Source organism: Ovis canadensis, chromosome 8 (genome assembly GCF_042477335.2).
Source record: "Ovis canadensis isolate MfBH-ARS-UI-01 breed Bighorn chromosome 8, ARS-UI_OviCan_v2, whole genome shotgun sequence".
NCBI classification, from domain to species: Eukaryota; Metazoa; Chordata; class Mammalia; order Artiodactyla; family Bovidae; genus Ovis; species Ovis canadensis.
The window spans coordinates 10,351,068-10,412,015 of NC_091252.1; the positions used below are offsets into that span (position 1 = coordinate 10,351,068).

General features: G+C 40.9%; 1 protein-coding gene across 1 annotated transcript; it reads right to left on the minus strand.

The window, feature by feature from the left end:
* Nucleotides 1-34,998: 34,998 nt before the first annotated feature.
* Nucleotides 34,999-60,633, minus strand: CGAS (cyclic GMP-AMP synthase). The gene is made up of 5 exons (XM_069598938.1): nt 59,830-60,633; nt 53,717-53,936; nt 47,588-47,830; nt 39,572-39,674; nt 34,999-37,671 (listed from the first exon to the last, which is right to left on the minus strand). Exons 1-5 carry the CDS (start codon nt 60,445-60,447, stop codon nt 37,320-37,322), a joined length of 1,536 nt encoding a protein of 511 aa, XP_069455039.1. The 5' UTR covers nt 60,448-60,633; the 3' UTR covers nt 34,999-37,319.
* Between the last annotated feature and the right edge of the window lie 315 nt (nt 60,634-60,948).

Here is a 60,948-nt window from a genome sequence, read left to right on the forward strand (position 1 = left end):
AAATATTAAAAACATCGTTCAGAAGCATCAGTGAAGATGGCGGAAGAATAGGATGGGGAGACCACTTTCTCCCCCACAAATTCATCAAAAGAACGTTTAAACGCTGAGTAAATTCCACAAAACAACTGAATGCTGGCAGAGGACATCAGTGACCCAGAAAAGTAGCTCATTGTCTTCGAAAGGAGGTAGGAAAAAATATAAAAGACAAAAAAAAAAAGAGAGACAAAAGAGGTAGGGATGGAGCTCTGTCCCAGGATGGGAGTATTAAAAAGAGAGAAGTTTCCAAACACCAGGAAACACACTCACTGCTGAGTCTGTGGCAAGCCTTGAAACCACAGAGGGCAACATAACTGGGAGGAAAAATAAATAAATAAATAAAACCCACAGATTACATGCCCAACGGTAACTCCCCCAGCGGAGAAGCAGTGGAGATGCCTACACTTGCCACTAGCAAGATGGGGCTGGGCAGGGAGGTGCAGGCTGCATTGCTTAGAGTAAGGACCAGGCCTGAATGCCCCAAGGGCAATCTGAGGGAACTAACTTGGGCTAGCAAACCAGACTGTGGGATAGCTACCACGCGAAAAGCCCTAACTTAAGACACCACCAGGCCTGCTCACAGAACAAAGGACTGGTCGGCTTCAGACCATCCCTCTCTGGTGACAGGCAGCCAAGGTGTGACTTGGGAGCTTAGTTGGCCGGTGGTTATGTGGGACCTTCCCGGGCCAGGGTTGGAACCCATGTCCCCTATATTGGCAGGTGGATTCTTAACCACTGGACCACGAGGGAAGCCCCTGAGTGCTTATTCTAATACCACCATCAAGTCATTAGTTTTACTTTCATTAACAGGAGTCTGAAGTAACATATTGGGATATGAATTAAAAGTTTGGTTTTGGATATGTTAACTTAGAGATTCCTATGATATATTGAAATGAATGTTGAGAACGTAGTTGCATATGGGTTTAGAGATCAGAGGATCGGTTTGGGCTGCATGTAAATATAAATGGCATTGATGATGGGTGAGACCATCTAGGTAAGAGTGTGGATTCATTTCTCATTAATCAGTGGTCATTGATCATCTGATGTGCTAAATGTTCTAGATGTCTGCAGTCTATTCTGTACCTTATAATCATGTAGGACAGACATGCTGGTAGTAACAAATGGAAAACAATTATCTTGTAAAGCAGAAAGCAGTTAGTGCTGTGGTGCAACATGAGAGGGTTCAGGCATGCTGTTTGTATATTATTCTCTGGGAACCGAGTTCCAGAGATGATTCCAAGGAAGCAATACCTATCTGAAGCAGAGAAATATAGCTGGGAAGTCTTGGAGCTTGTCAGGGAGGTGATCAAACTGTGCTTCTCTCTCATCAATTGCTCTCAAAATATAAAGAAATAAGGAAGAACATTAAGCTCATGATCCTCTTATTAATTATATTTTATGCACTAGAAAGTAAGCAGCACTCATTCCAGCTGTAAAACACCTGAAGACAAAACAATAGTAATAGATTTGAAATATGATACATCTTGAATATCCAAACAATTTCTTAGAGAGAACACAATCTATGTTTCTTAAATAAACGAACCCAAGAATTTTTTAATTTATCCTTTTTTAGAACCTCAAGCAATATATGCTGCTTTCAGATTTTGGCACAAACTCTTTCTTGAAAAACTGTGCAAAATTCTTTTGTTTCTAAGTTAGCTGCTGTAACAGATGTATATGAACATATTAGTTGAACTTTTTATAAACTTCTATTTACTTCACATAACACACCTCAACAGAGGCTCTCAAATAACAAATGATTCTGCTTGTTGATTTCATTAAGGAAGAAAATTAGAGATACCAAGGGAACATTTCATGCAAAGATGGGCTCGATAAAGGACAGAAATGGTATGGACCTAACAGAAGCAAAAGATACTAAGAAGAGGTGACAAGAATACACAGAATAATGGTACCTAAAAGATCTTCACGACCCAGATAATCATGATGGTGTGATCACTCACCTAGAGCCAGATATCTTGGAATGTGAAGTCAAGTGGGCCTTAGAAAGCAACCCTACGAACAAAGCTAGTGGAGGTGATGGAATTCCAGTGGAGCTATTTCAAATTCTGAAAGGTGATGCTGTGAAAGTGTTATACTCAGTATGCCAGCAAATTTGGAAAGCTCAGCAGTGGCCACAGGACTGGAAAAGGTCAGTTTTCATTCCAATCCCAAAGAAAGGCAATGCAAAAGAATGCTCAAACTACTGCACAATTTCATTCATCTCACACACTAGTAAAGTAATGTTCAAAATTCTCCAAGCCAGGCTTCAGCAATACGTGAACCATGAACTTCCAGATGTTCAAGCTGGTTTTAGAAAAGGCAGAGGAACCAGAGAACCAGTTGCCAACATCTGCTGGATCATCGAAAAAGCAAGAGAGTTCCAGAAAAAATATCTATTTCTGCTTTATTGACTATGCCAAAACCTTTGACTGTGTGGATCACAGTAAACTGTGGAAAATTCTGAAAGAGATGGGAATACCAGACCACCTGACCCGCCTTTTGAGAAACCTATATGCAGGTCAGGAAGCACCAGTTAGAACTGGACATGGAACAACAGACTGGTTCCAAATAGGAAAAGGAGCACGTCAGTGCTGTATATTGTCTCCCTGCTTATTTAACTGATATGCAGAGTACATCATGAGAAAGGCTCGGCTGGAAGAAGCACAAGCTAGAATCAAGATTGCCGGGAGAAATATCAATAACCTCGGATGTGCAGATGACACCACCTTTATGGCAGAAAGAGAAGAGGAACTAAAAAGCCTCTTGATGAAAGTGAAGGGGGAGAGTGAAAAAGTTGGCTTAAAACTCAACATTCAGAAAACTAATAAGATCATGGCATCTGATCCCATCACTTCTTGGAGAATAGATGGGAAAACACTGGAAACAGTGTCAGACTTTATTTTGGGGGGCTCCAAAATGACTGCAGATGATGACTGCAGCCATGAAATCAAAAGATGCTCACTCCTTGGAAGGAAAGTTATGACCAACCTAGATAGCATATTAAGAAGTAGAGACATTAATTATTTTCCAACAAAGGTCTGTCTAGTCAAGGCTAAGGTTTTTCCAGTTGTCATGTATGGATGTGAGAATTGGACTGTGAAGAAGGCTGAGGGCTGAAGAATTGATGCTTTTGAACTGTGGTGTTGGAGAAGACTCTTGAGAGTCCCTTGGACTGCAAGGAGATCCAACCAGCCCATCCTAAAGGAGATCAGTCCTGGGTGTTCATTGGAAGGACTGATGCTGAAGGTGAAACTCCAATACTTTGGCCACCTCATGTGAAGGGTTGACTCATTGGAAAATACCCTGATGCTTGGAGGGATTGGGGGCAGGAGGAGAAGGGGATGACAGAGAATGAGATGGCTGGATGGCATCACCGACCCGATGGATGTGAGTTTGGGTAAACTCTGGGAGTTGGTGATGGACAGGGAGGCCTGGTGTGCTGCGATTCATGGGGTCGCAAAGAGTCGGACACGACTGAGCAACTGAACTGAACTGAACCAGCAACCTTCAGTGTGTGGATGTGCCATAATCAACATGTGACTTCAACTCTTGTTGAATTGGTTGGGTTTATTCCACTTAGTCCTAAGGGGGAAATGAGCCTGTACATGGGTAAATGTCACTTCCACTCCCATTGCCTCACTGAGAACTACTTGCATGTAAAATTACGTTTGCCCTCTGGAATCCAGAGGATGTGAGGTACTTAAGAGGCTGCATGCAGGAGCACTGCAAACAGATCAGCTCCTGAGCAGAATAGAGCCCTTGGTCTAGGGTGCGTGTTTATGCAAGGAGGTGGGTTTCAGATGCACTCACTGTCGTGGGGCCCAACCGTGGCCACTTGTTTCAGTTGGGACTTTGGCAGGAGTCCTGGCTACTCCTGCTACGGATCCACCTGCATCTGCCCACATTAGGATACCTTTGCACCTGTGTCTCCTGAGCCCACACACACCAGGAACCCATCCAGTGTTGATGGAGCCTGAGAAAATGCCCACCCATGCATGCATTTATGCAATTCTGTGTCCAAACACTCTGTATAATTGGGAAACTGAGACCTTCAAGAGGTGGAGACTGGTTTAGAGCTCGGTATATGGGCATAAGGGGCTTCCCAGCTGGCTCAGCGATAAAGAATTCGCCTGCCAGTGCAGGAGATGCAGGAAATGTGGGTTCAGTCCCTGAGTTGGGAAGATTCCCCTGGAGGAGGAAGTGGCAACCCATGCCAGTATTCTTGCCTGGAGAATCCCATGGACAGAAGATGCTGGCGGGCTGCAGTCCATGAGTCACAACGAGCTGGACACAACCGAGCGAGTGAGCATGCATGCACGTGTGTGGGCAGAATCCAGAAGAAAAGTGATGATTCCAGTTTCGTAGGCCACCACTCAATCCCTCCATCATATTTAGTTTGGAAATGAAACATCTTAAGATCTTGGTGAACACGAGCCATCCCCTTACAATTCAGGCCGTTTATCTCTCTGCATTATCATAACTGCAGAGGTGTGCACAAACAGAAACAGACTCTGAAGTTGGGGACCATGGGAGGGTAGTTAAGGAAGAACAGACACAATGGAAGTGACAAGTGAGAGAGGAGAGAGAAGTTGGAGACAGCTCTCCCATGGATCAGGCACACCTACTGCCCTGGCAATCCGTCTAGAGGTCACAGTATGACGGGGATTCTGAAATACCTACAGTCCTGCCTGCACTTGGGCCATTTCCATAGTGTCCTCCATGGGACAGGGCCTGGGGCTTTACAACCCACCACTTTCAAATCCGAGAGACTGAGCGCACACCCTATCTCCTAGGATAGACAAGCTACACACAAGAGGGACTGTTTCTTTCCTTGGATGCTTATGTTGGCTGACCCCAAGGGTTCTGTGCACTTGAAAGGTCTGTTAACCTTAGTTCTCCAACCACGACCCGCTGTGCTATATAAGCTTGGGAAAAATGCTTTCCGCTCACGGAGGTCCCTCAGAGGAGAGAGAGCTTGGGGCCTGGGGAACCAAGAGCATGCGAAAGCAGAAAGGAAGACACACATGTGGAGTGGTGGGACAGAGGGGGTCATCTGCTTGTCAGCCAGGTCAACTTTGGTGATCACTAGGGTGACAGGTGTGCCAGTCAGCTGGCCCTCACATCCAGAGGTAAGACTTTGAATTCATGGATATTATTGATAGTAAAGGTTAGAAAGTGCTCCTTGGGGGTCATAGCAAGTGTCACATCGGGCAGAACCTAAATCTACATTAAAGATAATTTAAAGGCCAAGGGCAACAGTAGAGTTTAATAATATGGAAGGAGACATACCTGGCTTTCTCTTCAAGGTAAAGGTAATGTTTACTACATTTTATGTGTAGAGAAATTCACTTAAATAATTCATATTATGGCTATACACATCTGGCTTCTAGATTCTACAAGGCTATGTCTTAATAATTTTAAAATGTCTTTTTAATCAAGTGGGCACTTGATTATATGCCCACTGAATCTCAGAACCACAAACTTTTGGAAAATACCTAGCATCCCTATCCACCTCCATTTTACAGCTAATTAGTGCAGTCACCACTTTAACAATGACACAAAGTTTCCTGACACAAGGATTATGGTCCTCTATCACTGAGGAAGGAAAAATGAAGAACTTTCCTTTTTCAAAGTTCAATGGACATATCCAGGATATGTGTCTTATTTTAAAAAGAGTGACATTCAGTAAATATTTGGAAGATACAAACATATTGTCTTAAAGAATAGTTAAGATTTGTGGGTTTTTTACCCCCAAACACAGAAACGCAAGACAATTTCACTCTTCCCATTAGCACTGAAACAAAATGGGTTATTTGAGATGTGGCAACTGTCACTAAATGTTGACATTTTCAGTTCGGCCCTCAGTAGGTGTTTTTATTTATGTATTTATTTAATAACTTTCTAATATTCTTTTGGTGTTTTTATTCATTTATTTATTTTATAACTTTCTAATATTCTATTGATCTTTTTTTAACTTTGAACTTTTTATTTTGTATTGAGGTACAGCCAATTAACAATGTTGTGGTAGTTTTAGGTGAACAGAGAAGGGACTCAGCCATATATGTAGGTGAATCCAGTCTCCCCCTAACACCCCTCCCATCAAGGCTGGCACACAACATTGAGCAGAGCACCACACACTATACAATAGGTCTTTGCTGGTTATCCATTTTAAACACAGCAGTGTGTACATGACCTTCCCAACGTCCCTAACTATCCCTTCTTCCCCACAACCATAAATTCGTTTTCTAAGTCTGTGAGTCTCTTTAATAGGCATTTTAAAATGTCTTCAATTTCAACCCCCGTGCCCTTTGTGTGAATCATGGGCATCATAATTGGATTGTGAGGCACTTCCCTGGCGGACCAGTGGTTAAGACTCCAGGCTTCCTCTGCAGGGGGTGTTGGTTCCATCCCTGGTCAGGGAGCTAATATCCTGTATGCCATATGGCCAAAACAAACAAACAAAAATAACTGGGTTGTAACACATTTTTTCCTCCAATACGAGTCACCCTACTACTACTACAGGTGTACACCTGACACCACCTGTAAGTCTCTTCTCAGTTTCCCATTGCATGTGGCACCGTGGTGGGAGGATAGTTTTACCTTTAGTGACATCAATCAGTTCTTTCACCTACAGGGTGATGGGGGTCAGTGTCCATATCGCATTCATAGAGGAGAAATGGCACTGCAGCTCACCTTTACATATAAGTTCATCTCTCCCATATACAAACTAGAAGAACTCAGTGAAAAGGAACAGGGGCTGATGAGCCAATGTCTCAAGTTCTCACCTGAGTCCAGCTTTGTTGTTGTTTGGTCACTCAGTTGTGCCCAACTCTTTGCAACCCCAAGGACTGCAGCACACCAGGCTTCCTGTCCATCACCGTCTCCCAGAGTTTGTTCAGTCATGTCCATTGAGTCAGTGATGCCATCGAACCATCTGATCTTCTGTCATCCCCTTCTCCTTCTGCCTTCAATATTTCCCAGCATCAGGATCTTTTCCAATCAGTCAGTTCTTCACATCAGGTGGCCAAAGTATTGGAGCTTCAGCTTCAGCATCAGTCCTTCTAATGAATATTCAAGATCGATTTCCTTTAGGATTGACTGGTTGGATCTCCTTGCATTCCAAGGGACTCTCAGGAGTCTTCTCAAACACCACAGCTCAAAAGCATCAATTCTTTGGTTTTAAGCCTTCTTTATGGTCCAACTCTCACATCCATACATGACTACTGGAAAAACCATAGCTTTGACTAGACGGAACTTTGTTGGCAGAGTAATGTCTCTGATTTTTAATATACTGTCTAGGTTCGTCATGACTTTTCTTCCAAGGAGCAAGTGTTTTTTAATTTCATAGCTACAGTCACCATCCGCAGTGATTTTGGAACCCAAGAAAATAAAGTCTCTCTCTGATTCCATTGTTTTGCCATCTATTTGTCATGAAGTAATGGGACCGGATGACATGATCTTGTTTTTTTGCATGTTGAGTTTTAAGCCAGGTTTTTCACTCTCCTTAGCGTGTGAATAACAGACAGTTCATCCTTTGGGCTTGAACTGGGTCTTTTCCAGTCATTCTAAACTCTTTTAAAATTGACTCCATACACTGGATACATCACACTGAGGAGGATCATGAGTTCCTGGATTTAGGAGTCACCTCACACTCTCATTATTATCCTACAGTTAAGGGATAAGCCCCTTCTCATAGGATTAAGAAACTCTACACATCAGTGCAATCAGTGAAATGAGTGGCTAGCTTTGAAGATGAGCTGACTTGGGGACAATTCCAACTGTGTCTCTCACAGTTCCCATCATTATGTAGAGAGTATAAACACTGGAGAAGCTACCATTCTCTGTGCACATCGCACACTTGCCCACCAAGCATATTCCTCTCACCATGCTGTCACATGTCATGGCCCCATCCCTCATGCCACTGGCTCTAAGGCTGCTGTCCTACTGCACCAAGCAAACTTTTTTTTTTAATATCTGGAAATGAAATTCAATAGTAATCATTTTAGCAACTTGACAAAGTAGGTTTTCAGTTAAGTTCAGTCACTTATTCGTGTCTGACTCTTTGGGACCCCATGAATTGCAGCACGCCAGGCCTCCCTGTCCATCACCAACTTCCAGGGTTCACTCAGACTCACCTCCATCGAGTCAGTGATGCCATCCAGCCATCTCATCCTCTGTCGTCCCCTTCTCCTCCTGCCCCCAATCCCTCCCAGCATCAGAGTCTTTTCCAATGAGTCAACTCTTCGCATGAGGTGGTCAAAGTACTAGAGCTTCAGCTTTAGCATCATTCCTTCCAAAGAAATCCCAGGACTGGTCTCCTTCTGAAGGGACTGGTTGGATCTCCTTGCAGTCCAAGGGACCCTCAAGAGTCTTCTCCAGCACCACAGTTCAAAAGCATCAATTCTTCAGCGCTCAGCCTTCTTCACAGTCCAACTCTCACATCCATACATGACCACAGGAAAAACCATAGCCTTGACTAGATGGGCCTTAGTTGGCAAAGTAATGTCTCTGCTTTTGAATATGCTATCTAGGTTGGTCATAACTTTTCTTCCAAGGAATAAGTGTCTTTTTATTTCATGCCTGCTAATGACTTAATGGATAGGACACCCTAGACATAGGCCATAAAAATTTTTTAATGCACACACTGGACTTCCTAAATATTAAAAACTTTTGTGTCAAAGACATTTTCAACCAAGTGAAAATGCAACCGACAGAATGAGAGATCATATTTACAATTCATAAATTTGATAAGGGCTTAACGTCTGGAACAGAGAACTTTTAAATGTAACTGAAAAAAGCAAACAATGTGAAAAGATATTTTCTTAAAGAAGACATATGCAGGGTTAATAAGCATATGAGAAGATGTTCAACAGGACTTCTCTGGTGGTCTAGTGGTTACAACTCTGTGATTCCACTGCAGGGGGTATGGGTTTGATTGCTGGTCAGGCAACTAAGATCCAACATGCCATAAGGTGTGGCCAAAAAGAAAAAGAGTGTGAGAGAAAGTATTGACAAAGGTGTGGAGAAACTGGAACCCTTGTGCATGGTGGTGGAAACAGAAAATGGTACAGTTTTGTGGAGATGAGTGTGAACATTTCTAAAAAGAAATTTTTTAAATTGCCATATGATCTAGCAATTCCACTTATGGATAGTGTAGTGTTAGTCACTCAGTTGTGTCCAACTCTTTGCGACCATATGAACTCTAGCCCACCAGGTAAATTGGCTTAGGTATTCAGTAATATCAGAGAAGGTGATGGCATTCACACACTATCAAAGTAATGCTCAAAATTCTCCAAGCAAGGCCTCAACAGTATGTGAACTGAGAATTTCAGATGTTCAAGCTGGATTTAGAAAAGGCAGAGGAAACAGAGATCAAGTTACCAACATCCATTGGATCATAGAAAGACAAGAGTTCCAAAAAAACATCTACTTCTGCTTTACTGACTACACCAAAGCCTTTGACTGTGTGGATCACAACAAACTGTGCAAAATTCTTCAAGAGATGGGAATACCAGACCACCAGACCTGTCTCCTGAGAAATCTGTACACAGGTCAAGAAGCAATAGTTAGAAGTGGACATAGAATAATGGACTGGTTCTAAATTGGGAAAGGAGGATGTAAAGGCTGTATATTGTCACCTTTCTCATTTAACTTATATGCAGAGTACATCTTGCAAAATGCCAGATGGATGATGCATAAGCTGGAATCAAGATTGTAGGGAGAAATATCAGTAACCTCAGATATGCAGATGATACCACCCTATGACAGAGAGTGAAGAGGAACTAAAGAGCCTCTTGATGAAGGTGAAAGAGAAGAATGAAAAAGCTGGCTTAAAACAACTCAACGTTCAAAAAACCAAGATCATGGCATCCAGTCCCATCAGTTCATGGCAAATGGGGAAACAAGGACAGACTATTTTCTTGGGCTCCAAAATTGCTGCAGATAGCGACTGTAGCCATGAAATTAAAAGATACTTACTCCTTGGAAGAAAAGCTATGACCAACCTAGATAGCATATTAAAAAGCAGAGACATTAGTTTGCCAACAAAGGTCCGTCTAGTCAAAGCTGTGGTTTTTCCAGTAGTCGTGTATGGATGTGAGAGTTGGACTATAAAGAAAGCTGAGCGGTGAAGAATTGATGTTTTCAAACTGTGGCGTTGGAGAAGACTCTTGACAGTCCCTTGGACTGCAAGGAGATCCAACCATTCAATCATAAAGGAAGTCAGTCCTGAATATTCATTGGAAGGACTGATGGTGAAGCTGAAGCTCCAATATTTTGGCCACTTGATGTGAAGAACTCACTCATTGGAAAAGACCCTGATGCTGGAAAAGACTGAAGGCGGGAAGAGAAGGGGACTACAGAGGATGAGATAGTTGGATGGCATCACCGACATGAGTGTGAACAAGCTCTGGGAGTTGGTGATGGACAGGGAAGCCTGTTGTGCTGCAGTCCATGGGGTCTCTAAGAGTCGAACATGACTGAGTGACAGAACTGAACTGATACCAAAAAGTTAATATTAATAATAGATTATTCATTCTAAATGTGGTACAATTTGTCCTCATTGTTAAAGTGTATAATTCTGGCCATAGCAGTTAGCTGATACTTGAGCACATAATATATTGCAGCAAATTTGGATTAATAAGATAGCATCTTTTTGTATTACCTTTCAAATAGGTTGAATAAATCTTTACATTACTATTTTTTGGTTTGGGGCATTTTGATTAACCATATCTTAATGCTTGATTTATTATTAGCTTAAACTTTTCTAAAAACATTCTGTTGAAAGATGTAAATTCTGTTAAACTAAATAAAGATTTTACTAAGACAGGATTAGAGAGAATACCCTGGGGGTTCAGTGGTTAGGACTCGAGGCTTTCACTGCTGGGACCCTAGTTTAATTTCTGGTCTGGGAACTAAGATCCCTTAAGCCACACACAGAGATTAAAAATAAAAGGCACTAGAAATTTATAGAGCAGTCCCTAAATTTTGACTATAGACTTGCTTTTACAGTCAAAGATCTATAAAAATGCTTCCCTCTTTTAACGTAAAGCTATGGTTCAAATATATTATTAAGTCATTTTCAATTACAGACAATGATATAATATACATTTCAATTTTGCACAGTTAGTATACTATTTCTGAAAAAAAACTTTTATAGTTTGTGACCATATCTAAAATCAAAAATAATCTAGGAATCTTTGCAATAATTGATTCATTGTGTGCTCATTTTGTTGTCTTAGAACAGATCTTAATAAGGTCAGTTTTCCTAGAAACAGACCATCTCATACAGTGTTTTAAATAATGGTGAAATGAGCATGAGAATCAGATGATGCTCCTTTTGTTATATCTATTCTTTCCCTTGTCTTTTTTTTTTTTACAGAATATAATATAGTTGATTTACAATACTGTGTTAGTTTCAAGTGTACCAAGAATGATTCAGTTATATATATTTCAGATTATTTTTCATTATAGGTTATTATAAGATATTGAATATAGTTCCTTGAACTATAAAGTAATGCCTTGTTGCTTATTTTATATATGGTAGCTTGTATCTATTTATCCAATACTCCCAATTTATCCTTCCTCATAAGTTTGTTTTCTATGTTGGCCAATCTATTTCTGTATATAGACTCACTGTATATATATTCATTTGCATTATTTCTTTAGATTTCACATATAAATTATATATATATAATTTGCTTTTCTTTGTGTGACTTATTTCATTTAGTATAATAACCTCTAGATCCATTTATATTGATGAAAATAGCAATATTTTATTTTATTGTCCGCATGTAAGGTCACTTCAGCCATGTCTGGCTCTTTGTTACCCTATGGACTGCAGCCTTCAGGCTCCTCTCTGTCCATGGGATTCTCCAGGCAAGAATACTGAAGTAGGTTGCCATTTCCTTCTCCAGGGAATCTTCCCAACCTAGGGATCCAACCGGAATCTCTTATATTCTTTTTATGCTGAGTAACATTCTATTTTGTGTATGTGCATATATGCATGTATATATATGTATGTATGCATGTGTGTATATATACACATTTCATACCTTCTTCAACCAGTCATCTATTGATGAGCACGTAGGCTGTTTCCATATCTTGGCTATGGTAACTACTATGAACATGAAAGTGCAAGTATGTCTTCTCCATGGTAATTTTCATTTTCTTTGGATACGATACCCAGAGGTGGAATTGTGAGATTATATAGTAGTTATGAGAAGAGTGGAGAAATGACTCCAGAAACAATGAAGAGATAGAGCCAAAGCAAAAACAATGCCCAGTTGTGGATGTGACTGGTGATGGAAGTAAAGTCCGATGCTGTGTTATGTTCACGAATCAAGGCAAATTGGAAGTGGTCAAACAGGAGGTGACAAGAGTGAACATCGACATTTTAGGAATCAGTGAACTAAAATGCACTGGAATGGGCAAATTTAATTCAGATGATCATTATATCTGTTACTGCAGGCAAGAATCCCTTTGAAGAAATGGAGTAGCCCTCATAGTCAACAAAAGAGTCCAAAATGCAATACTTGGGTGCAGTCTCAAAAATGACAGAATGATCTGTTTCCAAGGCAAACCATTCATTATGACAGCAATCCAAGTCCATGCCCAACCAGTGATGCTGAAGAGGCTGATGTTGAACAGTTCTATGAGGACCTACAAGACCTTCTAGAATTAACACCAAAAAAAGATGACCTTTTCATCATAGGGGACTGGAATGAAAAAGCAGGAAGTCAGGAGATACCTGGAGTAACAGGCAAGTTTGGCCATGGAGTACAGAATGAAGCAGAGCAAAAGCTGACAGAGTTTTGCCAAGAGAATGCACTGGTCATAGCAAACACCCTCTTCCAACACCACAAGAGAAGACTCTACACATGGTCATCACCAGATGGTCCATACTGAAATCAGACTGATTATATTCTTTGCAGCCAAAGATGGAGAAGCTCTATACAGTCAGCAAAAACAAAACCAGGAGCCGACTGTGGTTCAGATCATGAACTCCTTATTGCCAAATTCAGACTTCAACTGAAGAAAGTGGAGAAAACCACTAGACCATTCTGGTATGACCTAAATCAAATCCCTTATGATTATACAGCGGAAGTGACAGATAGATTCAAGGGATTAGATCTGATAGAGTGTCTGAAGCACTATGGATGGAAGTTTGTGACACTGTACAGGAGGCAGTGATCAAGACCATCTCCAAGAAAAAGAAATGCAAAAAGGTAAAACTGTTGTCTGAGGAGGCCTTAGAAATAGCTGAGTAAAGAAGGGAAGCTAAAGGCAAAGGTGAAAAGCAAAGATATACCCACTTGAATGCAGAGTTCCAAAGAATAGCAAGGAGAGATAAGAAAGCCTTCCTCAGTGATCAGTGCAAAGAAATAGAGGAAAACAATAGAATGGGAAAAACTAGAGATCTCTTCAAGAAAATTCAGTTCAGTTCAGTTCAGTCACTCAGTCGTGTCCAACTCTTTGCAACCCCATGAACCGCAGCACGCCAGGCCTGCCTGCCCATCACCAACTTCCAGAGTCCACCCAAACCCATGTCCATTGTGTTGGTGATGCCATACAACCATCTTATCCTCTGTTGTCCCCTTCTACTCCTGCCCTCAATCTTTCCCAGCATCAGGGTCTTTGCAAATGAGTCAGCTCTCTGCATCAGGTGGCCAAAGTACTGAAGCTTCAGCTTCAACATCAGTCCTCCCAGTGAACACCTAGGACTGATCTCCTTTAGGATGGGCTAGAGATACCAAAGGAATATTTCATACAAATATGGGCACAAGAAAGGACAGAAACTGTATGGACCTAACAGAAGTAGAAGATATTAAGAAGAGGTGGCAAGAATACACAGAATAACTGTACCAAACAGATCTTCACGACCCAGATATCCATGATGGTGTGATCACTCACCTAGAGCTAGACATCATGGAATGCGAATTCAAGTGGGCCTTAGGAAGCACCACTATGAACAAAGCTAGTGGAAGTGATGGAATTCCAGTGGAGCTATTTCAAATCCTAAAAGATGATGCTGTGAAAGTGCTGCACTCAATATACCAGCAAATTTGGAAAACTCAGCAGTGGCCACAGGACTGGAAAAGGTCCGTTTTCATTCCAATCTCAAAGAAAGGCAATGTCAAAGAATGCTCAAACTACCACACAATTGCACTCATCTCACACGCTAGCAAAGTAATGCTCAAAATTCTCCAAGCCACGCTTCACCAGTAGGTGAACTGAGAATTTCCAGATATCCAAGCTAGATTCAGAAAAGGCAGAGGAACCAGAGATCAAATTACCAACATCCACTGAATTATCAAAAAAGCAAGAGAGTTCCAGAAAAACGTACTTCTGCTTTATTGACTATGCCAAAACCTTTGACTGTGAGGATCACAAGAATCTGTGGAAAATTCTTACAGATGGAAATACCAGACCACCTGACATGCCTCCTGAGAAATCTGTTTGCAGTTCAAGAAGCAACACTGAGAACTGGACATGAAACAACAGACGGTTCCAAATTGGGAAAGGAGTATGTCAAGGCTGTATATTGTCATCCCTCTTATTTAACTTATATGCAGAGTAAGTGCAAGTAAGTAAGTGTTAGTTGCTCAGTCGTGCCCGATTTTTTGAGTCCCCATGGACTGCAGCCCACCAGGCAGGCTCCTCTGTCCATGAGATTTTCCAGGCAAGGATGCTGGAGTGGGTTACCATTCAGTTCAGTTCAGTTCAGTCGCTCAGACGTGTCCAACTCTTTGCGACCCCATGAATCGCAGCACGCCAGGCATCCCTGTCCATCACCAACTTCCAGGGTTCACTCAGACTCACCTCCATCGAGTCAGTGATGCCATCCACCCATCTCATCCTCAGTCGTCCCCTTCTCCTCCTGCCCCCAATCTCTCCCAGCATCAGAGTCTTTTCCAATGAGTCAACTCTTCGCATGAGGTGGCCAAAGTACTGGAGTTTCAGCTTTAGCATCATTCCCTCCAAAGAAATCCCAGGGTTGATCTCCTTCAGAATGGACTGGTTGGATCTCCTTGCAGTCCAAGGGACCCTCAAGAGTCTTCTCCAACACCACAGTTCAAAAGCATCAATTCTTTGGCGCTCAGCCTTCTTCACAGTCCAACTCTCACATCCATACATGAGCACAGGAAAAACCATAGCCTTGACTAGATGGACGTTAGTTGGCAAAGTAATGTCTCTGCTTTTGAATATGCTGTCTAGGCTGGTCATAACTTTTCTTGCGAGGAGTAAGCGTCTTTTAATTTCATGGCTGCAGTCACCATCTGCAGTGATTTTGGAGCCCCCCAAAATAAAGTCTGACACTGTTTCTACCTTCTCCATATATGTGGAGTACATCATGTGAAGGGCTAGGCTGGACGAATCACAAGCTGGAATCAAGATTGCAGGGAGAAATATCAATAACCTCACATATACAGATGACACCACCTTATGATAGAAAGTGAAGAGGAACTAAAGAGCCTCTTGATGAAAGTGGAAGAGGAGAGTGGAAAAGCTGGCTTAAAACAACTCAACATTCAGAAAACTAAGATCATGGCATCTGGTCCCATCACTTCACGGCAAATAGATGGGGAAACAATGGAAACAGTGATAGACTTTATTTTCTTGGGCAAGTAGTGACTGCAGCCATGGAATTAAAAGGCGCTTGCTCTTTGGAAGAAAAGCTATGACCAACCTAGATGGCATATTAAAAAGCAGAGACATTGCTTTGCCAACAAAGGTCCATCTAGTCAAAGCTGTGGTTTTCCCAGTAGCCATGTATGGATGCGACAGTTGGACTATAAAGAAAGCTGAGCGCTGAAGAATTGATGCTTTTGAACTTGGTGTTGGAGAAGACTCTTGAGAATCCCTTGGACTGCAAGGAGATCAAACCAGTCAATTGTGAAGGAAATCAGTCCTGAATATTCACTGGAAGGACTGACGCTGAAGCTGAAGCTCCAATATTTTGGTCACTTGATGTGAAGAACTGACTCACTGGAAAAGTCCTTGATGCTGGGAAAGATTGAAGGTGGGAGGAGAAGGGGACTACAGAGGATGAGATGTTGCATAGGATCACTGACTTGATAGACATGAGTTGATCAAGCCCTGGGAGTTGGTGATGGACAGGGAAGATTGGCGTGCTGCAGTCCATGGGGTCAGAAAGAGTCAGACATAACTGAGCGACTGAACTGAACTATGTTTTAATTATTTTATTTTATTTTTAAATTTAAATTTATTTATTTTATTTGGAAGCTAATTACTTTACAATATCATATTGGTTTTGCCATACATCAACATGAATCCACCATGGGTATACACATGTTCCCCATCCTGATCCCCCCTCCCACCTCCCACCCTGTATCATCCCTCTGAGTCATCCAAGTGCACCAGCCCTAAGCAACCTGTGTCCTACATCGAACCTGGACTGGCGATTCATTTTTTATATGATATTATACATGTTTCAATGCCATTGTCCCAAATCATTCCACCTTCTCCCTCTCCCACAGAGTCCAAAAGACTGTTCTATACATCTGTGTCTCTTTTGCTGTCTTGGATACAGGGTTATCGTTACCATCTTTCTAAATTCCATATATATGCGTTAGTATACTGTATTGGTGTTTTTCTTTCTGGCTTACTTCACTCTGGATAATAGGCTCCAGTTTCATCCACCTCATTTGAACTGATTCAAATGTATTTTTTTTTCTTTTTTTTTTAATTTTATTATTTTTTTTTTAGTTTTTTATTTTTTAAATTTTAAAACCTTTAATTCTTACATGCGTTCCCAAACATGAACCCCCCTCCCACCTCCCTCCCCATAACATCTCTCTGGGTCATCCCCATGCACCGGCCCCAAGCATGCTGCATCCTGCGTCAGACATAGACAGACAATTCACTTCTTACATGATAGTATACATGTTAGAATGTCATTCTCCCAAATCATCCCACCCTCTCCCTCTCCCTCTGAGTCCAAAAGTCCGTTATACACATCTGTGTCTCTTTCCCTGTCTTGCATACAGGGTCGTCATTGCCATCTTCCTAAATTCCATATATATGTGTTAGTATACTGTATTGGTGTTTTTCTTTCTGGCTTACTTCACTCTGTATAATTGGCTCCAGTTTCATCCATCTCATCAGAACTGATTCAAGTGAATTCTTTTTAACGGCTGAGTAATACTCCATTGTGTATATGTACCACAGCTTTCTTATCCATTCATCTGCTGATGGACATCTAGGTTGCTTCCACATCCTGGCTATTATAAACTGCTGCGAGTACATGTATCTCTTTCAATTCTGGTTTCCTTGGTGTGTATGCCCAGCAGTGGGATTGCTAGGTCATAAGGCAATTCTATTTCCGGTTTTTTAAGGAATCTCCACACTGTTCTCCATAGTGGCTGTACTAGTTTGCATTCCCAGAAAAGTTATGACCAAGCTAGATAGCATATTCAAAAGCAGAGACATTACTTTGCTGACTAAGGTCCCTCTAGTTGAGGCTATGGTTTTTCCAGTGGTCATGTATGGATGTGAGAGTTGGATGGGAAGAAGGCTGAGCGCCGAAGAATTGATGCTTTTGAACTGTGGTGCCGGAGAAGACTCTTGAGAGTTCCTTGGACTGCAAGGAGATCCAACCAGTCCTTTCAGAAGGAGATCAGCCCTGGGATTTCTTTGGAAGGAATGATGCTAAAGCTGAAACTCCAGTACTTTGGCCACCTCATGCGAAGAGTTGACTCATTGGAAAAAACTCTGATGCTGGGAGGGATTAGGGGCAGGAGGAGAAGGGGACGACTGAGGATGAGATGGCTGGATGGCATCACTGACTCGATGGACGTGGATCTGAGTGAAATCCGAGAGTTGGTGATGGACAAGGAGGCCTGGAGTGCCGCGATTCATGGGGTCACAGAATCGGACACGACTGAGCTACTGAACTGAACTGAACAACAGTGTAAGAGGGTTCCATTTTCTCCACACCCTCTCCAGCATTTATTGCTTGTAAACTTTTGGATCGCAGACATTCTGACTGGCCTGAAATGGTACCTCATTGTGCTCTTGATTTGCATTTCTCTGATAATGAGTGATGTTGAGCATCTTTTCATGTCCTTGTTAGCCATCCGTATGTCTTCTTTGGAGAAATGTCTATTTAGTTCTTTGGCCCATTTTTTCATTGGGTCGTTTATTTTTCTGGAATTGGGCTGATTGAGTGGCTTGTATATTTTTGAGATTAGTTGTTTGTCAGTTGCTTCATTTGCTATTATTTTCTCCCATTCAGAAGGCTGTCTTTTCACCTTGCTTATAGTTTCCTTTGTTGTGCAGAAGCTTTTAATTTTAATTAGATTCCATTTGTTTATTTTTACTTTTATTTCCAATATTCTGGGAAGTGGGTCATAGAGGATTCTGCTGTGATTTATGTCGGAGAGTGTTTTGCCTATGTTCTCCTCTAGGAGTTTTATAGATTCTGGTCTTACATTTAGATCTTTAACCTATTTTGAGTTTATTTTTGTGTATGGTGTTAGAAAGTGTTCTAGTTTCATTCTTTTACAAATGGTTGACCAGTTTTCCCAGCACCACTTGTTAAAGAGATTGTCTTTAATCCATTGTATATTCTTGCCTTCTTTGTCAAAGATAAAGTGTCGTAGAGCCTGAAGTCAGGCAGGTTGATTCCTCCAGTTCCATTCTTCTTTCTCAAGATTGCTTTGGCTATTCGAGGTGTTTTTGTATTTCCATACAAATCTTGAAATTATTTGTTCTAGCTCTGTGAAAAATACCACTGGTAGCTTGACAGGGATTGCATTGAATCTATAGATTGCTTTGAGTAGTATACTCATTTTCACTATTTTAATTCTTCTGATCCACGAACACAGTATATTTCTCCATCTATTAGTGTCCTCTTTGATTTCTTTCACTAGTGTTTTATAATTTTCTATATATAGGTCTTTAGTTTCTTTAGGTAGATATATTCCTAAGTATTTTATTCTCTTCGTTACAATGGTGAATGGAATTGTTTCCTTAATTTCTCTTTCTATTTTCTCATTATTAGTGTATAGGAATGCAAGGGATTTCTGTGTGTTGATTTTATATCCTGCAACTTTACTATATTCATTGATTAGCTCTAGCAATTTTCTGGTGAAGTCTTTAGGGTTTTCTATGTAGAGGATCATGTCATCTGCAAACAGTGAGAGTTTTACTTCTTCTTTTCCAATCTGGATTCCGTTTATTTCTTTTTTTGCTCTGATTGTTGCGGCCAGAACTTCCAAAACTATGTTGAATCATAGTGATGAGAGTCGGCACCCTTGTCTTGTTCCTGACTGCAGGGGAAATGCTTTCAATTTTTCACCATTGAGGATGATGTTTGCTTTGGATTTGTCATATATAGCTTTTATTTTGTTGAGGTAGGTTCCTTTTATTCCTGCTTTCTGGAGAGTTTTTTTTTTTTAATCATAAATGGATGTTGAATTTTGTCAAAGGCTTTCTCTGTGTGTATTGAGATAATCATATGGCTTTTATTTTTCAATTTGTTAATGTGGTGCATTACATTGAGTGATTTGCAGATTTTGAAGAATCCTTGCATCCCTGGGATAAAGCCCACTTGGTCATGGTGTATGATCTTTTTAATGTGTTGTTGGATTCTGATTGCTAGAATTTTGTTGAGGATTTTTGCATCTATGTTCATCAGTGATATTGGCCTGTAGTTTTCTTTTTTTGTGGCATCTTTGTCAGGTTTTGGTATTAGGGTGATGGTGGCCTCATAGAATGAGTTTGGAAGTTTACCTTCCTCTGCAATTTTCTGGAAGAGTTTGAGGAGGATAGGTGTTAGCTCTTCTCGAAATTTTTGGTAGAATTAAGCTGTAAAGCTGTCTGGACCTGGGCTTTTGTTTGCTGGAAGATTTCCGATTACAGTTTCAATTTCCGTGCTTCTGATGGGTCTGTTAAGATTTCCTATTTCTTCCTGGTTCAGTTTTGGAAAGTTGTACTTTTCTAAGAATTTGTCCATTTCTTCCACGTTGTCCATTTTATTGGCATATAATTGCTGATACTAGTCTCTTATGATCCTCTGTATTTCTGTGTTGTCTGTTGTGATCTCTCCATTTTCATTTCTAATTTTATTGATTTGATTTTTCTCCCTTTGTTTCTTGATGAGTCTGGCTAATGGTTTGTCAATTTTATTTATCCTTTCAAAGAACCATCTTTTGGCTCTGTTGATTTTTGCTATGGTCTCTTTTGTTTCTTTTGCATTTATTTCTGCCCTAATTTTTAAGATTTCTTTCCTTCTACTAACCCTGGGGTTTTTCATTTCTTCCTTTTCTAGTTGCTTTAGGTGTAGAGTTAGGTTATTTATTTGACTTTTTTCTTGTTTCTGGAGGTATGCCTGTATTGCTATGAACTTTCCCCTTAGCACTGCTTTTACAGTTTCCCACAGGTTTTGGGTTGTTGTGTTTTCATTTTCATTCATTTCTATGTATACTTTGATTTCTTTTTTGATTTCTTCTGTGATTGTTTGGTTATTCAACAGTGTGTTGTTCAGCCTCCATAAGTTGGTATTTTTTAGTTTTTCTCCTGTAATTGAGATCTAATCTTACTGCATTTTCATCAGAAAAGATGGTTGGAATGATTTCAATTTTTTTGAATTTACCAAGGCTAGATTTACGGCCCAGGATGTGATCTATCCTGGAGAAGGTTTCGTGTGCACTTGAGAAAAAGGTGAAATTCATTGTTTTGGGATGAATGTCCTATAGATATTAATTAGGTCTAACTGGTCTATTGTATCATTTAAAGTTTGTGTTTCCTTGTTAATTTTCTGTTTAGTTGATCTATCCATAGGTGTGAGTGGGGTAATAATGTCTCCCACTTTTATTGTGTTATTGTTAATTTCCCCTTTCATACTTGTTAGCATTTGTCATACATATTGCGGTGCTCCTATGTTGGATGCATATATATTTATAATTGTTATATCTTCTTCTTGGATTGATCCTTTGATCATTATGTAGTGGCTTTCTTCATCTCTTTTCACAACCTTTGTTTTAAAGTCTATTTTATCTGATATGAGTATTGCTACTCCTGCTTTTTTTTGGTCTCTATTTGTGTGGAATATCTTTTTCCAGCCCTTCACTTTCAGTCTGTATGTGTTCTGTTTTGAGGTGGGTCTCTTGTAGACAACATATATAGGGGTCTTGTTGTGGTTTTTTTTAATCCGTTCAGCCAGTCTTTGTCTTTTGGTTGGGGCATTCAACCCATTTATGTTTAAGGTAATTATTGATAAGTATGTCCCATTGCCATTTACTTTATTGTTTTGGTTTCGTGTTTATACACCCTTTTGCGTTTCCTGTCTAGAGAATATCCTTTAGCATTTGTTGGAGAGCTGGTTTGGTGGTGCTGAATTCTCTCAGCTTTTGCTTGTCTGTAAAGCTTTTGATTTCTCCTTCATATTTGAATGAGATCCTTGCTGGGTACAGTAATCTGGGCTGTCGGTCATTTTCTTTCATCACTTTAAGTATGTCTTGCCATTCCCTCCTGGCCTGAAGAGTTTCTATTGAAAAATCAGCTGTTATCCTTATGGGAATCCCCTTGTGTGTTATTTGTTGTTTTTCCCTTGCTGCTTTTAATATTTGTTCTTTGTGTTTGACCTTTGTTAATTTGATTAAAATGTGTCTTGGGGTGTTTCACCTTTGGTTTATCCTGTTTGGGACTCTCTGGGTTTCTTGGATTTGGGTGATTATTTCCTTCCTCAGTTTAGGGAAGTTTTCAACTATTATCTCAAGTATTTTCTCATGATCTTTCTTCTTTTCTTCTTCTGGGACTCCTATGATTCGAATGTGGGAGCGTTTAATATTGTTCTAGAGGGCTCTGAGATTGTCCTCATTTCTTTTAATTTGTTTTTCTTTTTTCCTCTCTGATTCATTTATTTCTACCATTCTATCTTCTACTTCAGTAATCCTATCTTCTGCCTCCATTATTCTACTATTTGTTGCCTCCAGAGTGTTTTTGATCTCATTTATTGCATTACTCATTATATATTGACTCTTTTTTATTTCTTCTAGGTCCTTGTTAAACCTTTCTTGCATCTTCTTAATCCTTGTCTCCAGGCTATTTATCGTGATTCTATTTTGATTTCAAGATTTTCAATCATTTTCACTATCATTATTCGGAATTCTTTCTCAGGTAGATTCCCTATCTCTTCCTCTTTTGTTTGGTTTGGTGGGCATTTATCCTGTTCCTTCACCTGCTGAGTATTCCTCTGTCTCTTCTTCTTGTTTGTATTGCTGAGTTTGTGGTGGCCTTTCTGTATTCTGGCAGTTTGTGGAGCTCTCTTTATTGTGGAGTTTTCTTGCTGTGGGTGGGGTTGTATGGGTGGCTTGTCAAGGATTCCTGGTTAGGGAAGCTTGTGTCGGTGTTCTGGTGGGTGGAGCTGGATTTCTTCTCTCTGGAGTGCAATGAAGTGTCCAGTAATATGTTATGAGATGTCAATGGATTTGAAGTAATTTTGGGCAGCCTGTATATTGAAGCTCAGGGCTGTGTTCCTGTGTTGTTGGAGAACTTGTTGGCCCTTGGGTGGTACTTGGTTTCAGTGTAGGTATGGAGGCGTTTGATGAGCTCCTGTCAATTAATGTTCCCTGGAGTCAGGAGTTTGCTGGTGTTCTCAGGATTTGGACATAAGCCTCCTGCTTCTGGTTTTTAGCCTTATTTTTACAGTAGTCTCAAGACTTCTCCATCTATACAGCACCGTTGATGAAACATCTAGGTTAAAGATGAAAAGTTTCTCCACAGTGATGGATACCCAGAGAGATTTACAGAGTTATGTGGAGAAGAGAAGAGGGAGGAGGGAGTTAGAGGTGACTCGAATGAGATGAGGTGAAATCAAAAGAGGAGAGAGCAAGCCAGCAATCACTTCCTTATGTGCGCTCCACAGTCTGAACCGCTCAGAGATGTTCACGGAGTTATACAGAGAAGAGAAGAGGGAGGAAGAAGACAGATGTGGCCAGGAGGATAAAGAGGGGAATCAAAAGGAGAGAGACCAGTCCAGCCAGTAACCAGTTCCCTAAGTGTTCTCCACCATCTGAAACACACAAAGAGATTCACAGAGTTGGGTAGAGAAGAGAAGGGGGAGGGAGGAGATAGAGGCGACCTGGTGGAGAAAAAAGAGAGTCTAAATGGGGAGAGAGCAGTCAAGCCAGTAATCTCACTCCCAAGTAAAAATGGGTACTGAAGATTTGGTTCTTAAAGGTGCAAAATTGATAACAAATACCAAAAAGCAAAGATTAAAAATCTAGAGTAGAGGTTGGATTTTCAAAAATACAATATTAAAAAAAGAAGAATAAGGAAAAAACCTCCACAAAGCCACAAGAATTATTAAACAACAACAACAACAACCACAAAAAGACTATATATAGCGTTTGCTTTAAAAATAGGGTCTTTTTTTTTTAAAGTAATAGTAGGTTATAAAAATAGAAATTAAAGGAGAAATAGAGGACTTAGAAACTTTAAAAAGTTAAAAAAAAAAGAAAAGAAGAAAAAACAATCACACAACAACATCAACCAAAAAAAAAAGAATGATCTTAAAAATAGTAAAGATATATCTAGCCCTTTCTCTGGTGTTGTCGGCAGTGTGGGGTAACTTCCAAGGCGGTTCTCTCTGTTTATCTTCTTCTGTTTGCTGGTCTCTTCAGTGTCTGATTTCTGCCCTGACACGGGGTGGGGGGGGGGGGCGGTGGTGGACACTTTTATTTTTTAGGCTCACTTGTTCAGTCGCGCTGTGGGGAGGGAGGGATGCTGCAAACAAATAACACTGGCATGTGCTCACAGTGTCTCAGCCACGCTGGGCCTGCCCCTGCTTGTGGCGCACCGCTCAGGCTCTACGTTGCTCCTCCGGGAACCATCTGAGGCCGGCCCTAGGCTGCATGCACCTCCCCGGTCTAAGCTGCTCAGGCTCGGTGCTCAGGTAGCCCTCCGAGGTGCAGATTTGGTTGGGCATGTGTTTTGTGCCCTTCCCAGGTCCGAGTAGCTCAGGTTTTTGGCGAGCGCGGTCGCTGCGATTTATCGCCTTTCCCGTCTCTGCTGCTCAGTTTTCTGGGTGTACCTCTGGCGTCCCTTCTCCAAAACCCCCAGAAGTCTTAGTTAGCAAAGAAGCCTGCTTGCATTTTGTTAGGTAATGTCTCTCTTGGGCTGTGATTGCCCCCTTCCAGCCCTTACGGCTCTGGCTGCCGGTCACTGGAGGGGGATGGTCTGCAGCCAGCTATTTCTGTTCCATCCTTTGTTCTGTGCACGGTCCTGGCGGTGTCTTATGTTCGAGCTTTTCACTTTGTAGCTATCCCACAGTCTGGTTTGCTAGCCCAAGTTAGTTCGCTCTAGTTATGCGCGGGTTGTTTTGTCCCAATTCTTAAAAAGCACTGCAGCCCGCACCTCCTGCGCCTCCCTGCCCAGCCCCCACTTGCTAGTGGTGGATGCAGGTGTCCGCGCTGCTTCTCCACTGGGGGATTTACTGTTGGGCTCATAATCTGTCGGTTTTAATTATTTATTTATTTTTCTTCCCTGTTATGTTGCCCTCTGTGCTTCCAAGGCTTGCCACGGACTCAGCAGCAAGACTGTTTCCTGGTGTTTGGAAACCTCTCTTCTTAAGATTCTCTTCCCGGGAAGGGAGTCCCATCCCTAGAGCTCCCTCTCTACCTCCTTTGTCTCATTTTTCATCTTTTATATTTTTTCCTATGTGTTTTTGAAGACAATGATATGCTTTTCTGGGTGCCTGATGTCCTCTGCCAACATTCAGAAATTGTTTTGTGGAATTTACTCAGCGTTGAAATGTTCTTTTGATGAATTTGTGAGGGAGAAAGTCGTCTCCCCGTCCTATTCCTCTGCCATCTTAGAACTGCCTCTCTAAATATATTTTTAGGATTGAGATGATTCTTTCAATGTAACAGCTTTTCTACAATATGCTGAAATGCCTCCAGATCTTGAGAGAATCTCCACAGTGATCACAGGACATCTTCCAAGCAAAGTGAAACATGTCCCTCTGTGCCCTAAGCACTGAATCCTCAAGCTCTAAAATCCAAATTGATCTTACAAAATACCCATCAGTAAGTGCACTGCTCTCTTGCTCACATGGCCCATCAGTTACTTCCCAGTGCCCCTACCTGGGGCTACTGTCTGACTTCTATGCCTGAGAATGACTCCTGCTTCCTCTAGAAAATTAATTCACTGGTGATCTTCTAATTATTTCTAGTGACAAGGGTAATAGATACCCTCATACTCTTTCAAAGAAGAGGGGAAAAGAACTTCAATGTAACTTGATTTATACTCATTATGTTTCAGCTAGCAAAATAGAATAAAAACAGCAGCAGCAAAACCTCAACTCTGCCATTCAAACAACAATTGGAATCTAAATGATCCGCAGTTATTTAAACAGCATGTTTCAGGGGTTTTATGATCACGCTCACAGGGAAAAAAAGGTCCCTTTACATATGCCAACTTTGACACTGAGTATAGCTAAATTGAGGCACTATGGAAATAAACCCAAGACTGGAATCGGAAACAGCTACATGCCACTAATCACAGAGGGGTCTGATGGTTCTGGAACAGGTCAAAAAGACACGGATAACATAGCAAAGCAGGTTCTGGGCCAGCAAGAGAGTTGGCTTTACTGCTCAGCAGTAAAGAATCCACCTGTAATGAAGGTGATGTGGAGACATGAGTGATCCCTGGGCCAGGAAGATCCCCTGGAGGAGGAAATGGCAACCCACACCAGTATTCTTGCCTGGGAAATACCATGGACTAAGGAGCCTGGCAGGCTATGGTCCATGGGTTTTCAAAGTGTTGGACACCACTGAACAACTTCAAATGAAAAAAAAAAAAAAAAACAAGATAAGAATAGTCAGGAAAATGAAGAGCCAGGGTTAGCTCTTTTTGTGAGTAGACTATGCTTACTTAACCTGCTCTTCCATTATCCCCTATTCTGTGCACATATTCTTCGATGTTTCAGAAAGTTGCAGAATAATGTAAACTTCCAAACTCATTCTAAGAGGCCACCATCACCCTAATACCAAAACCTGACAAAGATACCACAAAAAAAGAAAACTACAGGCCAATATCACTGATGAACATAGATGCAAAAATCCCTAACAAAATTCTAGCTATCAGAATCCAACAACACATTAAAAAGATCATACACCATGACCAAGTGGGCTTTATCCCAGGGATGCAAGGATTCTTCAATATCCACAAATCAATCAATGTAATTCACCACATTAACAAATTGAAAAATAAAAGCCATATGATTATCTCAATAGATGCAGAGAAGGCCTTTGACAAAATTCAACATACATTTATGATAAAAACTCTCCAGAAAGCAGGAACAGAAGGAACATATCTCAACATAATAAAAGCTATCTATGACAAACCCACAGCAAACATTATCCTCAATGGTGAAAAACTGAAAACATTTCCCCTAAAGTCAGGAACAAGACAAGGGTGCCCAGTTTCACTGCTACTAATCAACGTAGTTCTGGAAGTTTTGGCCACAGCAATCAGAGCAGAAAAAGAAATAAAAGGAATCCAAATTGGAAAAGAAGTAAAAATCTCACTGTTTGCAGATGACATGATCTTCTATACAGAAAATCCTAAAGACTCCACCAGAAAATTACTAAAGCTAATCAATGAATATAGTAAAGTTGTAGGATATAAAATCAACACACAGAAATCCCTTGCATTCCTATACACTAATAATGAGAAAGTAGAAAAAGAAATTAAGGAAACGATTCTATTCACCATTGCAATGAAAAGAATAAAATACTTAGGAATACATCTACCTAAAGAAACTAAAGACCTATATATAGAAAATTATAAAACACTGGTGAAAGAAATCAAAGAGGACACTAATAGATGGAGAAATATACCATGTTCATGGATCAGAAGAATCAATATAGTGAAAATAAGTATACTACCCAAAGCAATCTACAGATTCAATGCAATCCCTATCAATCTACCAGCGGTATTTTTCACAGAACTAGAACAAATAATTTCAAGATTTGTATGGAAATACAAAACACCTCGAATAGCCAAAGCAATCTTGAGAAAGAAGAATGGAACAGGAGGAATCAACCTGCCTGACTTCAGGCTCTACTACAAAGCCACAGTCATCAAGACAGTATGGTACTGGCACAAAGACAGACATATAGGTCAATGGAACAAAATAGAAAGCCCAGAGATAAATCCACACACCTATGGACACCTCATCTTTGACGAAGGAGGCAAGAATATACAATGGAGTAAAGACAATCTCTTTAACAAGTGGTGATGGGAAAACTGGTCAACCACTTGTAAAAGAATGAAACTAGATCACTTTCTAACACCGCACACAAAAATAAACTCAAAATGGATTAAAGATCTAAATGTAAGACTAGGAACTATAAAACTCCTAGAGGAGAATATAGGCAAAACACACTCCAACATAAATCACAGCAGCATCCTCTATGATCCACCTCCCAGAATTCTGGAAATAAAAGCAAAAATAAACAAATGGGATCTAATTAAAATTAAAAGCTTCTGCACAACAAAGGAAACTATAAGCAAGGTGAAAAGACAGCCTTCTGAATGGGAGAAAATAATAGCAAATGAAGCAACTGACAAACAACTAATCTCAAAAATATACAAGCAACTTACGCAGCTCAAGTCCAAAAAAATAAATGACCCAATCAAAAAATGGGCCAAAGAACTAAATAGACATTTCTCCAAAGAAGACATACAGATGGCTAACAAACACATGAAAAGATGCTCAACATCACTCATTATTAGAGAAATGCAAATCAAAACCACAATGAGGTACCACTTCACACCAGTCAGAATGTCTGCGATCCAAAAATCTGCAAGCAATAAATGCTGGAGAGGGTGTGGAGAAAAGGGAACCCTCTGACACTGTTGGTGGGAATGCAAACTAGTGCACACTATGGAGAACAGTGTGGAGATTCCTTAAAAAAATTGCAAACAGAACTGCCTATGACCCAGCAATCCTGCTGCTGGGCATACACACCGAGGAAACCAGAATTGAAAGAGACACATGTACCCCAATGTTCATCGCAGCACTGTTTATAATAGCCAGGACATGGAAACAACCTAGATGTCCATCAGCAGATGAATGGATAAGAAAGCTGTGGTACATGTACACAATGGAGTCTTACTCAGCCATTAAAAAGAATACATTTGAATCAGTTCTAATGAGATGGATGAAACTGGAGCCGATTATACAGAGTGAAGTAAGCCAGAAAGAAAGACACCAACACGGTATACTAACACATATATATGGAATTTAGAAAGATGGTAATGATGACCCTGTATGCAAGACAGCAAAAGAGACACAGATGTGTAGAACGGACTTTTGGACTCAGAGGGAGAGGGAGAGGGTGGGATGATTTGGGAGAATGGCATTGAAGCATGTATACTATCATGTAAGAAACGAATCGCCAGTCTATGTTCGATACAGGGTACAGGATCTTGGGGCTCGTGCACGGGGATGATTCAGAGAGATGATATGGAGTGGGACGTGGGTGGGGGGTTCATGACTGGGAACTCATATACACCCTTGGCAGATTCATGTCAATGTATGGCAAAACCAATACAGTATAGTAAAGTAAAATAATGTAAAATTAAAAATTAAAAAAGGAAAAATAAATAAATAAATAAAAATTTAAAAACCCATTACCAAAAAAAAATAAAATAAAATAAACAATATATATATTTAATGGCTTCAGAGGATCGTATGTGAGAGATATAAAGCAATTAAACTGAAAAAAGAAATGGAAAACAAATTAGGAAGACCTCAAGGCAAACCCCACAAGTTTTATTGTCTGTTGAAAAGTGGTACCAGCCTACTTAAAAGAGGTAAAATTTGAATAACACATGGATCTTCAAATACCTATTTTGCTTAACTAGGCTTTGTTAGGTGTGTGTATTGCAATCAGTGTTATCTCTAAGAATCACTAACAGATGTTATTCTTTATCTGTCACCTAAATTCTAGTTAATGTATCTTAGAAGTATCAATTCAGAGGGGAGAAAAAAACATTAAGTTGTACAGAAAGATCATTAAGAGCATAATGGAGCTGGTGGAGGTATAATTTGGTAGAAACTCTTCTGCAATTAGGTAGTAATGCAAGACCTTTTAGAACACCCAAAAAAGATGTCCTTTTCATTATAGGGGACTGGAATGCAAAAGTAGGAAGTCAAGAAACACCTGGAGTAACAGGCAGATTTGGCCTTGGAATGTGGAATGAAGCAGGGCAAAGACTAATAGAGTTTTGCCAAGAAAATGCACTGGTCATAGCAAACACCCTCTTCCAACAACACAAGAGAAGACTCTACACATGGACATCACCAGATGGTCAACACCAAAATCAGATTGATTATATTCTTAGCAGCCAAAGATGGAGAAGCTCTAGACAGTCAACAAAAACAAGACCAGGAGCTGACTGTGGCTCAGATCATGAACTCCTTATTACCAAATTCAAACTCAAGTTGAAGAAAATAGGGAAAACTGCTAGACCATTCAGGTATGACCTAAATCAAATCCCTTATGATTATACAGTGGAAGTGAGAAATAGATTTAAGGGCCTAGATCTGATAGATAGAGTGCCTGATGAACTATGGACTGAGGTTCATGACATTGTTCAGGAGGCAGGGATCAAGACCATCCCCTTGAAAAAAAATGCAAAAAAGCAAAATGGCTGTCTGGGGAGGCCTTACAAATAGCTGTGAAAAGAAGAGAGGGGAAGAGCAAAGGAGAAAATGAAAGATATAAGCATCTGAATGCAGAGTTCCAAAGAATAGTAAGAAGAGATAAGAAAGCCTTCTTTAGCGATCAGTGCAAAGAAATAGAGGAAAACAACAGAATGGGAAAGCCTAGAGATCTCTTCAAGAAAATTAGAGATACCAAGGGAACATTTCATGCAAAGATGGGTTCGATAAAGGACAGACATGGTCTGGACCTAACAGAAGCAGAAGATATTAAGAAGAGGTGGCAAGAATACACAGAAGAACTGTACAAAAAAGATCTTCATGACCCAGATAATCGTGATGATGTGATCACTAATCTAGAGCCAGACATCTTGCAATGTGAAGTCAAGTGGGCCTTAGAAAGCATCACTACGAAAAAAGCTAGTGGAGGTGATAGAATTCCAGTTGAGCTGTTTCAAATCCTGAAAGATGATGCTGTGAAAGTGCTGCACTCAATATGCCAGCAAATTTGGAAAACTCAGCAGTGGCCACAGGACTGGAAAAGGTCAGTTTTCATTCCAATCCCAAAGAAAGGCAATGCCAAAGAATGCTCAAACTACCACACAATTGCGTTCATCTCACATGCTAGTAAAGTAATGCTCAAAATTATCCAAGCCAGGCTTCAGCAATACATGAACCATGAACTCCCTGGTGTTCAAGCTGATTTAGAAAAGGCAGAGGAACCAGAGATCAAATTGCCAACGTCTGCTGGATCATCAAAAAAGCAAGAGAGTTTCAGAAAAACATCTATTTCTGCTTTATTGACTATGCTAAAGCCCTTGACTGTGTGGATTACAATAAACTGTGGAAAATTCTGAAAGAGATGGGAATACCAGGCCACCTAACCTGCCTCTTGAGAAATCTGTATGCAGGTCAGGAAGCAACAGTTAGAACTGGACATGGGACAACAGACTGGTTCCAAATAGGAAAAGGAGTATGTCAAGGCTGTATATTGTCAGCCTGCTTATTTAACTTATATGCAGAGTACATTATGAGAAATGCTGGACTGGAAGAAACACAAGCTGGAATCAAGATTGCTGGGAGAAATATCAATAACCTCAGATATACAGATAACACCACCCTCTGGCAGAAAGTGAAGAAAAGCTAGAAAGCCTCTTGATGAAAGTGAAAGAAGAGAGTGAAAAAGTTGGCTTAAAGCTCAACATTGAGAAAACGAAGATTGTGGCATCCAGTCCCATCACTTTACGGGAAATAGATGGGGAAACAATGGAAACAGTGTCAGACTTTATTTTGGGGAGCTCCAAAATCACTGCAGATGGTGACTGCAGATGAAATTAAGACACTTACTCCTTGGAAGGAAAGTTATGACCAACCTAGATAGCATATTCAAAAGCAGAGACATTACTTTGCCGCCCAAGGTCCGTCTAGTCAAGGCTATGGTTTTTCCTGTGCTCGTGCATGGATGTGAGAGTTGGACTGTGAAGGCTGAGCACCGAAGAATTGCTGCTTTAGAACTGTGGTGTTGGAGAAGACTCTTGAGAGTCCCTTGGACTGCAAGGAGATCCAACCAGTTCCTTCAGAAGGAGATCAGCCCTGGGATTTCTTTGGAAGGAATGATGCTAAAGCTGAAACTCCAATACTTTGGCCACCTCATGCGAAGAGTCAACTCATTGGAAAAGACTCTGATGCTGGGAGGGATTGGGGGCAGGAGGAGAAGGGGACGACCGAGGATGAGATGGCTGGATGGCATCACGGTCTCGATGGACGTGAGTCTGTGTGAACTCTGGGAGATGGTGATGGACAGGGAGGCCTGGCTGCTGCAGTTTATGGGGTCGTAAAGAGTCAGACACGACTGAATGACTGAACTGAACTGAACTGAACTGCATCAATTTTAAGTGCTGCTGCTAAGTCACTTCAGTCGTGTCCGACTGTGCCACCCCATAGACGGCAGCCCACCAGGCTCCCCTGTCCCTGGGATTCTCCAGGCAAGAACACTGGAGTGGGTTGCCATTTCCTTCTCCAATGCATGAAAGTGAAAGGGAAAGTGAAGCTGCTCAGTCATGTTTGACTCTTAGCGACCCTAAGGACTGCAGCCTACCAGGCTCCTCCGTGCACGGGATTTTCCAGGCAAGAGTACTGGAGCGGGGTGCCATATACCTTTTAATCCAGCAATTCCCTTTCTAGGAATGTAATCTATAAATATCTCTGTATATGCAAGTAAAGATTTACACATTACAGCAGTATTTGCAGCAGGAAGACTATAACATAAATGCCCAGTAGGGGGCAATATGAACAAACTGTGGGGAAAATACTTTTGCAAATCACATAGCACAAGAGATTAATGGCAACAACATGGAGAACTAAAACTGAACAAAACAACCTGATTTTAAAATGTGCAAAGATACTGTACAGCAGAGATTGGCACAGCATAGTAAATCAACTACAATTAAAACAATAAAAACTAATAAACTTGCAAAGGACTTGAATGACATTTCCTGAAGACATACAAATGGCTAACAAGTGAAAAGATGGTCACTTATCATGGGTACTGCTGCTGCTAAGTCACTTCAGTTGTGTCCGACTCTGTGCGACCCCATAGACAGCAGCCCATCAGGCTCCTCTGTCCCTGCGATTCTCCAGGCAAGAACACTGGAGTGGGTTGCCATTTCCTTCTCCAATGCATGGAAGTGAAAAGTGAAAGTGGAGTCACTCAGTCGTGTCCGACTCTTCGCGACCCCATGGACTGTAGCCCGCCAGGCTCCTCCATCCATGGGATTTTCCAGGCAAGAGTACTGGAGTGGGATGCCATTGCCTTCTCCGCACTTATCACTAGGGAAACGCAAATTAAAGTTCACCACACCTGGGTGGGATAATTTGGGAGAATGGCATTCTAACATGTATACTATCATGTAAGAATTGAATCGCTAGTCTATGTCTGACGCAGGGTGCAGCATGCTTGGGGCGGGTGCATGGGGATAACCCAGAGAGATGTTGTGGGGAGGGAGGTGGGAGGGGGGTTCATGTTTGGGAACGCATGTAAGAATTAAAGATTTTAAAATTTAAAAAATAAAAAACTAAAAAATAAAAAAGTTCACCACACCTCAATTAGGATAGCTGCTACTTCATACTACTGGACTATATACTTTGAAATGGTTAGAACAGTAAATTTTATCAAAATTAAATTTTTTAAAGGATTTGGGAACATCAATTTTTGGGTGTGTGTGTGTGTGTGTGTTACATTTCTCAAGTTTTCTTGGAGAAATTTAAATAATATATGGAAGTACTGGATTCATGATGGCAGTTTGGAGAGACTTGACTGATTCTTAAAACAAATGTTTAAAAATGTAGAATTCAGTGTTTTTGTAAAACCCCAGGTACTTAAATTTGAGTTGAAATTTCATGTATGGATCTTAAGAACTATAACATTTTTCACTTAAGGAGTATATACATTTTTACATAGGGTTTTACTATATTTAAAGAAAAGTAAATATTATCTCCTATAATATTGCTGTGTTAAGGTCAGCCTTTAAAGAGTTCAAAGCTTCTTCAATGTTGTCAAAGCAGTGAAAAAGAAGCTAACACAGTAAATTTTTTTCCATGACAAAAGAAACAAATTGATCTTTCTCAATAGCAGTCTTTAAAGAGTTAAAAGCTTTTTCAATGTTGTCAAAGCTGTGAAAAAGTTGTCAACACAATAAATTTTTTATGAAAAAAGAAACAAACTGATCTTTTTCCATAGCCTTTTAGACTTACCAAATATTATTTAGTACTTTAAAACTTAACCTACCTTGAGATGAAACAGTGAAAGGATTTCATGGGACCAAAATATGTAACAGCTATTTCTTACATTTTAGACTAGCACCCCATGCTAGAATAAATCCTGGATAAATTCATCTGCATGAAAACATATGACTGATGTTCTCTTACTTTTCGCTATAGTTTTGTGTATTCTATTCCCTATATGATAATCACTAATATTAACATTTAGTATTTATGTTTGTGTATAATGTTAGGCCCTCATTACCTAATCTTACATTATTTATTTATGTAGTAAGTTTCCTGGTATTACTGATAGGCAGATTGTAGAGAAAAGGAAAGGTAAAAGTAGAAAATAACAAATTAGAAAATACAAGTTTGGTGAAAAGCGACGGACTCCTTTTATTTTTGTGTGCACGGAGTCTTCCTTGCTATACCTGTTTTCTCTAACTGGGGCGGGCAGACTTATTGCAGTGGCTTCTCTTGTTGCAGAGACGGGCTCTAGGCTGCACACTCAGTGGCTGTGGCACACGGGCTTAGTTGCCCCCAAGCGTGTGGAATCTTCCCAATTCAGGGATCTAACCCATGTCCCCTGTATTGCAATGCGAACTCCTAACCACTGGATCACTGTATGTCAAATATGAATTCACAAGTGTGACTATATCTTCCTAAATGAGCAAATTTTACCTGGTAGTTAAGTTGCATAGATAAAACAGAAGAAACAGGATAAGTAATCAAGGGCTTTCAAGAGGGATCTGGCATACCAGAAATAAAAGATGAAAATTCTTCAACTCATGTAAAGCTAGGATGTGCTGTGTGCTGTGCTGTGACAGACCAGAACATTTTTCATTATACTCAACTATTACCAACCATAATGTATCAATTACATTTATTAAACTTTAAGGAAATATCTTATCACTTATGGATAGGACTTCTGCCTTTCAAAGTTCTCAGATCTTGAGAGTTGGAGAAAAGGATATCAGGTAGTGTTAGATAATTATTGTTAGTATGAGAATAGTATGAGGTAGGGAATTACTGGTTTGCAGAGAAGGATGATCTACTTAAGGATGAAGTATAGTGATATGTGTAAATTACTTTGAAATATTTTTGCAAGACATAACGTATGTACATATAAGTAAAATTATACATGTATGTGAAAGTGAAAATTGCTCAGTTGTGCCCAGCATATGCATATACATATGTCAAAGTGTTAGTCAGTTGTGTCCAACTCTGAGACCTCAAGGACTAGGGCCCACCAAGCTCCACCAATTTGCCCACCAAATTCCATGGGAATTTTCAGGCAAGAATACTGGAGAGAGTTGGCATTTCCTCCTCCAGGGGATCTTCCCCACCCAGGGATCAAACCTGTGTTTCCTGCCTTGGCAGGTGGATTCTTTATAACTAAGCCACCTGGGAAGCCCAAAAGCTAGGATAACTGATAACAAAACTGAAAACATAGCATTTCATTAAGACAATCACTGAGGTCCAATAAAAACTCTCAACTTAGGTGAGCTTCCCTGCTTAGCAGTATTTGTGTTTATTGATATTCATGAATGACAAGATAAAAAACATACCCATGACTTCCCAGGGAAAAAAGAACAGAACCTCAGTGTTTGGTACCCTCGTGGACATTTTCCCTTGGCTAATTTAAACCTGTATCTTTACCCTGCAATAAACTGTAATCATGAATATACTGGTTTCAGTTGAGTTCTATCTTCCAGTGACTTATCAAACCTAAGAATGATTTGGAGAACCTCCTCAAGCTGCAACTGGTGTCAGGACTGGTCTAGGGGAACTGTCTTCCCCCCAACTATACGGTTGTTTAAACTGACATAACACTCTTCAGTGATTCCCCTCCCCTTGAATATGAGTGGAAATAGTGACTTGCTTTCAACCAATTATGTGGTAAAGGTTATGAGATACACATGATTACGTGTTCACTGTTAGGTGAAATAAGACTGTTACACCCTCTTGCTGGAGTTTTTCCCTCCCTTGCCAGCAGTGAACTGCTGACATGCTGAGGGCTGCCAATGCTGGCTGGTTCACATGGCAGGGAACTGAAGGCAGTTTCTAGCAGCTGAGGACAATCTCTGGCCAACAGTCAGCAAGAAACTGAAGTCTTCAGTCTTACAACTGTAAGAAACTGAATTCTCTGGGCAAGCCTCAGATAAGACTGCAACCCCCACTTACATCATGATTGAAGTCTTGTGAGGTGTTCTGCAGAACCATTCCAGAATCCTGTCCCAGAGAAATGGTGAGATCATAAATATGTATTGTTTCAGCCACTAATTTCACGGTAAGTTTAACGCAGCAGTAGAAAACCAATGTAGCCCAACTCCACCATCATTGTTACACATAAGCACTCAGACTGTTAACCTATGTTCTCCATATAACTAATCATAATTCTGATACAATTAACAGCCAATAGTTATAATATTACTTTGACTTCATAAATACAGCTAAGCAATTTTCTCAAACTAGACTATGATTAATTTTCTTTTCTTGCATACAATTTTTCCTGGAGTTAAAAGAAGCTTGGATTTTTTTGTTTGCTCGATTTTCTATTTATTTATCACTGAAACTCTTCTCCAAATGTCCAATGATTAGTATGTTCAAACACACTAGGTTGTTAAACAAGATACATAAAATTGCACATAAGCATAAAGACTGATAAGTTCAAGAAGTAAATTTTAAAACCTCACTCACGAAGAGACACAAAAAATGATATAGACAATCCACACAGAAGTTATTCATTACATGAGAATGACAACAAAATAAAATGACGATGAGAAAACTATAAAATAGCCAATAAGAAAATGTGCAAAATACATAAATAGAAAAAAGTTAACAAGCAGCAGCTCCCTCAAGTTGAATGCTTCCCGAATACAGAGAGAGGGTAACATTTTCATACTCTGAGTTTTGTACCATATGTGTATTATTGCTTTTTTAGAAATACATATAAAAGTATTACTTAAAGTAAAAGAAAATAAGTTATGTTTTATATTTAGCCATGTAGTAAAGTATCCTATATTTTTCTATAAAAGATAATCAATTTCCCAAGACATGCAGAACCAATTTTTTCATTTCCTTCTTACCTATCCTATCACATAGGACAGGACCCTGCTTCCAAATATGTCCATATGTTCAACAAAATCTACCCGTTCATAGAGGCAATGATCATTTCTAACACTGTCTTTTGCCACCTTCCACACATTTGTGCTAGGTGAGGAGTGCTGTTCAGTAAGTGTTTGATGAATTTAATTGAGGTGATCTGTATTTCGTCCTTCTTTTCACCCCACTCTGATGAAGCTTTTATATTTTATATTTTACTTATTATTTATGGCTGGGTCTTCGTTGTTGCATGAGGGCTTTCTCTAGTTGCAGAGAATGAGAGCTATTCTCTAGTAGTTTGAGGACCTTCCACTGTAGTGACTTCTCTTGTTATGGAGCACAGGCTCTAGCGGGTACTGTAGCACATGAGCTCAGCAGTTGCGACTTGCAGGCTCCAGAGCTCAAGCTCAGTAGTTGCGACACGTGGTGAGTTGCCCCGGGACATGTGGGATCTTCTCAGAGCAAAGATCAAACTCATGTCCTCTGCTTTGGCAGGTAGATTCTTAACCACTGGACCACAAGGGAGACCCTTAAATACTCCTTTGCTTCTATTACATAATCTCTTTTCTAGGATAATCCATCCTTTTATATTGATTAGACTTGATGAAGACAACCTGATGGCTGAATAATTATATTCATTTTAGTCAATCACTGGTGTGATACATTTCAATTATTATAAAGTCACTCTAATTCTTGGATTCTTCTTAAAAGCAAAATTTCAAAATTCATCAAAAACTGGAAATCCATTGTTTTGCTCATATTCAATTTGCTTTGACAGAAATTCTTTACTTAGCTTGTCAATTTTGTCTCGAGAGAAGAGATTGACATCAGGAATGAAATAGTGCTCGAGGTGTTCTGTCTTGAGACACTGAAGAAAGTATGTCACACAGTTATCAAAGCAGAGCTCCAGGTCTTTGTAATGCCACTGACTGTCATGTGGGTCCTGGGTACAGACATGAAAGAAGGCAGTCTTCACATGATAAGAACAGAACTTATCCAGTTCCCTTCGGTTTCCAAACTTTTTTTTCAGTTGTTCTAAAAGGTATTTCATCAGCTTTAAACACTCTTTCCTGTTGAACAGAAAAGAGAAGCATTTAGTTTTATTTCTTTACAACCTTTTTCATTCCACAAAGAACTTTAGGCATCTTACAGGAAAAACATACAAAGATGTAATAAACAATACAGATATATAATACATTTTTTATAAAGACACAAAAAACAATAAAGGTATGTATGTGTGCGTATGTGCTCAGTCACTTCAGTCCTGTAGGACTCTTTCTGACCCTATTTACTGTAGCCCACCAGGCTCCTCTGTCCATGAGATTCTCCAGGCAAGAATACTGGAGTGGGTTGCCATGCCCTCCTCCAGGAGATGTTCCCAATCCAGGGATTGAACCCACATCTCCTGCATTGCAAGTGGACTCTTTACTGCTGAGCTACTAGGGCAGCCCACTGATATGTATAAATAATATAATTAGAGTCATTCTAAAACCTAATTATTTTTTCAAATACATACTTTAAAAGTTTCAAAAACATATTTTCTCCTTCCTTCTTCCTCATTCATAGCTTAAGTATTTTATTCTATTAGGATTAATTCAACTACATGAAAACTAGCAGATATTTTACATTATTCATCCAGCTTAGTATTTAGAAAAATCCTGTTTTAATTTTTATAAAATCATTGTCTTATTTTGATTTACATTAATCATTCAGTTATTTTGGTAGCTGACAAAATTTGATGTTTATACAATTATTAAGCCTTATCAACAATATACTTTTCTTAATGCTTGCTTCAAAACCTGCATGTGAAGCCTTAAAGACCCCCTGTGCTCACACTTTGGGTATCCTTGCTTTAACCTTTTAACTTTTGTGATCCTTATTCTATTCAGCTTTGAAAGTAAAAGTGACAGTCACTCAGTCGTGTCTGACTCTTTGCAACTCTATGGACTATATTCAGTCCATGGAATTCTCTAGGCCAGAATACTGGAGTGGGTAGCCTTTCCCCATCCCGGGGGATCTTCCCAACCCAGGGATCGAACCCAGGTCTCCTACATTGCATGCGGATTCTTTACCAGCTGAGCCACAAGGGAAGTCCAAGAATACCGGAGTGGGAAGCCTGTCCCTTCTCCAGCAGATCTTCCCGACCCAGGGATCAAACCGGGGTCTCCTGCATTGCAAGCAGATTCTTTACCAACTGAGCTATCAGGAAAGCCTGACTTTAAAAACTGAAATGAATGATTCTTTTCAAAACTCAGTACTTTATGGTATGTATGCTAATCAAGAAAAATAATTACCAACATCTTAGTGTTGTTTCAAACTTGGCTTGTCATTCCCTAGCCTTCCTCATAGCTAAACCATCTCAAAGCAAGCCCCAGAATCCAGTAAGAGTGATCCTTTGGTCTCTTCCCATTGTGCAACATTATTATTCATTGCCTTGAACCAACCAGAACATTAAGGCAAACCCAACTGTCATGGCTAGTCATGACTAGTATTCACACTCTCCACTCTTTCCTCCTCTCAGACGTCCACAGCATCCAGGTTCAGGTCTATGCTCCCCAGCAATCCCTTTTTATTTAAGATTATTTTTTTTAATGTGGACCATTTTTAGTCTTTATCGAATTTGTTACAATGCTGCTTCTGTTCTCTGTTTTAGTTTTTGTGCCTCAGGGCACATGGGATCTTACCTTCCCGACCAGGGATCGAACCCACACCCTCTGCATTTGGAAGCTGAAGTCTTAACCACTGGACCACCAGGGAGGTCCCAGCATTGCCTTCTAACAACATTCTTTCCTTAGTCCCTTGGACCCGGCATCCTTGGTTTCATGCTTACTCCAATACCCCTGGTCAATCTAGCCATGTGCTGCCCCCAGAACTCAACCCAGCAGTGGTAATCTTCAGGTTTCAACTAGAGTCAGCAAAGAACTAAGCATTCTATTGGTATGTCTGTCATTTACAAAATAAGGAGCTTACCTGCAACATTTTACTCCATCAGTTTCACAGCATGTTTTAGATTGTCCGTGATTTTTCAAAATGGCCTTTTCAATGTGAGAGAAGGACAGCCGCCATGTTTCCTCTTAATATCCAAAAGAAAAACAGAAAAGCACTTTACCAAAAACATCAATTTACAAACAACAAATATTTAAGTGATTTCCTTCATTATAATATAATTCTGAAAAATTTCTAGGGGGAGACAGACCAAAAGAAGTGAACGGATAAATAATGTGATTACATATTAAAACAAGTGATTTGACCAAGCAAACAATGGGCCAAGATAGAGAACAATTAGCGGAAGAAGTCAGAGCTTAATATAGTGAGCTATGGTAAGATCTATTGGTTTTTATGTGTTGCTAAATTCTGTTTGCTGATGTTTTGTCTCTATAATAATTTGCACTGATTGAAATTTTTTGTTTATTCTTTTATACTATCCTTGCAAAGTTTTAGTATTTATGCAAAATGAATCAGGGTACGTTTCCTTTTTTCCTATTTTTTGGAAGTTTACATAAGAATAGAATGATTTCCCCCGTCTCCCCAAGTTTTACCATGGATAGCTCTGACCCATCCTATCACTGTTGAGTTTTAATACCAGGAATTGGTTTTTCGTTTTAAAAATCAATCAACACAACCTGTCTCATTAGCAGAACAGGGGAGAAACATATGACCAACTCAACAGAAGCAGAAAATGCAGCCAATAAAATTTAATATTCATTCATCATTAAAACACCTTTCAGTAATTTAAATGCAGATGGAACCTTGATCTGATGATAGCAATATGATAATCTAACATAAAAAGTTGAAGCTTTTTCTTTGAAAACAGGAAGGCAGGCTGCTATCCTCATTCTGTTTGACATGCAATAGCTATCGTAGCAAGCACAGTAAGAGAAGGAAAAATAGGGTGATAGCACTGGAAAGAGAAAAACAAAGCCATCATTACTGATAGATGATATAATCGTGTATATAGAAAATACAAAAGAAACAGAATGACAGGTATGTGTGAGTTCCATATATTCTTCAGTCTACTTTTCTGTTTTACAACTTTTCATAATGTTACAACTGCCTATGAGTAAATCTGATAAAAGATATATAAAATTTCTGTGAAGAACATTCTAAAACTTCACTGAAAACTATTAGAGGCAATCCAAATAAACAGAGATGTGCAGCTGCACATGAATTAAAGACTCATTATTATAAATACATCACGTCTCCCCAAATTCATCTGTAGAGTCAATGCTCTCACAATCAAAACTCCAGAAAAAAATGACTGTGGAACTTGACAATACCAACATTTTTATAAAAATAACAAAGAGTCAAGAATATCTAAAACACTCTTGAAGAAGGACAGAGTGGGAAAGCAAATATCAAGACTTATAAAGTGACATTATGTATGACATAATGGTATATAGCCCATGGACAGACAAAGATTTTGGGGGGACAGAATAAAGCATATAATATGTACACAATATACAGATAATAAATATATGGAAAAGGTGGCACAGAGAGAGGTGTGCTCACTGCTGCTATATAAATCCATTTAAAACAATCCATTCATGCCATTCTGGAAAAGGCAAACTCTGTAGAGATGGTAAACAGATCAGTGGTTGCCAGAGATTTGGAATGGTGAAGGTTGAGTAAGTAGAGGGACTTTTCAGGGAAGTGAAACTATTATGTAATTATAGATAATGATGCAATGCATTTGTCAAAATCAATAGGACGTCATGGCATGAAGAGTGAAACTTAACGTACACAAACTGTTAAAAAGTCATTTAGATGGTCAAGGGATCTCAGGAAGGAATGCAGACTGTGCAAAGGGGCTCTAACTGTATCACAAACATATGACGCAACCTCCCTGAAGGGGCTAGGGGCAAAAGGTGCTGACTGAAGTTGCTTTGGAAATGGAATCTCTAAGACTGAAGGTGAAAGGAACAGTACACGTGCCCCAGGCACACGGGGGAATGGGTTTGCAATTCTGACGCGCCCATATGTGTGGGCGGGAACTGAACAAGGAACGATGGGCTAGGTGGGTAGCAGATGGTAGGAGCCAGGCTTCTCACTGTTGGAAGGAAAGGTCACAGATAGCAAGGAGGAAAGGCAGGATGACCCACGTGGTAATGGATTACAGTTACAGACATCAGCATGAACTCATGTAGCACTTGATACAGATACAGGTGGTGAGCTGTGCATATCCTGGGGATAGTATACATACAAATATTTCCTTGCTCCTCCAGCTGAAAGGGATGACACTCTAGCAGCAGAACACACACAGCACCTAGATCACACTTCTACAGTTCTAGTACACACTCTACAATAAAAGGATCCAGAGAGTTCCTTGGAGAAATGGCTGATTCTAGGACTGAAGCAGGAACTATACAAGATGAGCTGGAGCATCTTGTAGTGCCAGAAAGTGAGTTAGTGCTGAAAATAGAAACAAAAAACCCCACAATTATGGGACATATGTCCAAAGGATACAGGAGCCAACTGCAAGAGCTCCTGAAGACCAAAGCTAGAACAATTTAGGCAACAAAATGAAAGCAGTATTGAATTATAGGCCAAAATATGAGACAAATACCCATGAGTCCATACTGATATGATTTAAGTAAACAGATTAGAGAGGAGATAAATCTCCCATGCAGAAGAATTCTGAATAATTTGTGTAAATACTCTGCTCTTAAAGAGGTGAGCTTAAGTGTGAGCTGTGCACAGTGACTTCCTTCCAAAACGCACAGTACGAAAAGGGGGAAAGAGAAGATCTTAACAGGGAAGAATCCTGGCAAACACTCCCTGAGCCAGGAGATTAAGGTCCACACCAGCAGTGCTAAGTCAGAACCACGATGTACCGTTGATGCAATGTTTTGAGAACGGCACTTCACTTCTGCAGTCCTCCCCCAAACCCAGAACTGCAATCTAATCACAAGAAAAACATAAGGCACATGCCAAATGAGGGCTGTCCCACAGAATATCTGACTGGTACTCTTCAAAACTGTCAAGGTCATCAAAACAAAGAAAGACTGGGAAACTGTCACAGTCAAGAGGAAACTAAGGAGACACGACGACTAAATGGAATGTAGCGTCCTACATGGGCTCCTGGAACAGAAAGAGGACATCAGGTAAAAACCAAGGAAATCAGAGTAACAGGACTACACTAATATTGGTTCATTAATTGTGACAAGTGTGTCATATTAATGTAAGATGCTAAAATGGAAAATTGGTTATGTGGTATATAGAAACTCTCTATACTATCTTTGTACTTTTTTGGCAAATCTTACACTATTCTAAAATTAAAAGTTTATTTTAAATAACGACATTGAGGCATCATTTCTCCCTTTTTGAATTATTGGCAAACATTCCAAAGTTTAATGAGTTCTGCTGATGAAGTTGAGGGTGAAATGGGCACTCTCCTACACACAGCTGTTGGGAATGCAAATTGGTAAATTCTGTATGGAGGTGACTTTGGCAATACTAGCAAAATTAGATATGGATTTACTATTCCTTGACAAACTGCAAAAATAAGACTGTAAAAAGGAATGGGTGCTCAAAAAAACCCTTAGTGAGGTTTTTGAAAAGGTACACATACCTCAGTGTTCACAGCCGCATCGTTCACAATTGCCAAGATATAAAAGTAACACAAGTGTCCATCAACAGATGAATGGATAAAGCAGCTGTGGTATATATACAGTGGACTACTACTCAGTCATTAAAAAAAAGAATGAAATTTTGCCATCTGCAGCAACGTGGATAGACTTGAAGGGCATTATGCAGAGAAAGACAAAAACACTATATGACATGATTTATACATGGAACCTAAAAAAATAAACTAGTGAAAATAACAATGAGATTCACAGATAAAAGAGAACAAACGAGTGGTTACCAGTGGAGGGGGCAATACAGGGGTGGGGAAGTGGGAAAGACAAACTACTGGGCGTAAGATAAGACTACAAGGATGTATCATCATACAACACAGGAAATATACAGCTAATATTTTGTAATAATTCTAAATAGAAAGTAACCTTTAAAAAGAATATAAAAATTTTGTTAAAAAAAGAAATGACTGCTGGGCTTCCGGGTTGGCTCAGTGATAAAGAATCCACCTGGCAACAGAGGATCGGCATGAGACACAGGTTAGGTCCCTGATCTGGGAAGATCTCACAGGCCATGGAGAAACTAAGCCCGTGCACCATAACTACACAGCCTGTGCCCTAGAGCCTGGGGGCCACGACCACTGAAGCCCGTGCACCACGAGAAGCTGCCGCAATGAGAATCTGTGCACCACAACTAGAGAGAGGCCCCCAGCTCGCCACAACTAGAGAAAAGGCTAAGGAACAATGAAGACCCAGCACAGCCGAAAGAAAATAAATACATGAAAGTATTTTAAAAAACAAAAAAAGGAATGAGTGCTGTCTCTATATAGAGCTATGGCATGATCGCCAAGATATCTTATTAAGTAAAAATAGAAAAACTGTACTCATCTTAAAAAGGGGGTTGTATATAAATAAATATATATATGCATATATATATATACACACACACACAAAATGCTTGTACTTTTTAAAAACAAAAGGTAAACCCAAAACAATTAATGGATTTCCAATAGGGAAAGGAGAGAAGAGGGTAGAAGAAACATACAGGGAAGCTGTGTCTCCCTAAGAATACTTTTTTCTGTAGCTTTGACTTTGGGACCATATGAATGCTTTATAGATTTAAAAAACAAAACTAAATCAACATTTAAAATCCAATGTCTAAAATTAGAAACAATAATGAAAATGAATGTTAAGCATGCTGAGTTGGTTAGCTTAACCCACCAGGCTTCAGTAGCTGCATAACATGAGCTTAGTAGTTGCTGCTCTAGGTCTTAGAGCTTAGGCTCAGTAGCTCGTGGTGCCCGGGCTTAGCTGCCCCATGGCATGTGGGATCTTCCCATACCAGAGATCAAACCCATGTCCCCTGCACTGGCAGGTGGATTCTTAACCACTGTACTACCAGGGATGCCAGAGAAAAATGTTATTTTAAAACAAGTTGTGGAATTAGCTAGAATACTTTACCCATAAACATTTCAGCCTGGGTATTTCAGAGGCCAGTATTTATCTTTGTGTGTTTGATACTTAAGGTAAGATTTGCAAACAGTGAAACACACAAATCTTAAATATTGCATTTGATGAGTTTTGACAAATGACTACACCTGTGTAATTTAAGCCATATCTGGAGTTAAAAAGTTATCATCACTCCAGAAAGCTCTCTTGTGCCCCAGCCTAATCAATCCCCAGTCACTTCAGGCAACCAATGTTCTAATTAAAAATAAAAAACCATAGATAAATCTCGCCTGTTCTCAAACGTAATATAATTGAGCTTATACAGTATGGACCTTTTGTTTCTCTTTTCTTTCACCTGTCTTAATGTTTTTAAGACCCTCTTTTATCAGCAGTTCACTGATTTCTGTTGCTGAGTAGTCTTCTAGTTTATAAATATTATATCCATTATCTTTTGACAGACTTCTGGGCTATTTACAGATTTTGGTTGTTACATATATTCTTGTATAAATGTGTTATGGACTTCATGTTGGATTACGGAAGACATATGTTTTACTGTAGAAGAAACTGCCAGTCCCTCTGGGGAGGGAGGTGGGAGGGGGGTTCAAGATTGGGAACACAGGTACACCCGTGGCGGAGTCATGTTGATGTATGGCAAAACCAATACAATATTGTAAAGTAAAATGAATAAATAATAAAATAAAAATTAAAAAAACAAACTTCCAGACTGTTTCTCAAAGTGGTTGTACCATTTAACACTTCCATCAACAGTGTATGGATTATTCTTTTTAAATAAAGCTTTTCATGTTCATTGACTGGAATATCAGAACTGAAATTGATGAATAACTTTTTTGCATTTAAATGAATTTAAAATGCAGATAGACAATTTAGATATTTGAGAACACTACAGCTTTACTGACTTTTTTCTATTTTAGCATTCATTGCACACATGCCTTGACATGAGGTATTGATAAATGTGATGAAATGTATAGTCCTTGCCATGCTCATTAAGTATCATTCTGAAAATGATCTTTAATGCAAAGAAATATCTTCTAGTTTTATTTTATACATGATGATATTTTTATTTAGTTGACGTTCAATCTCTTTTGTTAGATAAAGCCAACTATGGATGATTATCAGTTTGAAGGAATTTGTATTTTAATGTTTGTACATTTTAGTGTAATAAAAACTATGTCTCAAGTCTTAAGGTCAAAAAATAAACTTAATATTTTGACTGTCTTTTTATCTTAACAAAAAGAACTGCAAATAAAGTTTATACTTTTAAAAAATTATTATATTCTTGGTAACAACACCTGTATTATTATTTTGATAATATCAATTTTTTCATTTTTTGATAATATCAAAATCATATTAGATTTTTATTTAAAAAAGATTGAAATTTTTGATAAAAAATCAAACAAAGTATATATTTTAAAATATACCTGTGACCAGGAAATTTGTAATAAGACATTTGAAAAGAAAAAAGCTAAAATAGGTATAATACATGCCTATCTATTGATAATACAAGTTATTTTCATTGCCCCTCTTAGCCACTCAGATACACACATACACACAGACATAGCCACAGGGTTTTGCCTACATATGAATAATCTGAAATGAGGAGAGATGGAGAGCAGCCAAGGGTACCAGAGCAGAGGTCAGCTGAGTGCCTGACCGCCTCCACTTTTATCTTGGGCATGGATATGAGGAACTATCCAACCACACTGGCCTTTGTATAAGCACATGGCCACTGAAGGATACTTCCTCATCCCTAGGCTGATGAGTCTCCCAGTCAACCCCAAGGTAGTTGGCCAAGGGCCACAAAGAGAGCAGTATGGGTCCTGTTGAGACTTCTGTATCACATGCAATGAGGGTTTCTTGGGATAGCCCTTGTAGAAACTGTACACCCTTCTCCAGAAGTTATATTTCTTTCATAAAATTATAATGATACATGTAATTCCTTCTTATAAACAACTTTTCTTACAGACAATGACTCCTACATATATGCAATATAAAGTTATGATGTGTGTCCACAAAACAATCCATCAAACTAAGCATGATGGACGATTTCTCGGATATGTTCATTTGTTATCTGATCTCATCTGTTATCGGATAACTTGACTTCATTTGTTATCTGTCCTCCAATTTCCCTGGAGTCCAGCAGTAGTAGGTGCTAAAAGTCCTTTATAATTTATGAGAGAAAAAGAAAATAATAGGTGAATTTTTTTTCTACCTCAGAAGATATCGCCATTATTCAGCTTCACCTGTAGACTATCTCAGCCCAGTCTTCACAATTTGAATGTTACCCAAGAGCACCACCTGAAAACCTGTCCTGACCCAGGAGACCAGGGTACACGGGTGAGGAGACCCAATCAGTGGGCAGAACTGCAGCTGAGGCTGCAAGGAAGTTCTGCCAGCGGCATGGGGAGCAGTGGAAGCAGACAGAGGAAAGAGAGGAACAAGGCTGGAGTGACAGCTGAGGCTCTGGTGGTAACATCAGGAATACACAGCTGCTATTAACTCAACTAGGGATTCTGCAAGCACCACCTCATTTTTATCTTCCCAGAACCTTTCAAGTAGTTTTGATTAACCCACATACACAGATGACCAAAACAGGTTTAGAGGGGCTTAATAACTAGCTCCAGATGACACACCTAATGAGGGAAGAAGCCTCAGGATTTAAATCCAGGGCAGTCAGATTGCAAGGCCAGTACTACTTTTCTTTACTAGCAAGAAACAAACAAAAACAACATTCAAACGTGGGCTAGTAAACATTTTAAAGCTGAGTATTTGATATTACTATTAAAATTATGCCCTTTGCAATTCCATCTCTCACCAAACTCCCATCTTAGCCCAACGGTTCTTGAAACGCCAACAGCACCAGTTGATCTTTCACTGCCCTAGGATGTAACATTAACGACTCTTTTATCTATGGATATCTTTACATAAAGCTTCATAATCAAGATACCTTGGAAAAGACTTCCTTCCTTTGCATGCTTGGGTACCAGGTAAAATGGCTGTCGTTTTAGATTGTTCTTAACTTTTGCTCCAAGCCAGTTATTGATGGGCAGGCCTTTCTGGGTGCTAGCAGGCCAGCTGCTTCTTGATTCCAAAGCCAGGATGATATCCACAGATATTTCTCTAGGTTTTTTAATCAGAAGTGTTACAGCAGGGCTCCCTCTTTTCTTCCTCTTCATAATGACATCAGTATCTGTTTAAAGATATAATAAGGAAGAAAGGGCTTATCAATCCATTTTTCTCTAACACAGGAAAAATAACTATAATTGGAGATCTGTAAATACTAACTGTAAGACAAAAATTAGTTCTAAAGAAGAAAATGACCCCACAAGGCAGTGTTTTACTCATTTAACCAGTATTGACTGATACCCCTCAAGCAGTGGGGGTATCATGAAAATTCTGTTTCATATATAAAACGAAGAGCCCCCAAGGACTGTGGGATCTGGGAGTGCTGTGATTAAATTTTCATTTCAATATTTGTTTGGCAGTTGGAGGGAGGCCTGCCTACGAGGTAGGATGACCAGCACGGAGGAGAGACGTGATTTAGAAGTCCTCAGCAGGAAGTCCCTAGCAATAGTCCCAATGGTTGGGATTCCGAGCTGATGCTGCCAAGGGTAGGGGTTCAAACCCTGGTCTGGGAACTAAGATCCTACAAGCCATGTGGTGCAGCCAAATTTAAAAAAAAAAAAAAGACCGCAGCAACAGACCAACTCAGAGAGCAGAGGCCTGTCATACAGAGAGGCAGTGAGCATTAAGGCACAGGGATCAACTGTCATTCACTGTAGCATTATTCACAATAGCCCAGGTATGGAGAAAATCCACTGACAGATGAATAAGTAAAGAGACTGTGGCACATACAGACAATGGAATATTATTCAGCCTTAACAAGGAAGAAAATCCTGCCATTTGTAACAATGTGGATGAATGTGGAAGTCATTCAGTTCACTCACTCAGTCGTGTCCTACTCTTTGTGACCCCACTGACTGCAGCATGCCAGGCTTTCCTGTCCATCACCAACTCCCGGAGCTTACTCAAACTCACGTGCATGGAGTCAGTGATGCCATCCAACCATCTCATCCTCTGTCATCCCCTTCTCCCACCTTCAATCTTTCCCAGCATCAGGGTCTTTTCAAATGACTCATTTCTTCGCATCAGGTGGCCAAAATATTAAGAGTTTCAGCTTTAGTATCAGTCCTTCCAATCAGGACTGATTTCCTTTAGGATAGACTGGTTGGATCTCCCTGCTGTCCAAGGGGCTCTCAAGTCTTCTCCACCACCACAGTTCAAAAGCATCTTTGGTGCTCAGCTTTCTTTACAGTCCAACTCTCACATCCATACATGACTACTGGAAAAACCATAGCTTTGACTAGATGGATTATTGTTGGCAAAGTAATGTCTCTGCTTTTTAATATGCTGTCTAGGTTGGTCATAGCTTTTCTTCCAAGAAGCAAGTGTCTTTTAATTTCATGGCTGCAGTCACCATCTGCAGTGAGTTTGGAGCCCCCCAAAATAAAGTCTGTCACTGTTTCCACTGTTTACCCATCTCTTTGCCATAAAGTGACAGGACCAGATGCCATGATCTGAATGTTGAGTTTTAAGCCAACTTTTTCACTCTCCTCTTTCACTTTCATCAAGAGGCTCTTTAGTTCTTCGCTTTCTGCCATAAGTGTGGTATCATCTGCATATCTGAGGTTATTGATGTCTCCCAGCAATCTTGATTCCAGCTTGTACTTCATCCAGTCCAGCATTTCATATGATGTACTCTGCATATAAATTAAATAAGCACGGTGACAATATACAACCTTGACTTACTCCTTTGCCAATCTGGAACAAGTCTGTTGTTCCATATCCATTTCTAACTGTTGCTTCTTGACCTGCATACAGATTTCCCAGGAGGCAAGTCAGCTGGTCTGGTATTCCCATCTCTTTAAGAATTCTCCACAATTTGTTGTGATCCACACAATAAAGGCTTTGGCATAGTCAATAAAGCAGATGTTTTTCTGGAACTCTCTTGCTTTTTCAATTATCCAGCAGATGTTGGCAATTTGATCTCTGGTTCCTCTGCCTTTATTAAATCCAGCTTGAACATTTAAGAGAGCTGACACGGTCTAGGCTTGAGGCCTCAGGTCTCAAAGGGATTAAGATGAAAGTATGAAAGGAAAGAAAGGAAGAGGGAACAGAGTGAACCAGATAGAAGCAAACCTTTGGGGAGGATGGACCCTTGCCCAGCCAGTGACACAGAAGGAGAGGAAGCTAGAGCCTGGGAGACAAAGCTCCACCAGCCTTGCTGGGGTCCCCACCCAAGGAAGGGGCAGAGCAGGGCAAGACAGGAGCCCCCCCCCCCAACTTCCTATCCAGTCTCAGCATCCTGGGCAGGCCATCTGAGTGCTTCCCATGTGTCAGGGTGTGTCAGGCCTGCATTGAAACCCTGCTTGTGGGAGCAGGTAAGTCAGCTGTTACTCAGCTCTGTTTTCCAAGTTTGAGCATGACCCCTCTATCTCAGAGGACACTCAGAAGACACTCGGGGACAGCCCTGGCGGTCCAGTGGCTAAGATGCCTCGCTCCCAATGCGGAGGCTGAGCAGCGCTGGAGCATCTTTAAAGAGCTACCCCATGTCCAAGGGCAGGAAGAAGCCCCAGCAAGACGGAAGGAGGGGCAAAATTACATTTAGAATCAAACCCGATACCTGCCAGAGATGCTCAGAGGGCTCAAACAAACCTTGTGCACACCAGGACCCAAAGACCCCACAGAGACTGAGACAGAACTGTGTTTGAGTGTCTCCTGCGGAAGTACAGGTCAGCAGTGGAAGTCATTGTGCTAAGCAAAATGCATGACCTCATTTATACAAAGAATCTAAAAAAGTCGAATACATAGCAGCAGACTGTAGAACAGTGGTTACCAGTGGTGGGCAGGTGGGGAAAATGGGAAGACGTACAAGAGTACAGAGTTGCAGTTATGTAGGGAGAGTAAGATCTAACGTACAGCGTGGTGACTGTTAATACAACTGTACTGTTTACGGGCAATGTGCCAAGAGAGTAGGTTTCAGATACTCTCACTTCACATACAAAAAAGGCAACTCTGGGAGAAGATGCTAATTAGCTTGACCGTGCTAGTCAGTTCATTATGTGTATCAAAACATCACGTTGTTCACCTCGATTATAGACAATTTTTATTTTTTTAAAAAGACCCATGTAGCAGAAGTGAAAGCAATAAAGAGGTTCAAATTAATAGAACTGGCATCCGGTCCCATCACTTCATGGGAAATAGATGGGGAAACACTGGAAACAGTGTCAGACTTTATCTTGGGGGGCTCCAAAATCACTGCAGATGGTAACTGCAGCCATGAAATTAAAAGACGCTTACTCCTTGGAAGAAAAGTTATGAGCAACCTAGATAGTATATTCAAAAGTAGAGACATTACTTTGCCGACTAAGGTCCATCTAGTCAAGGCTATGGTTTTTCCTGTGCTCGTGTATGGATGTGAGAGTTGGACTGTGAAGAAAGCTGAGCGCTGAAGAATTGATGCTTTTGAACTGTGGTGTTGGAGAAGACTCTTGAGAGTCCCTCGGACTGCAAGGAGATCAGCCTTGGGATTTCTTTGGAAGGAATGATGCTAAAGCTGAACCTCCAGTACTTTGGCCACCTCATGCGAAGAGTTGACTCATTGGAAAAGACTCTGATGCTGGGAGGGATGGGGGGCAGGAGAAGGGGACGACCAAGGATGAGATGGCTGGATGGCATCACTGACTCAATGGACGTGAGTCTGAGTGAACTCCAGGAGATGGTGATGAGCAGGGAGGCCTGGCATGCTGCGATTCATGGGGTTGCGAAGAGTCGGACAAGACTGAGCAACTGAACTGAACTGGTAGGTAAAACTGAATCTGTGAGGTAAGGGAGAAGGTAGGAGTCGGGGAAGCCATCCTGTGACGCTGGCCTGGGAAATGGTTGACGCTGAGTCTACTGTTCAACACAGAGTTGGCTAAAGGAAGAAAGACTGGATTGAGATGAACTTCATTTCATCTACACTGAGTTCTAGGTACATGTGGGACACCCAACTGGAGATGGCCACTGGCCAGAAATTTGGGAAAGGCTTCTAGAGGAGAGATACTGGCTTTGGGGGGCGGGGTGTACAAGCAGTAGTGAAAGACCCCTCCCAGATAAGACTTTCAGAAAGGACCACAACGGGAGAGAGGACGTATCTCCAAGGAGAAAATCCCACTGCATACCTTCATTTTCTTTGTCACTAAATCCAGAAACCCACCTCCTTCTTACCCATTACGTCTCCTTTAGTCCTTTCACCCCCTAGGAGTGTCCATCCACCATTCAGAGGCACCCCACACATGGTCTCTGGATCCCTTCCTTCTTACCTCATTCCTTCCATCACTTCCTCTCCCATCGGTGGCCTCCCCTCCTACCAGATCATTCCTGACTTCACACAAAGAGGATCCAGTGTCTCTCATCCTAAAGGACACTCTCCGTTGACCCTGCATCTATGCTGCCTCCCCACTTATCCATCCTTCCACTTCCTTTGCAGCCAACACTTTTCTACAGAGTTACCATGATGCTATCTCTACAGCATCCCGACCTTTCTCTCTCATGTGCTGAGGACTCCACTGAAACTTCTGAGTCAAACTTACCAACAATCCCCACAAAACAAACCAAACCAAGTCCAAACATGATCTGGATGTTAGTGCGCTGTAAACACTGATGACTCCTACAGAACATGCATAGTCTCCTTTTGCTCCCTCTCTTCTCTCCAGCCCCTAATGAGATCCTCTTCTTACCACTCTGCTTAATACTGCCCCCAGGCCATGCCCCCAGCATTCCTGAACCCTCTCACTTTACAATACTTTTTCACCATAGGATTCTCTAACTTATCCAAAGCCAAACTCCCAACTGCCTTCTTAAACTATCTTCTTCACAGAAGTCAGAGCAAATTTTTAAAAGTATGAAGCCAATCAATCATTAATGAACAAAAGCCACTCAGTTGTGTCCAGCTCTTTGTGACCCCATGGACCTTGCAGTCCATGGAATTCTCTAGGCCAGAATACTAGAGTGGGTAGCCCTTCCCTTCTCTAGAGGTTCTTCCCAACCCAGGGATGAACCCAGGTCTCCCACATTGCAGGCAGATTCTTTACCAGCTGAGCCACAAGGGAATCAATTACCTTCTAATTAAGACCTGAATTCTCAATGGAACACGGCATAAAATCTGAACTCCTTTCCAGGATCCACAAGTCCTCCTAGAATCTGGCCCATAGCCACTTTTACTTCATTTCATGTCACTCCTCCCCTTGTCCATACGGCCCTCTTTTTGCTCCTCGAGCTTATCAAGCTCTTTTCTGCCACAGGGCTTTACTCCACCACCCACTCTATCCCAACTGCTACCACGTCTCCCAGTTCATTCCCTTCAAAGCACACACTGTAATTTGTTTTTGCAAATTCAGGAGGGAAGTCCCATTGATTTTACTCAACCACCTACACCCAAGGGTGTGGGCAGCTTCTCAGCAAATATTCAGTGAAGATCAAAATAGAGCCAACTTGAAATTCTCTGGTAGTCCTGTGGCTAGGACTCTGTGCTTTCACCACCAGGAGCCCAGGTTCAATCCCCTGATCAGGGAACTAAGATTCTGCAGGGCCACATGGTACAGCTAAAAAAACAAAAAACAAACAAAATAGAGCCAATCAACATTTAGGATGAATACCAAGAAAATGTAGTAGACTAAAATGAAGAGCAAAAGCTTGTTTCTAGAAGGCAGTCTGGGCTTCCCAGGTGGTGCTAGTGGTAAAGAACCCGCCTGCCAATGCAGAAGACCTAAGAGACATGGGTTCAATCCCTGAGTCAGGAAGATCCGCTGGTGGAGGGCATGGCAACCTACTCCAGTATTCTTGCCTGCAGAATCCCATGGACAGAGGAGCCTGGTGGGCTACAGTTTCCGTAGGGTCTCAAAGAGTTGGACACGACTGAAATGACTTGGCATGCGTGCAGTCAACAGTCTGCTGCAGGGAAATCAAAAAAGATTAGGAGAAGAAATTAGTAGGTATGATTACACCTTAAAGAATCAAAAGTCAAAGATCTTACCTTCAATATTTTTAATTTCTTCCTTAATGATTTTCCTAAACCTGGACAGCATCTTAGAAGCCGATAAGATTCCCCCTTCTAAGAACTGATCCAGAGGACTTCCTTTGGGATTTCTTTTGAATTTCACAAAGTAATGAGCACTACTGTTGTCATATTCTTCCAGCTGAATTCGGGGAACCTCCAGTTTGAACATAACATCAAATTCATTAGGAGCAGAAATCTAAGAAACAGGAAAAATAGCACTGATTGTGTTTGCTTGTGAATATTTTCCAACCCACTACAATCTTTCTCATGAAATTTCCACTTAAAATCATACTGTGTAAAGCAAGAATCCTAATATTTATACCCACTGAGACTAGTAGAGCTGGGAGAATATTATTGGTTTCACTTGCAGGTTCTATACTCATTTATACTCATTTTTAAAAACAATTTAAAATACTATTCAAGGTTTAAAATCTGTACCAGTTTTTTCCCTGAGTTCAAAGCTTGATAAAATTAAAGACCTTTAAGATGCTACCTTTTATGTCACAAGCTACACACTGAGCCACCCTCCTGTCTGGTCTCAAAAGTGTGTGTAGTTACCTCCTGGCTAGTTGATGAAGGGCCCTCGCCTTATAGCTGTCATCCAAACTGAGTATTAGCTCCAAGTCACACACTAATTAATTAGTGTCTTTGAACCACACCATTTTAAAAGCTTCATGGTATTTCCTGGAAGTCCTGTGGTTAGGACTCCAAGTTTTTGCTGCCAAGGGCACATGTTCAGTCCCTTGTGGGGGAACGAAAATATCAAAAGCTGCACAGCATGGATAAAAAATAAATATCATCATATATATAAAGAGCATCAAAGAATCTTCTTCATCACCGCAATAATAATGATAGCAATTATAATCAGTGATTACTTTCTTATATTAAAAATGCAGGGACTTCCCCAGTGGTTAAGAATCTGCCTTGCAATGCAGGGCACATGGGTTCAATCCTTGTCAGGGAATTAAGACTGCACACGCTGTGGGGCAGCTGGGCCCAAGACCTGCACCTACGGAGCCTGTGCACTCTAGTCTGTGCACCACAACTCCAGAGAAGCCCACGAGCCACCGCGTAAGATCCCACGTGCTGCAACGGAGACCTCATGGAGCCAAAATAAATAAAAAATAAATATTTTAAATGCACAAGTCTTTCACTCATTAACGGTAAGCTTCAAATACGGGTACTGGACTGTCTTATTGAACACAATTATCTGGTGGCCCTATGTTTTTTGCCTCCCACATCAATGTGGCTAGTCCACATTGAGATGTACCAGGCGGTGTGTGGACTATATCCTCTCCAAACTCATATACTGAAGCCCTAGCCCTCAATGTCAGGGCTTTTAGGAATTAATGAAGGTTAAATGAGATCATAAAGGGGAGGGTCTTAGTTGACAGGACTGGAAGAAGTGAGATCAGTCATGTCCCTCTGTACACGTGCTGAGGAACACGGTGAGGATACAGGGCCAAGATCTGCAAAGCAGGCTGAGAGCCCTCACCAGAACCTAGCCATTCTGGCACCCTAATCATGGACTTCCAACCTCCAGAATTGTGAGAAAATAAATGTCTATTGTTTAAGCCTCTCAGTCTATGATATTTTGTTATGGTAGCCCAAGCTGACTTGGAGATACTACAAGGGTAAAACAAACACTTGAAGTGCCATCCGTGGGAATGAAGTACAAGCCTCTGAAAATCCACTCCTCCAGAAATGGTCAAATTCAGCTTTTTCAGGTCTCTGTAAATTAACCAAATGACCTGCAACAATCCAAGGAGGATTTATTCAAGAAAAATGGCTGAATCTCGGTAAGGACAATGAGCCTTGTGGACATTCTAAATTCTACATTCTACCGCCATGCCCAGCAGCAGTCCCACTTCTGATCAGAAACCTCCATCAAGAGTAGACACGACCCTGACTTCTAACAGCAAATGTTAGGTTTGCCTGTTTGGGAACATCATATAAACTAAATCATATAGTAGGAACTCTTTACATCTGACTTCTTTCATTCATCATTGTTTGTGAGATTCATCCATATCACTGTATCTATAGTGGCAGTTCTTTCTCATTCTTTATAGTATTCCATTGAATTAATGGAATATACCAAAATAGATTTATGTATTCTGTTGTTGAATATTGTTTCCAATTTTTACTACAAATAGTTCTGAGTTTAATTATTATAGTTATTCTGAGCATTCTTACATATGTCTTTGGGTGGCCATGGGCACTCATTTCTATTGGTTATACACCCAGGAATGGGACTGCTGGACCATAGGACAGGCAAACCTTTAACTTTAGAAAAATTTTTAGTTTTCAAAAGAAGTACCAATTTATCCTCCCATCATCAACATAAGGGAGTTTCAGTTGCTTCCTCAAACTTGGAATTGTCAAAATTTTAACATTTAAAATTTTAGCTCAATGAGCAAAAAATAGGTTCATGTGGACAAGAGGAAGATGACATGAAACAAAGCTGAAGAGGAGGCCAGGGCCCAGATTCTGCGAGGACATGTAGATCCCAGAAAGGAGTTCAGATTTACTCCACCATGTTCATTGAGAATGCAGGTTTTAGCTTTCTATTTTTGAAAATTTACTCTGGCATCTGTGGAGAAGATAATACAAGAAGGTAACTAAGGAGATCAGAAAGGCAAAAGTTCAGGTGAAAGATGCTGGCTTAGATGGGGGTTGAGGTGAGGTGCTGGGGATTGAAAAAAACAACATATGAACTGGTAATCCCACAGAGAATTTCTACAAGAAAATTTCCATATTTTCACCCAGAATTTGATATTACATACATGAATGGAAATGCATCAACATGAATCCAAGTGAAAGGTTAATGAGAAGTGTCTTTTACTTCTCAAAGTAATGGTATCAGGTCACAAAGTTTGGAATCCCATTTTGAAATTCAAGTGCATGCATAAACTAAAAAATACACCAAAATAACAGTGAATAAAATAAAAAGCAATAATATTGTTCTTTTATGTGCTTTTCTGAATTTTCCAGGGACATCAACACAGAACACTGGCAAATATGGGAGAGGCTGAGGACAGAAGTATGGAGGGTTCGTACTGCTGTGCCATGGTCTACTACTGGAGGGCAGGCACTGGGTCAACTCTAAAATGAACATGAAGACCTTTTATAATCAATTTTTTAAAATCAATATATGTTTTAGATAAAACAAATTTCATTGGGTTTCTTTTCATCAGCTTGATTTTAAAAAGGAGACTTGTGAATGGATAACAAGGAACTCTGCTCAATATAACAATCTAAATGGGAAAAGAATTTGAAAAAGGATACATGTATATGTATAAATGAATCATTTTGCTGTACTCCTGAAACTATCACAACACTGATAATCAACTATACTCCAATATAAAATAAAGTTTTTAAAAAATAAAAAGGACAGTGATTCTGATTGGACACTGCTCTGTAAAGGTCTTAATTGTCCTTGAGTTCTAACTAATAACTTTCTCTTTTCCTTTGAACCATCCATAGAACTGAACAGTTTGATATTTATGTAATAAGAATCATGCTCTAGACAGATAGTTGATATAAGTTTTGCTCACTTGGCTTTCAAGTAGCTTTAGATGAAATTATGAGAGGTCTTCAGTGCTAAAAGCATTTAAAATCCAAAACCAGGTACATACACTACATCTTCCTGTGATAAATATCCTGCATGCGTTCCTGCTCCGTCCTGTTCAACCTGTTGGGACCAAGTGGTCTGTCCTGCCAGACTCCTCAGTCCTTGGAATTTTCCAGGCAAGAATACTGGAGTGGGTTGCCATTTGCTACTCCAGAAGAACGGTACAAAAAAAAAAGTCTTAATGACTCGGATAACCACGATGGTGTGGTCACTAACCAGAGCCAGACATCTTGGAGAGTGAAGTCAAGTGGGCCTAAGGAGGCATTACTGCAAAAAAAGCTAGTGGAGATGATGGAATTCCAGCTGAGCTATTTAAAATCCTTCAAGATGATGCCGTTTTAAGTGCTGCACTCAAACTGGCAGCAAATTTGGAAAACTCAGCAATGGACACAGGCCTGGAAAAGATCAGTTTTCATTTCAATTCCAAAGAAGGACAATGCCAAAGAATGTTCAAACTACCACACAATTGCACCCATTTCACACGCTAGCAAAGTAATGCTCAAGATCCTTCAAGTTAGGCTTCAACAGTAAGTGAACCAAGAGCTTCCAGATGTACAAGCTGGATTTAGAAAAAGCAGAGGAACCAGAGATCAAATTGCCAACATCTGCTGGACCACAGATAAAGCAAGAGAATTCCAGAAATACATCTACTTCTGCTTCACTGATTATGCTAAAGCCTTTGACTGTGTGGATCACAACAAATTGTGGAAAATTCTTTAAGAGATGGGAATACCAGACCACCTTACCTACCTCCTGAGAAATCTGTATGCAGGTCAAGAAGCAACAGTTAGAACCGAACATGGAACAACGGACTGGTTCCAAACTAAGAAACGAGTAAGTCAAGGCTGTATATTGTCACTCTACTTAATTAACTTCTATGAAGAGTACATCATGCAGATGACAGGCTGGATGAAACTCAAGCTGGAATCAAGATTGCAGGGAGAAATATCAATAACCTCCAGTACTCTTGCCTGGAAAATTCCATGGACTGAGGAGACTGATAGGCTACAGTCTATGGGGTCACAACGAGTTGGACACAACTTAGTGACTTCACTTTCACTTTCAGATATGCAGATATCACCATCTGGCAGATGATACCACCTAATGGCAGAAAATGAAGAGGAACTAAAGAGCCTCTTCATGAAGCTGAAAGCAAAGTAAAAAGCTGGCTTAAAATTCACCATTAAGAAAACTAAGATGATGGCATCCAGTCCCATCACTTCATGGCAAATAGAAGGAGAATATACAGAAACTGTGGCAGATTTTATTTTCCTGGGCTCCAAAATCACTGTGGACAGTGACTGCAGCCATGAAATTAAAAGATACTTGCTCCTTGGAAGAAAAGCTATGACCAACCTAGACAGTGTATTAAAAAGCAGAAACATCACTTTGCCAAAAAAAGTCCATCTAGTCAAAGCTATGCTTTTCCCAGTAGCCATGTATGGATGTGAGAGATGGACCTAAAAGAAGGTTGGACCTGTGAAGAACTGATGCTTTCAAACTGTGGTGCTGGAGAAGACTCTTCAGAGTCCTTTGGACAGCAAAGAAATCAAACTAGTCAATCCTAAAGTAAATCAACCCTGAATATTCATTAGAAGGACTGATGCTAAAGCTGAAGCTCCAACACTTTGGCCACCTGGAAGAGCTGACTCATTAGAAAAGACTCTGATGATGGGAAAGATTGAGGGCAGGGGGAGAAGGGAGAGACAGAGGATGAGATGGTTCCATGGCATCACACAGTCAATGGACAGGAGTTTGAACAGACTCCCAGAGATGGTGAAGGACGGGGAAGCCTGGTGCGCTGCAGTCCATGGTGTGGCAAAGAGTCAGACAAACACGACTTAGTGACAGAACAACTACTACTCCAGGGCATCTTCGCCATACAGAGATCGAATTCAGGTGTCCCACATTGGCAGGCGATTCTTGACCACTGTGCTAACCCGGGAAGCTCAAATAGCACTGTTCAGCTCAGTCACTCAGTCATGTCCGACTCTTTGCGACCCCATGGACTGCAGCACGCCAGGCCTCCCTGTCCATCATCAACTCCCGGAGTTTACTCAAACTCATGCCCATTGAGTCGGTGATGCCATCCAACCATCTCATCCTCTGTCATCCCCTTCTCCAGCTTTCAATCTTTCCCAGCATCAAGGTCTTTTCAAATGAGTCAGCTCTTCCAGGTGGTCAAAATATTGGAGTTTCAGCTTCAACAATGAACTTCAAATAGCACTGAGCCCACACCAATAAAATAAGCAGCCATATAGGGTTCCAAGTTGTGACCAATAACAATGAGCAGCCATATAGGGTTCAAAATGATGTAAAACATTCTCTGACGGTGCAGTTTACAATCTAGATGGAAAGGCAAAACAAATCAGCGTTTTATCAGGTGTCACAGACCACTCACTCAAGCATTACTTCCGAAGCGAAGTGAGGGGCGCGGAGGAGGCACCCGGCGGCTCACCTTCACGCGCTCGTAGTAGCTCCCGGTGCGGAGCAGGTCGACGCCTTTGAACTCCGACTCGCAACTGTTCAGCCGCCGCAGCAGGTGGTCCACCAACCTGTTCACCACCTCCGCCGCCATGGATATCGCCTGACGGCTCAGCTTCAACTTCTCCAGCACGGCCCGGGGCTTCCAGGCACCGGGCGCCTCCTCCCTTCGCCCGAGATGCGGAGCGGGGGCCCACGGGCCGGGGCCTTCCGGGGGCCCGGACTGGGGTCTCCGCGCCCGAGCGGAGCTCGGGGTCGCCCGGCTGCGAGCGGTAGCCCTGGGCAAGGGGTGCCCGGGGACCGCGGGAGGCTCTGCGTCCGCGGTCGGAGCCGCCAGGCCCTCCGCCTGGTCCTCGGCGCGGGCCGCCCGCGCGCGCACCTGCGGCTTCTCCCGAGGATCCAGGCGGCTCTTCTCCCTCCGGGAGCCCGACGCCCCAGCGGGACCGCACCTGCGCGCGCGGGGCCGGGCGGCCTCGGGGACAGCCGCGGGCTCGCTGGGCGCCGCGGACGCCCCGCCCTCCACAGCCGGCGCCGAGACCCCGGAGGCGGTTTCCGAAGCTCTCCGCGTCGCCTTTCCCCGCGGTGGGGCCATGGCTGGCGTTCTCTTGTTTCTCTGAGGGAGACCAGCTCGGGGAACAGGCCGCGCGGGAGGAGGAACCGGCAGTCGCGGTAAGAAATGAAACTTAAAAATGTGGCGGGAACTGAGCGAACGCGGTGAGGCGCACGCGCGGAAAACCTGGCGGGGCGGGGCGGTCACGCGGAGGCACGTCCCCGCCTCAGAAGCGCGGGGCCGCGCGAGCGCGCGCGCGCCCAGGTGTCCGCTGGATTTCCTTGCGTCGAGCGCTGCCTTGTGGCTTGGGAACTAGGCAGAACCGAACCGAGGAAAGCGCAAAAGAGCTCTGAAAGCGAGAGGCGTTTAATGGCGTATCGCCTAAGAACATTTGGGAAAAACTATCTCACACATTGAACTTGACGGAGCAACTTTCTAAATGCAAGTATAAGTGAAGGATTTTCTTATTAATAGTAAACAGATTTTTTTTTACTAGGTGGAATCATATAGATTGAATATTGAATAATAATTGGATTGAATAAT

Coding starts and splice junctions, on each gene's coding strand:
- CGAS (XM_069598938.1), bottom strand. CDS start 60,447: ATGGCCCCACCGCGGGGAAAGGCGACGCGGAGAGCTTCGGAAACCGCC. Junction 53,937..59,829: donor GCTACTACGAGCGCGTGAAG/GTGAGCCGCCGG, acceptor CCTGTTTCTTAG/ATTTCTGCTCCTAATGAATT. Junction 37,672..39,571: donor GATGGAGTAAAATGTTGCAG/GTAAGCTCCTTA, acceptor TCTGTTCAACAG/GAAAGAGTGTTTAAAGCTGA.